The sequence below is a fragment of the Cervus canadensis genome, chromosome 6 (genome assembly GCF_019320065.1).
Source record: "Cervus canadensis isolate Bull #8, Minnesota chromosome 6, ASM1932006v1, whole genome shotgun sequence".
Taxonomy (NCBI): Eukaryota; Metazoa; Chordata; class Mammalia; order Artiodactyla; family Cervidae; genus Cervus; species Cervus canadensis.
Genome location: NC_057391.1, coordinates 59351374 through 59423462, shown reverse-complemented (window position 1 = coordinate 59423462; position 72089 = coordinate 59351374).

Genomic DNA, 72089 nt, shown 5'->3' with positions numbered 1-72089 from the left:
TTACAATAAAATTGAGTAGAAGGTAGAGATTTCCCATATATTCACCTGTCTCTACACATACATAGCCTCCCTTACTATCAATTTCACTCACTAGAATGGCGCTTTTTTTTTTTTAACTGTGAACAGACTTACACTGACCTGTGATAATCACCCTGAATCCACTGTGTACCTGAGCTCACTTTTGTTATTGGATAGTCTATGGATTTCAACAAGTGCATAATGACATTTATCCATTGTCATAGCAGTATGCACAGTATTTTCACTGCCCTAAAAAATCTTCTGTGTTCCACCCTTGGCAACAGCTGATCTTTTATTGTGTTTGTAGTTCTGCCTAATCGTACTCTATGTACCCTTCTTAGATTGGCTTCTTTCACTTGTGTGTGTGTGCTAGTCACTCAGTCGTGTCCAACTCTGCAACCCCATGGACTATAGTCCACCAGGCTCCTCTGTCCATGGGATTTTCCAGGCAAGCATACTTGAGTAGGTTGCCATGCCCTCCTCCAGAGGATCTTCCAGACCCAGGGACTGAACCCATGTCTCTTGTATCTCCTTCATTGGCGAGTGGATTCTTTACCCTCTGAGCCAACAGGGAAGCCCTTCTTTCACTTAGTAATATGCATTTAAGGTTCTTCCATGTATATTCATGGCTTGATAGCTCAACTTTCTTTAGTGCTGAATTTCTGTTTTTCTTCTAACAACACTGTAACCTAATGTCTATACTACAAAAGTCAAGTCATTACATTTTGAGCTTTAGTGTTACGTGCAATTTTACACAAGGAGATTTCCTACATTAATTTCAGCTGGTTTTGCTGACCAGCCTTCTAAGTTCTATCAAATTCATTATCAGTCCCAAAGAAATCAAAATCTTATCTAGTTGGTTTTATTAGAGTTCAGATCTCCCTTATAACCTCTCCTTTCCTGCGATACCGCAAAGACTTATTCTCTTCACTTTCCCAATCCTTCATTCAGAAACTGTGAGCCTCTCTTTTCAAGGCACTCAGTAGCTTTAAGCCCTCACACACTCTATTCATGCAGTGCTATTTACTGATCAGTACAGTTCAAACATTATCAGTTCTCTTTTTCACTTCTTTCTTTTCTTGTTACTGTCCCTCAAAATGTGTCAAATTTCTGCTTCAGACCTTGGAGATCACATGTTTCTTATTCTATGGGATTTTATTTTCTTTCAATCAGCTTCTACTAGATATGGGTATATATTCAAAATAACCATACTTGCTTGAGATTATAGTTTTAGTTAGAGGACTACAAGTAGATACATGCACAAATAGGAGTATAGTTACCCACACTGGGTCAATTGACAGAAAAGAACATGATTCTTTCCTTTAGGACCCAGGGTTATTTTGAGTTATTAAACAAATTTTAGTATCTTCCTGAATGTGTTTACTGTTAGAGCCATCTTAAGAATTCTGATACAGATAATTTAAAATATTTAATATTCTTGGCTCCCTGATTGAAAAGTCTTATCTCAAATACATTAATGCAACCATAAATGAGGAACTCAAATATAGCTACTATCATTTCCTGAGCCCTAAGTTTTAATGAACTAACAATTAATGTAAGGATAGATTCTCATCACAAAGCTCCGTTCATAAATGCTTAAGCTGAGTTTACAGTCTGTTGATTGGCTGAGCGAAGTGTATTGAAAGTAATTATATACAGACAATTTGCAAACTGTAAAAAATAAAATAATTGGGAAAAAGTAAACCTCGGCACAATTCAGTGAGTCTTATGGTAAGAGTAAAGAATGAAAACTTCTGTATTATGTCTAATAACCTTTCCTTGAGGTTACTTGCAAAAGAATATAAGCAAATTTTAGTATCCAAGCAGAAGAACCAACTTCTAGACTTCCTAAAGTGTCTCTGACCATTTCTGACATATGCCTCTTCCTAAAAGGCATAAGTTAAATTGAATATGAAAAGAATAGTCATTCATTATCCAACCAGCTATGTGTATTGGCTATAAACCAAGGCAATGTGTTGAATACAAGTATTAAGAAAAAAATCAAACACTCTCTTTTTAAGATGCTTAAAGTCCAGCAGGAAGACAGATAAACTAAAAAAAAAAAAAAAAATCAATACAATGAATCATTGAAAAATCCAATATTAGAAACACCAACAAAATATTATGAAGGGACATAAAGGGACAACTAATTCTGAGGGAGCTAGGAAGGTTTCACAGAGAAATTCACATTTTATCAGACCAAGAATGTACCAGAGGTGACAAGGGAAAGAGATATCTGTGGGCCACACTTCGTTCTCACACACACGTACAAAAAATTTATTGACACAGCTTACCAAGTGTGTCAGTAATTTAAAGAGTGCCGATTGTAAGATGCATGAATGGGTAGATCTGACTGTGAAAATCTGCTCTGACTGCTGGCTGCTCAGGTTGCAGAGCTTGCACAAGACTTTCTAGACCAGAGAGAGTAGCTGGTGTACTAATCTTAAAAGGTCAGAGTTGGCTGGGACCTCAGTTATCTTCATATCTAAGTCTTCTCTTTCACAAGGCAGCGACTGAATCCCAGAAAGGGGGGTAGCTTGTCCACTGACATTTATTACTGGAAAGGAGCAGTATAGAAATTCTATAAACAGTAAATAATGGTACTGTTTACTGTAATAAAGTTGACAGTATGCATGTCCCTTTGGGAGATCAGCAAAAGTATGATTTACGAAGCTGCTCCTCATATACAAAATAATATGTTTTGATTTGTTTTAAATCTATCTCATTCGCTTACAGGCACTCCTCAACTATATATGTTCAACATTGTTAATCTTGAATCCCTTTCCATGTTCTTTGGTAAAAAGTAGCAATTATGTAACAGTAATATTCTCCCCTCATGAGAAGAGTTGACTCATTGGAAAAGACCCTAATGCTCGGAAGGATTGGGGGCAGGAGGAGAAGGGGACAACGGAGGATGAGATGGCTGGATGGCATCACTGACTTGATGGACATGGGTTTGGGTAGATTCCAGGAGTTGGTGATGGACAGGGAGGCCTGGCATGCTGCGATTCATGGGGTCGCAAAGAGTCGGACACGACTGAGTGACTGAACTGAAGTGAACTGAATATTCTCCCCAGTAGAGGGACATGCCCCGCAGCAGTGAGTAACATCCGCAGTTACCCACATCCACGGAACAACGGGATTTTCTCACAAGTGCATGCTTAGTCTCTCAGTTGTGTCCAACTCTTTAAGACCCCATGGACTGTAGCCTGCCAATCTGTAATAGAAAGTTTCTTTATCCTAAATTTGGTTGTAAATTAGGAAATAAAGATTTGAAACTCTAAGCTGGTTCTATCTGTAATATTGCTGCTTCCATAAACAGTCTTCACCTATTTTGTTTTCTTAGAGTCAGGGAATAGTAATGTTTACCTAGTGTTCTTCTTGGTAGATAATGACATAGTTTGAAGTAAGGGAGGGAGAGAGACAGAGAGAGGGAAAGAGAGGAGAAATTTCCTTCTGAATAGCTGGGACTATCTGGTATATCATTAGTTTTCAGGTAGCGTATCCCAGAAATCTGAGCTAGATATAGAAGTTAGAAGTTTCTACTCTGTGTCTCGAGGGTAAAAAGTTATGTTCAGGACTGAAGCCAGATTCTGGAAAAGCCAAAAGAAAACCAAGTAGACAAAGTGAAGGATTACAGGAGCAGGGCAAAGAGGCAGAGCTACTGCTGTGGAAAGTGAAAGTCACTCAGTTGAGTCCGACTCTTTGTGAGGCCATGGACTAAAAAGTCCATGGAATTCTCCAGGCCAGAATACTGGAGTGGGTAGCCTTTCCCTTCTCCAGGAGATCTTCCTAATCCAAGGATCAAGCCCAGGTCTCCTGCATTGCAGGTGGATTCTTTACCAGCTGAGCCACAAGGGAAGCCCAAGAATACTGGAGTGGGTAGCCTATCTCTTCTCCAGGGGATCTTCCTGACCCAGGAATCAAATCGGGGTCTCCTGCACTGCAGGTGGATTCTTTACCAACTGAGCTACCAGGGAAGTCCTTTCCCCTGTGGGGGAAATGGCAAAGAGAGCAACCAAGGACAAGTGATATCCACTGCAGGGTAAAACTTCAGTGAACTAATTCCCAGTGGTTTACAGAGTTTACTTTGAACCCTGACTAAGAATAGAGGAAGATGTTAAGGATGGAGAAGATTATGCCACTGTGCTTGATGCTGACAAGGTAAACTAGAGAAAACCCTTTAGTACAGATGAGATTTCTATAAGAAAGAAGGTTTTAGAAGCATCAGGATTGGTGACATTTTACTTAATAAGGAAAACATTTTCCCTTATAATTCTTCAGTTTAAGAATAGTAAAATGTAGTCTTGTAGTAAAAATAATAATAATAATGAAGAGAAATAGTTGCTGTAGTACATAATCCATGGAATTCCAGAAGGTCAAGTTAAAACAGAGCTTTATGCCTGAAGTAAGCACTTGCAAAGTGTTAACTAAATTGGCATCCCAGATATCAGAGCCAGAAGAGATGCACTCAGTATTCAGAGAGAGCAAGTACTAAAATAGAACTCATATTTGGGTAAGTTTCAAACTAAAATGAATAGAGGTCTTTGAATGTGGAATGATTGCTAAGGTGTGGGAAAAAGGGAATTTCTCTCAACATATTAAAATAAGGAAATTAGAATTTCCTAAGGGTGAAACAGTAATTTGATAAGTATTTTTATAAAAGTAATTCTAAGCCAATAGTAAAATGTATTTAAGGTGAAGGAAGGCTGATGATTGTGATGTACAAGGTATTTTAGAGATGAAGAAAGATTATCAGGAAAACTAAGTGGTTTCATTATTACCGACTTCACTGAAGTTGTTAGATTTCCACACCTAATTTATTCTTTGAAGCAAATAGGTCAGAGGGATTAGGGATTCTAGTAGTATTCTCTCACAGGGGCTTTTTCAGATTTTCTGACAACATATACATGTGAAAAATTGCCAAAAATAAATAAATACATAAATAACAAGTTTACTTAGATACATCTCCTGGAGTTGGAAGAGTGATGCTACTGAAATGATGGACAAGATAAATAATTTATAGATTCAAATGCTACCATGCTCAACATTTCTAGTGCTATCTGCAAAATGAAAGCAAAAAAGTGAAAGTCGTTTAGCTGTATCTGACTCTTTGCGACCCCATGGACTATACATTTGATGGAATTGTACAGGCCAGAATATTCCCTTCTCCAGGGGATCTTCCCAACCCGGGGATTGAACCCAGGTCTGCCACATTGCAGGCAGATCTGTTATGTCTGAGCCACCAGGGAAGCCCAATGAAAGCAAAACCCCATGCTAAATTTGACAGCTGATTTAAGGATAATCTGTGGAGATAAAAGGTGCCCAGGAAATTGCCATATGCTCTTGAGTAGAACAGGGGTGTGAACTCAGAACCTGGTGGTAAGTCCATTGAGATTTTATGAATTCTGTCCTACACCAGCAGTTCTTACTGTGATATAATGTGAATGAATGAAGAAGAGAGGAAACATAAAGCATGCCCACTTTCAGTATTTCCCAGAATCTCTCTCAGTAACTATTTTTGTTGTCTTAACAAAGGCATTTGATCTTGGCAGCACTTTTTTAAGAATTGGATGATATGAAAGCCAGATGACTTTTCAAAAGTTGGATGATTAGAGATAAAGTTCATTGGGAAAATATTTTAATTGTACATTTTTAGATATAACCACATACATTTGCCATCCCAGTGAATACTTATCTTTCTCTCTCACTGTGTGTATATGTTCTTAGAATTATCCAAGAGGTACTGTAGTTAAACTAAAGATTTGCCTTAAGTGTCTTGGTTTGTGCAAATCTGACTGAAGATTAAATTCTGATGCAAAATATTTGTAAATATTTATAGCAAAATTTTATTTTCTTTGTCCTTAATTACAAATGTTTATCTATTTTAGATTGGGCCAGATGAAGTAAAATGAGTTATTAACCTGACTGAGGATCATGTTTTTTCCCATGAAAGTCAGCCAACTAGATTTTGAAAACACATTCTCTGTGGTTCATGATGAGGGGTGGAAATGATGTGTGGATCCTCTATGATCTGTTCTAGAATACCATTTCAAGGTTTAAAAATAGATTACTGTCACCTTAACTTTGACTATATAATTTTTTTTCAGTTTGAACCACAACCCTAACATTATTAAAATGGGGCTTTTGTATTTCATTAAGAGCTAAGCAATTAGGTTTGCATTTTTGATGCACCATAATTGTAGTAGTGTGACATTGTTTTAATGATAATATTCATTGATCATTCATAATGCAGCTACCCACACCATGAATCAAGTATAAATCAACACCTTTTTAAAAAATTTTACATGCAGTAAAGCACTTGATTTTTAGATTGATAATTTGCACTCACAGTTTAATCTTCAGCTGTCAGAATTTTTTGTTTGTTTGTTTAATTTCCATATGCCTTTCTTATCAAAGCTCCTTAAAACCTTATGAAAAGTATTTTGGAAATAAACCAAATACCAAGGCAGGAGAAGAACAAGAAGTTTTATCATCATTAATAAAGAAGTCTATTTAATTGCTGAGTGAAAAAAACAAAATGACTTTCAAGCATAGGACAGACTGCAGGTCAGTGAAATCCTTGGTTTTATAGAGGGAATAGAGGTACAATATGTCACCTGCTAACAGCTTCAGAATAAGTAGACATATGGCCATCTCACCTCAATACCTATGAAGTTCTTTGTGTTTTAACACACTCTCTGAATTCCATGGCTGAGATAGATACTGTCCCTAAAATCTATTCAGATACATTTCTGATTTTCTAAATTTCTAACATGAGTATAATTGCTGTGGTTTTATATCATGCCAACTGCTCTAAGTTAGGACAATGATTTCCAGAATTCCTTTCTTTATACGATTCTGGGTTAAGATGGGTCATAGGAGAAATCTGTGCAAGATTTGGGATGAGGAAGAAAATTAGCAGTCATTATATTCTGAAGGTTAGGATAGCATGATAGGTACATATTGTCACTGACCTGCTATTTTGTATGACTGAGGAGGGAATGCAGTCTGGCTTGGAGCTCTTCCAGCTTCTCTAAGTCCTAGGATTTGCATATGTGCAGGTTAGTGGAGAAGGGTACCAGCTTATTTGGCAAAACACCACATCCTTGAGATTCAATCTAGACATGGGTTTTATTCTGTCCTGATTTCCAGTCTGTTGTCACCTTCCTTTGCTTAATGCCTTGGTGTTTTTTTCCACTGCCAACCATGCTGATTGACAGAAACTTCAGGTCCAATGCCAAATTCAACAAGAGCTTTCACAGAATTCTATATCACCTTCCACATTGCATACTGTCTAATCTCTACACAGACTCCTTTTTCCATGCAACTGCTAATGGTTCTGCTTCCCAGATCAAACCCTCACTGGTAGAATAATATAAACTAAATTTCTAGGCCAGTGATTCCCTTTCAACTGATAACCAGAAGAATCATGAGTTATGCATTCTTTGACATATGCTCCATGACTTAGCAGCATAAGTTAACATGCTTCTATGACCAGAGGGGAACAACCCTAAATTTTATATGCAAACATGATTATCTTTTCTAAGATGCAGAAAGCAGTCTTGCCATCCAGAGAATTTATGGAAATGAAGCCCTTTGTTCATTATGGTTGGAGTCTCTGCTGCTGTCAGGTTATTATCTCTGCTGTTCTAAATATCAAGAGTGCATACATTTCTCTATAATGATGGATTCTTTTCTTCTGCCTGTCTGTTCCCAAAGTCACTATACCAGGAAGAGAGGAAGGAAAAGATCTGAACTTGGGTAATTATTAAGGGGTTTATCTCTTCATGGAAGTTGTCTTTCTTCTCTTGGCATCTATTCTTTCTGGCTCTTCTACTCTCTAAGATCAGAAACCCTCTTCAGAAAACAGAGGTAATCTGCTCAAGAATCTTCACTCTCTTCTTTTTACTCACTATATTTGACTCTCCTGTGCCAATTTTGGTTTAATTTAAGTTTAATGTTATTTAAAGACAAATAGGTTCTATGATGATAGGGAGAGGGCCTGATAGCACCTCAAGGAAGTTTCTACAGAAATCTCACCGCATCCACCTTTGTGGATTTTTTGCATCTAGAAGATGAATAAGTCATATGATGCTCCATGCTCTAGAGTCTGTGTATGGAAGGGAAAATGATGGTCAGCATTCACTGGGAAAGGTTCAAAACTAGAATAATCTTATCCAGTGAGGCTGGATCAATGCTGAAAGAACATATTCGGGGACAGATTATGGGAGGAAGCTAAGTCAGGTGTCTGGAAGGTGGCATCTTGTGAGTTCAGATCCAGATGCCTACAGCAGTCCTGGCATTTCTTTCAGGAGTAATAAGTTCTCCCCAAACAGAGTAAGATGGATTATATTTGGGATTAAAAAGTAAAGGTGAAGATTTTGATGATGATGATGTTCATTTTTCATTCATAATACAACTAGATCACCCCCAGGCAGCTAGTCCTATAGATATCTTGAGAAAAAATGTAGAACTCTAGTCAATCAGACTCTTACTAGGAGAAAAGATTACAGTTTCTGGAGGGAGGATAGAGAAAAGAAGGCAAAAACTTCCTCTGACAAACCAATTCAGAACCCAATCATAGAGGAACTGTGCTATTTATGCATTTACTAAATGCTTATTGAGTGTACAGCATATTCTGTATCCTAGATGAGGCACTAGGGATGCAATAATTTTCAAAACTGCATTTCCTGGAAGTAGTGCTTTCACATTAGTGGCATTCTTTGAAAAATAATTTTGTGAGCAAATACTTATTATTACTATCATTTTCTATGGAACTTTGAGAACATTTATACTTGCTAATGTGTTTTTCCAAAAGAGATATAGAGTAGGTTGCATTTTCTACACACAGGCTGTTTAATGGTGTATCCTTTAGAAACTGCTAGAGTCATGAATAAATACTATTCTTGCCTTGAAAGGCCTCACAGTCGATTGACAGCTAATAGGGAGAAAAGTGATCAATGTAGATAAATAGAAATTTGGAGCAAGAGAAGTGGAAGGTAAAGAAAAGCAACTATGTTGATAATTCTCCATTTGTTCTTTTGGATTTATTATTTACCCTTCTATGTCTACTGTGTCCCAGGAAGGTGATGGCTGTGGACAGCATTATTTGGGCTTTCTTGACCTCTATTTTCTAATTGGGATCAGTCAATAAAAGATCTCAGCAGAACATCAGAGGACATGAAAATAGAAAGATCAATATATATTATTTCTGCCTCCACTTATTCCCTCCCTCTACTCAGGCAGAGGGACTTTGGCCATGGCTGCTTTCTCCTGCTGAAAGCCACGGAACATGTCAAGCAGCCTCCCACACACTGATGCCAATATATCTCAGTTGATAGAGGAACATGGGTTCCTTTATCCACTCAGGTCTAGGTTGGTAACAACTTCCACTTGCTATTAGTTCCTGGGTGCTTCACCATCTGCTGTTCATCCTTTAACCCTGCTCACACCTCTGTATAAAGTGTTGTAATTAAGTTATCTTTAACTTCTGAATGAATCATCTGTCTATGTCAAGACTCTCAGTGAAAAAGGAACCAATATTGTTGAGTGTCTTTTATGCCCCAAACATTTTAATATACGTTATTTCATTCAGTTATCAGAAACATCCCCCAGAGTATAAATGATAAGCTTCATTTTGTAGAATAAAAAAAAGAGAATTAAGACACCCCACCCCACCCCGCCCAAAATTAAGTAACTTGTTTAAGGTCACATTTGTAAAGGTAGTAGACCCGAGATTGAGCCCGGCTATTCAAAACCCATATACTTTTTATCACACTATATTTTTAAGAAAACAGGACCAATTATTAGAAATAGGCCAAAAGATGAGAAAGACGTCAGTCACAAGATTTGTTTGATACTGAACTGACTAAATAATGAGGTGGTCTGATGATGGAACTGTGGGATCAGAGCAACTGGATTGAGAACAAAGAGAAGATGACAACAGAGGCAAGGGAGGAGGCAGTCTCTTTCAAAAGTGAATGTGGGTTGTTTTTTTTCCCTCTAATCTATCATAAAGCTATGCAGACACAATTACACTCAGTGTCCATGCTGTCGTCAAGTCATAGCCTGCCACAAAGAAGGAGGCCTGGATTCTTTTAGAGCTATGTGTATCTGGGAGAGTCTGTTAATTGCTCCCTATTCCTGCACCCTTAAAAACTGTTGGGCAAGCAAAGTCACTATAGTTAATAATACTGTACTGTGTATTTGAAATTTACTAAGATGGTAGATCCTAAGTGTTTTCACCACAAAAAAAGGGAAACTGATAATTATATGAGGTGATGGATACATTAAGTAGCTTGCTTGTGGTAATTACTTCAAAATATGTATATATATCAAAACATCAATTTGTATACCTTAAATATATACCATTTTAATTTGTCAATTATATCTTAATAAGGCTGGGGAAAATAAGGTTAGGAAAGACAACAATAACTGTGGTTTTCTGTGCACTGGCTGTACATCAAGTATTTTTGTTGTTTTCTCTAGCTTTAGGCAAGCATTAGTGGCCTTAGGTCTCAGTATATGAACATTTGCTGCCTATTTATATGAGAATCTCAAGCCCCACATAAATATGATAAAGCCAGATGACTAATAAAATACTTTTTATTTCATAATATAGTTCTTAGTATATAAATCTCTTAGTGTTCTGACGCTCAATAAAAAAACTAGAGCATCTGAAAAAACCAATTAGGCCAAGTACACATTCAGATATCTGCAAAGAAAATGTAGAAGTGAAATTCAGTAACAAAGCAGAAAACATCAACTGGCATTTGCAAGAACCAAACTGCAAGAATTTTGAAAGCCAGCAATTTATTTCTTTGCAGCTAAGTCTAGAATATAGGTTTCCCAAAAAGACTGTTCAGTCTCTGAAAGAGCTAAAGTGGAACACACAAAGAAAAGATGGAAGACATGATGATAAGACCTGATAACAATGGTTAACATAAAAAACAAATGTAGCCCCAAACTATGTATTTCTATAAACTTGAGAGAACGAAAATGAAAGATTTAATTTAAAGAAAACTGTTTGCTAATTCTCACATCTTCTGCTTTTTTTGCTTAAGTATGCTATTTTCCCCTTGATTTTGCTGGAAATATTTTTACCAACATGAGTGAAACTCATAGTGAGGGCATTTCTTAATACAAAAGAAGTTTTTGCCTGCAGGGCCTATATCATGGATCAAAGATTTTTTATTAAAATACATACAGTGAGAAGTAAAGCTGTGATGTTTTTGTGTGACACCTAGATTTTGTAATGAAACACTGCAGGAAGAATGTGAAGTTTAGGTTAAAAAAATGCAATATTCCTGAAATCTGTGTTGGATTTTTCTAACTCCTAGTACTATGATTAATTTTCTCTGGGAGCAGCTGCTGTTCAGAGATGTTCTTTTGATGGAGAATGTCTGGTGATGCCAGTTAGCTGCAAAAATGATGGTAGCTATATCCTTTCTACACTGGATTTGTTTGATAAATCATAAGGGATTTTAGAGCTACACAGAAGTGGGACCCAGAATACAATTTGTGTGTGTGTGTGTGTGTGTGTGTGTGTGTGTGTTCTTCTTCCAACTTTTGAACTGATGCAAATTTTGGAGGCCAAACTATTTGTTCTCCACAGGTGGAATGATGGCCAATAAAATATTATGAAAAAAAGAAGGGGTTTAGCATCAGAAAATGTTGTGTGAAGCAAAGTTCAACTGGATTTGGGGCAAGTTACTCTACTTCCTTGAGTAACACTATCCTTGATGGAGTGATATCAATAATAATATCATCTATTTCACAGATAGTCATAAGAATCAACTAAAATGATATATGTAAAAGTGAATATAGACATCTATTTCTTAGAGTTGGGGAGTCTACAGAATCTTAGCAACTTGCTCCCTGAGAGTAACTAAACAGAATAGATAAAATATTTTAAACTCAATTTAAAAAAATACTGTAAAGGGCTGGTTATTAGAAATGGAATATCAGAAGTCAAAAACTCAGTAAAACTAGAAACCTAGGGGGATTAGCCAAAGACTGAATTTTAGTTCCATTCTGAAGACATTTTCAAAATCTGAATGAACTTGATATTGAGCTTTCATGGCCTCACAGAAGACACAAGACAAAGCCTGAAACCAGTTTCAGGTAGGAAATCTCATAGATGGTTCCGCCTGCCATGGTATTAGGCTAGAACTTCCAAAGGCTAAACCTTGGTACAAGGGCATCTAGAAATGAATCTGCCTTTCTTCCCAGGAAACCAGAGAAAAATCTCTTTTCTCAATCCATGATTTACAGAATAAAACTTTCAACTGTAGGTATATTCTCATATAGATTTGTATAGCAAATTTATGTTATTTTATTAGTTTGAAAATACAGAGGTTTTAATTTCAAAAATCCCTACAGTAGTAGCAATCCAAAAGGGTAGTAAAACTAAATGAAAATCATTCCTGGAGAGACTAATGTTCAGTCTAGTTCTCAAAAGAAGGTAAGTTTATAGTTAAATACTATTAAATGGGTAGGCTAGGTAGACTCCATGATCAAAATCCAGTGGGCACAAAAGACCTGAGAAGCAGACTCACAAAAAGTTCAAATATTGAAGTTATTACAGAGTATATAATCAGCATGCTGATTATGTCTAAAGGTAAAAGAGATTAAATTAAGCAGAGACTTCTTGTTCTGTGATGGAGTAATTTGTACTTAACTAAGCTTCTTATCCAAAACGACTATTAAAGCTGAACAAAATTGAGAAAACAACTACTTGGAAATATAAAGAACAAAGAAGGTAGCCAGGTCTTGAGGAGATAAAATTCTAGAAAGATTGAAAGTGCTCTAAGGTGAGTTGCCGCCACCATACTTGACTCCACTATGTGCGTGCGTACTAAGTCACTTAAGTCGTGTCCAACTCTTTGTGACCCTATGGACCAAGCCCACCAGACTCCTCTGTTCTTGGGATAGTCTAGGCAAGAATACTAGAGTGGTTTGTCATGCCCTCTTCCAGGGGATCTTCCCAACCCAGTGATCAAACCTGTGTCTCTTATGTCTCTTGCATTAGCAGGCTTACTTTACCACTAGCACCACCCAGGAAGCCCTGCCTCCACTATACTTACCAGTATTCTTGCCTGGAAATTCCATGGACAGCTGAGCCTAGCAGGTTAGAGTCCATGGGGTTACAAAGAATTGGACACAATTGAGTACACACACACATACTTGCTTCCATTCTTCTCAGATTTTTCCATATGCAACTGTTAGAGGAAGCACGCTGATTGAAACTGCCCACCATGGCCAGGCACCATAGTAACAATTTGCATGAGTTGTTTTATGACAGGAGGTCCTGGTAAGGAAGAGGGAACTAATAAGCTTCCACCAACCAGAAAAGTTTGGGAGAGGTCAAAAGAGACACCACCTGTCTGACCACCTCCCAGGATCCTTCTCTCTAGCATCCATCTTGGCTGAACAAGGCATGCACCACCAGGAAGGACTCTGAGTCAGAATGATTGGCTAAAGACAACCGGGAAACTAATCCCATCACCATAAAACCCGAGACTGGTGACACAGCAGTTCTCCTGGGTTCCCTTAACTCTACTACTTTCCACCCAGGTGCCCTTTCCCAATAAAATCTCTTGCTTTGTCAGCACATGTGTCCCCTCGGACAATTCATTTCCAAGTGTTAGACAAGAGCCCAGTTTCGGGCCCTGGAAGGGGTCCCTCTTCCTGCAACACAACTAGTTTCACAGAAGCCAGGCCGAAAGCAGTGACCTGAAGGTGAAGGTCAGGAGTGTTATACTGGGCTGAAGATGCAAAAATTAGACTATAAGCTAGAGCTGGAGGATCAAGATCCCAGAAAAAAAGGAACCATGAACCCCTCATTTACACATGCTGTTTCCCCTTTAGACATTAATCAACTCCCATACTAAACATACACAATGTAATAGAGTGAACCAAGTAATTTCTTCTAGTCCTCATTTTATAAAAATTTTTATCATGAATGGGTATAGAAATTTTTCTGTGTCTGTTTAGAAAATTGCATGTTTATTCATTTTTTTCTTTTTGAATTTCTTAATATAGTGCTTTGACAGTGTTTCATTTTTCAACTGTTAAAACAATCTTGCAATCCTAGGATACAGCATACTTGATCATGTATTATTGTTTTTATATATTACTAGATTTGTTTTGCTTTTATTTCATTAAGATCTTTTTCTTGCCTATATTTATTAGTGAAAGAGTGATTTTCATTACTTATAATGTCTTTAGCTGTATTATTACTGCTGGACTCATAAAACATGTCTGGATTCCCTGCTGTTTTCTTTTCTGGAAGAACTTATGTAGACTTGGTATTATTTGTTCCTTAAATGTCTGATAGAGTTTGCCAGTGAAATAGTCCTTGTGAAAAACACTTTAACCAAACATCAGTTGTTTTTAACAGATACAGGACTATCTAGGACACCTGTTTTCTTGAATAAACCTTGGTAGCTTGTGCCTTCCAAGGAATTTCTCCATTTCACCTGTTATTAAATTTATAGAAAAAATATTTTAATAATACTCCATCATTATCCCTTTGATCTGTAGTATCTTTAATGGTGTCCTTCTTTCATTCCTTTTTTTAAAAAATAGTATTTATGTTTTAGGGCAACTTTAGCTTCACAATTGTCAAAATAAAAACAGAGACCAGTCTTGAAAATTCCCTGGTAAGACAAAACTACTTCAGTCATATAGAGAAAATTTAATTTAGCTTATTTTGCAAGATTAATTTGACCTGGGTATTTCTTGGTTATGCCTCTGGAAAGCATAAGCAAAACTTGAACTGTTCCTAAGGTTGATAAGATTGTTCCCAAGGTTGATAGGAGGGAGCCATTGAAAATTCTAATGTTATAGCCTATAGAATACATGTAAAGAATATACAGTCACTGCTTTCTCACTATGTAAGTTACTTCATAACAACATAGCCTGAAGCCTCATTCCATGTTTTGGTTTCGGTGCTCCCAGTTTAAAACTGGTTTTTTTTTTGGTGGGGGAGGGGATGGTTTTTGGTGTGTGTACAATAAAGTTTTACTAATTGTTACTTCAGTGAATCATTGGTCTTATTTCTGTTATTTCTGAATCTTTGACAGTTCATGGCATCAGAAACAGGATCCAAAGAAGACCCCAGGTGACTTTGAGGCCAGTAAGCAGCCAGAAGCTGGTACCCAGAGAGCCCGCTGACCTTACTGCCTTCTTATGGACCCTGGAATTTGAGGGTAAGTCTCCACTCTCTTGCACACTGAACTCAACTTTCCTGTGCACAGTGCTTACTGTTTGTATTTGCTGAAGCTTCTCAGTAAGACATCTTTCTCTTTTCAGTGGGGAAAAAAACAGAACAAAACAAACACAATTCTCTGAGTTTTAGGCAGCAGTACTATAGTTTGGGGCAGGGATTACTGGCTCCCTCTAGATTCTTTGTTTTAGGGGATCTAAAGACAGAGATGGGAAAACAGTGGAAACAGTGGTAGACTTTATTTTTTGGGGGTTCCAAAATCACTGCAGATGGTGACTGTGGCTATGAAATTAAAAAACGCTTACTCCTTGGAAGGACGGATGTTGAAGCTGAAATGCCAATACTTTGGCCACCTGATGCGAAGAACTGACTCATTTGAAAAGACCCTGATGTTGTGAAAGATTGAAGGCAGGAGGAGAAGGGGATGACAGAGGATGAGATGGTCGGATGGCATTACTGACTCACGGGACATGAGTTTGAGCAAACTCCGGGAGTTGGTGATGGACAGGGAGGCCTGGCATGCTGCAGTCCACAGGGTTGCAAAGAGTTGGACATGACTGAGCAACTGAACTGAACTGAACTGGACTGAAAGGCAGAGATGGGTTCCACCTGGTCTAAATTTCTTCCTCACTCTCCCTTAAAAAACACATAAAGATATATGTGTCTATTAATAAGCGTTTTGTGCCCACTGAAAACTTTACTACATCAAGGGAATGCAAGCCTCTTAAGTAAGTTCCCCAGTCTTGAGAAAGAAATATCCATAGGCGAAAGCCCATATTGGCCATCAGTCTCTCTGTGGGGAGGGGTGGCATATAGGTTGGAAGCTTGTGGACCACTGAATGGTTATGGGGACACCCAGAAAATGCTGGCTGCTTTATCAGGGATGTTCCAGGAATTGGGTATAGAGCACTGTGGCAAAAAAAAGGGGGGGGGGGCACCAATGCCTACCTAGAGTCCAAAATTCATGTTAGAAAGTTGAAAGGACTGAGATTAGCAGACACGCAATCGTCCATGACTCTGCTCACTTCTGGCACAGAAGGTTGGAAAGTAGGCCAATAAGCTAGAAATCTTGGTGGGCCATTTTGCAAAACCAGGAGGGCACAAGATACTGTGGATTAAGATCCAGGTGCTTGTTACAAAGCTTGATAAGGACCATTTCAAAACTCCACTAAGAAATGGAATCTCTGATAAGCATAAAGAAGAGGATAATGTGGTGATTGATAAGGAAATGGACAAACCTCCCCATACCATTTGACCTATAATACAAAGGAAATTTCTAAATACCAATTACCCCCCAAACCTAGAAGAATGTTTACATTCTTTCTCTGTCCCTTAAAGTTCTAGATTAGTCTTTGAAATGCAAATACCCTAGGAGGTAACCAAAGCATTTTTGTAGAACTGAAGGGAGAAAAAATGGGGTAGGGGGGCTATTTAAAAAATAGAGCTAGCTATAGAAATTACTTTGTCAAAATTTATTTGTAAGGGATTGAAGGATTTTTATAAAACTATAAGAAATCATAAGGGTAAAAGAAGATGACTATATATGAAAAGAAGTGTGTATGTTTGGTTGTGGGGAAGGTATGAGAAATGGAGATGAATTTTTGTTGAGGGATAAGAAAATAATTTTGCCCCCAAAAAATAATCATTCCAGAATTTTTTTTAAAAAAAGGGGCCAAAATCTAAATAAATATAGAAAGTTGTAGAAGGCTGGCAGCAAAGGAATCTTGAGAACGATATTTCATGTATGATCAAGCTGACTTGATCTGTTTGGACTGGATCTATTTCACTTTTTAAAAAGGGAATTTTAATACCAAAAGTATACTGGTACAAAATTAAAATTTGGTTTTCTCTCTGTCAAAAGGACAAAGTTTTATTAGAATATTATCTGATCTTAGTAAGAAACTGTAAACAAAGGTTTTTCTTTACCTTTAATGCAATCTACCTATAAAACAAAGATTCTGTGTTCTGTCTTTAAACATTGCTTTAAAACCATGGCTCTTCTCTATTAAAAGAGCTAAGTTTTTTATGACTTTTAACTTTTTATATATGTTCAATTTCATGGGAAACATCGCAAACAAGAAGTCACTTTTTTTAGGGTATATTTGTGTGAAATTCCTAAAAGTCTAGTACATCTTGGCATAATATAATATTTTCAGACATAATTCTAGCTATTATCTTTATCACAAAAGTAACCAAATTTACCTGTCAGTTGTATCTTCTTTTTTGTTTTGCATGTGTATGTAAACTCTCACTAGACCTTTAACTATGGCTATTTTTAAAGTTTTTGTCATTTGCAGACAGTTATTGTTTCACACTGATGCCTTTGCAAAAGTGTTCCTGCAAAAATGCTTCATCTTCAAGGAGATTCATGGTAAAGATCTGACAAGTACTCTAGAATGCAGGTTTCTTATAACTCTAAAATTGTAACACGGAACTGGAAAAGAATTTCTAAAACTCTGATGGAAAACTGATAAATTTATAAAACTGCTAACAAGATAAAGAGCAAGAAGTATTAGTTATAGGAGACTAAATGAACTAATGAAGATAACTATAATTTTATGACTTTATTTAAAACATTGCTAGCTCTTTAATGTTTTGTTTCTAGATTTGAAGGGCCTTTTTTGCCTCTCCTTAAATACTTAGTAAATATTCTTATTTTTCATGGCAATATATGTATTTGCATAAGTTCAATATTTTTTTGGTAACAGCATAAAACTGGGAAATTCCATGGCTTGACCTCTTAGCCTAAAGAGACTTTAAAGGCCTAATATAAAACTCCCTATGTAAAGTTCCAGCAAAGCAGTTTAAAAAGAGTTTACATTATCTATCACCATTCTTATTGCACTGACCTAAATAACCAAGCCAAGGTTATTAAAACTAAAGAATGTGCAAACAAATTAGGTTTATGGTTATCTTTATAGAAAATAGAGAGCATTAAAGAAAAAGTTATGCTTCAATGACATGCTTTTGTGGGTATCAGATTCTAGTACTGTTAATTGTCTCTGATGTTTTGTTTTCTACCTGTAAACTAGATTGAATCCTGAATTCTCGTTTCCTCCAATATTTGGCTAGAACTCTGCAAACTAACATTTCCAATTTTCCCCCACCATTTTGACTTGGAATCACTATGATGCTAAAACTGTCCATTTCCCAAAACCATACAAACTAAAGTTGAACAACTTGATACAAACTTTACAGAAAACACCAGGACAGCTCACTGTGGACAGTATTTATACTTCTTGTTCAATCCCTGGATCAGGAAGATTCCCCTGAGGAGGAAATGGCAACCTATTCCAGTGTTCTTGCCTGGAAATTCCATGGACAGAAGAGTCTGGAGTGTTGCAGTCCACGTGGTCGCAAAGAGTCGGACGTGGTAGAGCACTACTACTGTACTATGCTATACTGTACTATACTATACTTACTACATTATACTATACTATACTGTACTATACTATACTTACTACATTATACTATACTATACTGTACTATACTATACTTACTACATTATACTATACTATACTGTACTATACTATACTATACTGTACTATACTATACTATACTATACTGTACTATACTATACTATACTATACTACATTATACTATACTATACTGTACTATACTATACTACATTATACTATACTATACTGTACTATACTATACTACATTGTACTATACTGTACTATACTATACTATACTGTACTATACTATACTATACTGTACTATACTATACTACATTATACTATACTATACTGTACTATACTATACTATACTGTACTATACTATACTACATTATACTATACTATACTGTACTATACTATACTATACTGTACTATACTATACTATACTGTACTATACTATACTACATTATACTATACTATACTATACTATACTGTACTATACTACATTATACTATACTATACTGTACTATACTACATTATACTATACTATACTGTACTATACTATACTACATTATACTATACTATACTGTACTATACTATACTACATTATACTATACTATACTGTACTATACTATACTATACTGTACTATACTATACTATACTGTACTATACTACATTATACTATACTATACTGTACTATACTACATTATACTATACTGTACTGTACTATATTATACTATACTATGGCATACTATACAGCCACTGAGAAAGATTACGCAAGACATTCACACCACAAAGCAGGAAAATCTGTCTCATTGCCACTGCTGTCTCTCATTCCATCTGAAAATGCTTCAGACCTGACATCTAAAAATCTTCTCAGCTGGCTGCCCTCCAAACTCAGAAAATGAATTTATAATTTGCTCAAATTATTAACCTAGTTTTCCTTTTTTTACCCATAGAAATGCCTCATTAAATTACCTGATTGCTCATGCCATACAAAAGCCCAGTTTAGGAGGAAGCTCACCTACAACATCACCTCCAATATTCATCCTGTCCTAAGTAATCATGAGGATAAGCGTTTGCTAATACATTATGTTGTGCCTATATATATGTATGTATATATTTAAATTGAAACCCTTATTCAATTGGTTAAATCTTGGTTCCTGGGAATCTCTGCTTTGGGGAATTTTTCAACCTCTGGCAATAGTTCTCTTCACAGTCATCACATTAGCCTGTCTAGTGCACTGCATACTTTTGAAGGTCTTAAATGCCTGCTGACAGACATTCATACTCCAAGTGATATATATCAGGATCAGACAAGAGGATGAAATCAACAACAACCACATAAATGATGAAGATAATTACTACATGGCTCTCTAGGCTAAAGACTATAAACTAATCAAAACAGTGAGTATGTGATTCTTTGGCCTGACTAGAACAGTAGTAACTGAGAATGATATTATTCTGCTTGGTTATTCTCTGCCTGCTGAGAGAATATCAAACAGGAACTATTAAAATCAAAAACAAACAAATAAAAACAAGTAGAGACCAGCCTTAAATATTCTCCAAGCAGGCAAAACTACTCTAGTCATACAGATAAAGTTTAATTTAACTTATTTTTCAAGACTAACTTGACATGAGTTATTTCTTGGTTATACTTCTAGAGATCTTAAGCAAAACCTGAACTGTTTCCCCAAGTGGATATGAGGTGACCACTGAAAATTCTACTATTAAAACCGATCACTGTAACGAATACACAGTCACTATTTTCTCACACACATGCTCCTTTGTAATGACATACCCCGTGCTTCATTTCATGTTTTGGTTTGCGTGCTTCCAGTTTGCAAATTGTCTTTTTGGTGCATATACAATAGATTTTTACTACTTACTACATCAGTGATTTGTGGTTTTGCTCCTGTTATTTCTGAACTTTTGACACAACTTTTAATGTAAAACTGAGCAGAAAGAACAAAGGTTTCCCCTACACCCTGTACCCACACAAATACATAGCTTCTTCTGTTATCAACATCTTAGTCATGTACGGATGTGAGAGTTGAACTATAAAGAAAGCTGAGTGTTGAAGAATTGATGCTTTTGAAGTGTGGTGTTGGAGAAGACTCTTGAGAGTCTCTTGAACTGCAAGGAGATCCAACCAGTCCATCCGAAAGGAGATCAGTCCTGAGTGCTCATTGGAAGGACTGATGTTGAAGTTGAAACTCTAATACTTTGGCCACCTGATGCGAAGAGCTGACTCATTTGAAAAGACCTTGATGCTGGGATTGAAGGCAGGAGGAAAAGGGGACGACAGAGGATGAGATGGTTGGATGGCATCACTGACTCGATGGACATGAGTTTGTGTAAACTCCAGGAGTTGGTGAAGAACACGGAGGCCTGGCGTGCTGTGATTCATGGGGTTGCAAAGAGTCGGACATGACTGAGCAACTGAACTGAACTGAACCCCCCCTCCAGAGTGATATATTCATTACAACTGATGAACCTACACTGACACATCATTAGTATCCAGAGTCCACAGTTTACATTAGGACACATTCTTTGTATATTTTCTGTGTTTGGACAAATTTACAATGAGTGTATTCACCACTGTAGTGTAATACAAAATATTTCACTCTACTAAAAATCCTCTGTGCTCTGCCAACCCATTCCTCTCTTCCTCCTTTTTGTTCAGTTGCTCAGTCATGTTCAACTCTTTGTAACCCCATGGACTGCAGCACGCCAGGCTTTTCTGTTCTTCACCATCTCCTGGAGCTTGCTCAAACTCATGTCCATTGAGTCAGTGATGCCATCCAACCATTTTATCCTCTGTCGACCCCTTCTCCTCCTGCCGTCAATCTTTCCCAGCATCAGGGTCTTTTCTAATGAATCAGCTCTTCACATCAGGTGGCCAAAGTATTAGAGAATCAGTTTCAGCATCTGTCCTTCCAATGAATATTCAGGATTGATTTCCTTTAGGATTGACTGGTTGGATCTCCTTGCAATCCAAGGGACTCTCAAGAGTCTTCAACACCACAGTTCAAAAGCATCAATTCTTCAGCGCTCAGCCTTCTTTTTTTTTATATATATTCTTAATCATAAATATTTGTATTTTATTTTTTTTCATTTATTTTTATTAGTTGGAGGCTAATTACTTCACAACATTTCAGTGGGTTTTGTCATTGACATGAATTAGCCATGGAGTTACATGTATTCCCCATTCCGATCCCCCCTCCCACCTCCCTCTCCACCCGATTCCTCTGGGTCTTCCCGTGCACCAGGCCCGAGCACTTGTCTCATGCATCCCACCTGGGCTGGTGATCTGTTTCACTAGAGATAATATAGATGCTGTTCTCTCGAAACATCCCACCCTTGCCTTCTCCCACAGAGTCCAAAAGTCTGTTCTGTACATCTGTGTCTCTTTTTCTGTTTTGCATATAGGGTTATCATTACCATCTTTCTAAATTCCATATATATGTGTTAGATGTGTTAGTATGCTGTACTCACATCCATACATGACTACTGGAAAAACCATAGCTTTGACAAGACGGACCTTTGTTGGCAAAGTAGTGTCTCTGCTTTTTAATATGCTGTCTAGGTTTGTCATAGCTTTTCTTCCAAGGAACAAGCATCTTTTAACTTCATGGCTGCAGTCACCATCTGCAGTGATTTTGGAGCCCAAGAAAATAAAGTCTGTCACTGTTTCCATTGTTTCTCCATCTATTTGCCATGAAGTGATGGGACTGGATGCTAGGATCTTCATTTTTTGAATGATGAGTTTTAAGCCAGCTTTTTCACTCTCCTCTTTCACATTCATCAAGAGCCCTGGCAAAAACTGATCTATTATTTTCTAATATAAATATTTAACTATAAATTTCCCCCAGATACTTCTTTAGCTGCATTCTCCAAGTACTGTTATGTTGTGTTTTTATCTCATTGCTTTCCAAATACTTTTTCTAAATTCCCTTGCAACTTTGTTTTTAATTCAATGCATGGGTTAGTTAAAATTGTGTTGTGTTTGCACTATCAACCCTTTGGATATTTTCCAAATATATTTTCTGTAATCAATCTCTAATTTAATTCTGTTGTAATCAGAGAACATAAGTTGTATGCATGATTTCAATTCTTTGAAAATTGTTCAGATTTGTTTTCTGGCCCAGAATAAGTTATTTTATGGTGACTATTCCATGTACACTTATAAAGTACATGAAGTCAGCTTTTGTTGGGTGGAATATTCTTTAAGCATCTATTATGTCAAATTGATTGATAATGTGTCCCCAGTCTTCTCTGTCCCTAATGATTTTCTATTTCTTTGTTCTGTAAGTTATTAAAAGGAGAGTTAAAGTCTCCAGCCATAATTGTGAATTTGTCTATTTCTTCTTAAATTCTGGGAGTTTTGGGGTGCATTTTGAACCTCTGTTTTTAAATGCATATACATTTAGGAATTATACGTCTTCTTGCAGAATTGAAAGTTAAAGGGTTAGTTGCTCAGTTGCGTCAAACTCTTTGCGGCTCCATGGACTGTAGCCCACCAGGCTCCTCTGTCCATGGGATTCTTTAGGCAAGAATACTGGAGTGGGTAGCCATTCGCTTCTCCAGGGGATCTTCCTGACCCAGGGATCAAACCCAGGTTTCCTGCATTGCAAGCAGCTTCTTTACTGTCTGAGAAGCTTCTGTCATTATGTGATATCCTCTGCATCCCTGGTAATATTTATTTCTTTAAAGTGTACTTTCTCTTAAATTAATAGACACTCCCAGTTTCTCTCATTAAAGTTTTCACATTACTTCATTTTTCATCCTTTAATGCTCTATATTTAAAGTACATCTCTTGGAGACTGCCTATAGTTTAATCTTGCTTTTATTCTTATACAATCTGTTATTCTCCATATTTCAAGTGAGAGTGTTTAGTCATTTACATTTAAAGTATTTATTGATAATTCTGTCATGTTATACATTACTAATTGTTTCTTATTTGTCACATCATTTTATTTGCTCCTCTCCACCTCTTCTCTCTGCCTAATTTTGGACATAATATTTTTCATTATTTCATTGTATTTTCACTGTTGGTTTAGTAATTATATTCTTTTTAATTTTTTATTTGTTACTTTAGAGTTTACTTCCTGCTTCTTTAACTTATCACAGCCTACCTTCAATACTGTTAGTAAAATATCACATCAAACATAGTGTAAACCTTTTGCAATGGCATAAGTCCTTTTCCTCATTTCTATCTTATGTACTATAATTGTCATATATTTTACTTCTTCAAAAAATATAATTGCCAAAATACAATGTTATTGTGTATAGTCAATTATTCTTTATAAAATTAAATATACAGAGAATCTCTATAAATTCATCTTCATATTTATTATTAGTGGCACTCAGTTTCTTTGTGTGTATCCAAATTTATTTTCATCTGATATTATACAACTTGTCCCTGAAGAATTTTCTTCAACATTTTTGACTACTGGTAATTAATTCTTCCATTCTCTGTTTTTCTGAAAAGATTGTTTATTTTACCTTCATTCTTGAAAGATATGCTTCCTAAATATTTAATTCTGAATTGATGGTTTTTGTTTGATTTTTCAATTTTGGCACATTAAAGATACAATTTCATTTTCTTATGTTTTAGAAAGAATTCTGAAAAAGGTGCTATAATTCTTACCTTTTCTCCTCTGTACATGTGTTTCTTTTTATTTGGTTGCTTTCAAGTATTTTTCTGTTTCTGATTTTCAGCCATTTGTATATTCTATGCCTGAATGTGATTGTGTTTCATCTTTTTATTTTGTTTCTTGGAAATCTCTGAATTTCTTATATGTGTAAGATTCTTTCACTTTATTAAATATTTAAAAACTAGATGGGGAAACAGTGGAAACAGTGTTAGACTTTATTTTTTTTGCCTCCAAAATCACTGCAGATGGTGATTGCACCCATGAAATTAAAAGACACTGACTCCTTGGAAGGAAAGTTATGACCAACCTGGATAGCATATTTAAAAGCAGAGACTACTTTGCCAACAAAGGTCCGTCTAGTCAAGGCTATGGTTTTTCCAGTAGTCATGTACGGATGTGAGAGTTGAACTATAAAGAAAGCTGAGCACTGAAGAATTGATGCTTTTGAACTGTGGTGTTGGAGAAGACTCTTGAGAGTCCTGTGGACTGCAAGGAGATCCAACCAGTCCATCCTGAAGGAGATCAGTCCTGGGTGTTCATTGGAAGGACTGATGTTGAAGTTGAAACTCCAATACTTTGGCCACGTCATGTGAAGAGTTGACTCATTGGAAAAGACCCTAATGCTGGGAAGGACTGGGGGCGGGAGGAGAAGGGGACGACAGAGGATGAGATAGCTGGATGGCATCACTGACTCGATGGACATGAGTTTGAGTAAACCCTGGGAGTTGGTGATGGACAGGGAGGCCTGGAGTGCTGCAATTCATGGGGTCGCAAAGAGTCAGACACGACTGAGCGACTGAACTGAACTGAACAGAACTGGTCATTATATCTTAATTTTTGTTTTCTGTCCTAGTCTCTGTTCTTACTCTGCAACTCTAATTACTCATAGATTAGACTATTTGATATTGTACCATAGCTATTTTTCTTTGTTACAGCTTAGATAATTTTTATTGATCTATCTTTAAGTTCAGGGACTTCAATCAGATATATCTGGTCTTCTTCACACTAAAAAATTCTTTATCTTTGACATTTTTTTAGTTCTATATTTTCATTGATCTCTTTTTTATTGCTTTTTATCTTTCTACTGAAATTCTGCATCTTTTAATGTATCTTGTTTACCTCTTCTGCTGGTTTCTTTTAGACATTAATCATAGTGTTATAAAAGTCCCTGTCTCCTAGATATAACATCAAGATCATTTCTAAATTTTTTATTGCTTTATTTCCTAACAATGTATTTTATTTTCTGTTTAATCTTTTGTATGTTTCATAGGTTTTTATTATGTTCATATTTTGTATATATAAGAACATTAGAGTCTAAGACAAAGGGTATTTACATCCAGAAATGGACCATTATGTTTTTTGAGGGGAATGGAGTTGAGTTAGTGTACTGAGGAGCTGAGCTGGGTTGGGGTTTTGTCACCCCTTTTATAATCTTCTGCTCATGACTCTAGGGGTTGCTTTACAGTGTGACCTGTGCTACCAAAGCCTTTCTGTTCCATCTTGGTTTTTAGCAGTCCTTCTTTGGATGTACCACAGTGGGGCCTCTGTCCATACATTCTTGATCCACCCACAACAGTCGATTTTTTACGTGGTGACAAGCTCGCAGTGACAGTGTTCTCTGTTCTCCTGGTTCAACTTCTGTCTTCAGCAAGCTCTGTGCAACTAGGCTTTTTTTTTTTACAGTGTCCTACCTTCCCGTTCCCATGTCGACCTACTTCTGCCTTGCCTCTGTGGCAGGTCTTGTGCAGGAGAGCATCTCTCGGCCTTCCTTGGTAGAAGCAGACCTCAGTTTTGTAACAGCTTGGATCCTGAGCTCAGTGAAGTTTCCTGTTCCTCAATCAGGAACAGAGTATTTTTCTGTGTACTCTTTACCTATAAGTAATCAGTCATTGTGACCTGGTAGTGGGAAGGTTTCATGTCCCTCCCCCAGAGGCAGACATGTCTTGCTTCTGTCCTATTGCAGAAGCAGATTGTTGTGTCAGTCTTCCAGGGTCAGCCAGTTACCACCTACTGAGCTTCATCACACTCTCTGAACCTAATCCCCAATCTTTTTACCAAGCACACTGGAAAAGAATTTATAGCGGAATAAACTGTACAACTTGGGCTCCCAGGGATACTAAGCTGCCATGCTTGCAAACACTGTTTTTAAAAATTAATTAATATATCAGTGGATTTTTGCAACTCTGCTTTTACAGATTTTGCTTCTTCCTCCCATAATCTGCCAAAGACAAAAGAGCATATGGGTTCTGCATCTTCTCAGAGGGGCTTATCATCCTTTGAAATTCAGTTTACTTTGTTATATTATTCTCTGATAGACTTAGAAAATGTTGCAATTTATTGCATTATCCAATGTTTCCTAGTTAGGGTGGATGCAACATTTTCTTTTGGCTACTTATAGCCTATGCAGAACTGGAACCAATTCATGCATTTCATATTGCTTTGGTAAATGACATATCCTTCAGGTCCTCCTTTGAAATATAGTTCTTATTGAGTTTCCTTACATTACATACTATATCTCCAAGAGCATGTCATTTTCTCTTGAGAGAGTCAATTCCTAGGAAGGTTGATAAGAAGTCTAGGGGTCCCCAAGGAGAGACGGGTCTGGAATTCTCAAGGAGGAAGAAAGGACAAACTTTTTTGTCCCTCTGCATTCCTTAGGATTATATGACAGTCTCTGGAAAAAACCTTCTGGCTAATCCTGTTATCTTAAGGTGTAAATTATGGGAGTAGGTCTCGTGAGGTCTTTACAACCTCCAGACATTCTTTTGATTCACTGTAATAACTAATTAGAGAGTATATAACTCCATTGCTAACACTAGCAAGGGGGTACTCTTTCTGCTCCCTTCTGATGTCTATGTGAGAAGCTTTCTCTATCTCCTTTATACTTTAATAAAACTTTATTACACAAAAGCTCTGAGCGATCAAGCCTTGCCTCTGGTCCCAGATTGAATTCTTCTCCTCCAAAGGCCAAGAATCCTAGCGTCTTTGCGTGTTCAACAACAACATTTCACTCTGAGCCTGATTATGCCTTTGTTCACCATCTTCCATGGCAATGGTAGCATTTCCACCTCAGTTTAGTATGGGTCATCACTTTTTTCATGCTTCTAGAAGCCATCCTAGTGATGTGTCTATACCATCTCCAGCATCTTTGCCAGGCTATTAAGTGTTCTATTCCAGTAGTGTGTTGTAAGACTACTAGACTATCCCTTCTCCAGCTTATGTTTCACATCTCTTTGATCAAGCACATTTAGAATCCTACCTAAATCCCACAGTCACTCTGGAGTATATCCCCTTTCTTCCGTTACCAGACCCAGCACATCTCTAGCTAAGTTATACTCCAATTTTAATGATAACCCTATAGTGTCTTGGGAAGGAGATTAAGATGGATTTGGGAAAGGTCAGATGGGGGAAAGGCCCATGCAGAATTTTCCAGCAAGTAGAAAATAATAGTTTTTAATGTGGAGTACCAGACCATCTTTTCAGGCTCATTAGTTCCAGGGAAATTTGGGGATTCAAGACTGTCAGGAACTTCATCCCCCAAATCCTCATACCACATGCTATTCTTTTCCATCTTGGATCCTCATGTTAGCACAGCAGACCTTGTTTGGTTTGGACTTGTACTTTTTAGGAACTTTTCTCTACTTAGGATTAAGTCCTAGGATTGGTCATCAACTCCCTCTACCTTACCACTTCTTTCACATTTAGCTTTTACTTACTATTTATATTCATCCTTTTATCATTTTTTAAAAACATCAATATAGTTTAGCAACAGCCAGCTAGTCCTTTGTTCTGTTAGTGACTGTTGATCCCAATAATTCTCATTTCATAGCAGCTAATGCATTCCCTTCCACTGGTATACCATTTGGTTGCCTACTGGTGACATTTTTAACATAACTGGACTACAGCCTGGTGCCAGAGCTCATCTTTAATCTACCTACCAAAGTGATGAGTTCCTCACTGCTGACCAGACAGGAGGTAATCTAGCTTCAAAATCTCATCCTAACTCCAGTTTCTGAAAAATGTTCTTTCCATCAACTATCTGGTAAGCACATAGGAGATTTACTTGGGAATCCTTCTGTCATCAATACTGGGGGAGTGAAGCAGAAGAAGTAAGACTGGGTACAGGGAAAAAATGAACTGTGATATACTCTGTATAAAAGTCTCAGTCAACCCTGTGTATTTGAGGGGAGTGGAATGGGGGATTTGAAGACAGAATGACCTTTCAGAGCTCTCCATACAGATTTATGTAAATCACGGGGTCTGCATCTCCTTGGGAAAGTGATATAACCTTGGCCATTGTGACTTTCTTCAACTAAGGTGATCTCCTAAGAGGACTGGCAGGTGAAGAGGCTGTGCTAGCAGCAATCCTATCCACTACGGTTAACATAGCCTACGTTTCTGAAGGGGAGTCTTAGAGGAACATCAAGGTTGAGAAATGTGAAGAAACCATCCTGAGACGATTACCATCAAACTGCTAAAAAGTAACAATAAAAAGAATATCTTCAAATCATCAAGAGAAAAAGGGACATCAAATAGCAACAATGTTATACAGCTATTTTTAGTGATGTAAATCAGACATTAATTAAATGTTACCTTTAAAACAAAAGAGGATAACAGCTGACAACCAGGAATGCTGGTCCCATGTAAGAAGGCAATATAAGGATATTTGAAGATAATAATAAAAGACAGATTTTTTTGTTTGTGCGTTTTGCAGAAGACTTGCACTAATAGCAACACTAAAAGTGCCTGAACTTGTGGACAAGGGTTACCTAGACATTTAAAGAACTACTGGACATGGGTTGTCAACTAAAGCTGGTACCTAGATCCCTAAGTTATTTGATTTATCCCTAATCCTACCTGGATCCCTAATTTATTTGATTTATCCCTAATTTCTATGATCCTTCTTGCCCTTCATTAGAGTGTATTGTGAGAGTGAGCTTATAAATGGAATCCTGGTTACATCTAGCTCCTAGTGGGTTCATTGTGTTTGCAGACCCACACAGCGATTATTGCCCTGTCCCAGGTGGTCCTTGGCTTGGAAGACCAAATGGAAACCTCAGAAAATGGCCCCCTTCCTAGCCAGAAGAGTAATAAAAAACAGCACTTCATCCCAGGAGGGCGATGAAGTGATGGCAGATATTAGTTGCCACCATTAAAGACCTATATGTTGCAGGGGCAGTGGTCCCTATCATGTATTAATTTAATTATAGCATCACTTACTACATTCTTGTATATGAACTGTCCCTGGAAGTGTGTGCCTTTGGATAATGCATCATTTGGCAGTTTAGGCAAACCCTGAAGAATTTCAAAGCTGGCAGCTCTTTCCTGAAAGATGGGACAGCAAGTCCTATCTTAATGGGGGATTTGAAGAGCACATTTCCATGTTGAACACAGCAAACAATATAAAGTAAGGTTAGTTAAGCAATTTTGCACTTGAATAGAAATGAATTTCTTCTAAATGCATTATGTAACTTTCCCCAAATCATCTTCTTTTTCCTTATCTACCCAAACTTGATTGTGTCATCACAGACTGTAACAAGTAGGATGAGAGCCACGAGGCTTACCCTAACTGGACTTATTTAATAGTCTAGCTTTGACTTTTCCCATCATATATGTCAGTGTAGACACCTAACTTAAAATAACAGTTTAAATGCAAAAACTGACTTCCATAAAGGAATGAAAACTCTCTTTTATTTAATTATTTGCCAAATACTTATTGAACTAAGTGTTAGGAAATGAAAACAAGTAGGGGAGGCTAATAGCTTCTAGACAATGTTTTCTGTGTACATTGCTCAGTATTTCATAGACTTAGTCACCACATTTCTCACCAATTTCTTCCTAAATGTGTTACTGTTATTTTTCCCCATGGAAACATATTTTTAATTACATAATGGAAGTTAATATAAAATAGGATTTCCATGACAAATATTTCCATTCAGTCACCTTTGCTATAAGTCAAGGGATTTGCTGCTGATAAAATAAATGTTCATGCAATCAACAAATTGAATACACAATCTGTTTTGTATACTGTGTGACTTGTGAAATAAAAGATGGATAAGCTGTAACCTTTTTCTTTAACAGAACCTCTATTCTATTAGGAGAGGTGAGAGATGGACATAAATAAACAAAATGTAAAACAATATGTATGAGATGCCAGATGACAAGGAAAGTAATGTAACAATTCAGAAGAAAGTAATTCTACCTCTGCTTGGTAAGAGATATTTGGAAATGGCAAGATGGAGGACATTCTTAGCTGAAACAACAGCATTATAACCAATACATGAAAGAATGAGAAAAGGCAAAATCTTTAGGGAAATGGTTACTAGTCAAAGTTGGCTGGAGCATAGGTTATTTGTAGAAGAATGGATAAATAAAAGTTTAGAAAAGTGGTTTGAAGGTCCAAATGCTGATCAAAGGGCTTAGGATTTTATTAACTATACAACAAGAATGATCCCATGGTTATTAAGGCAATGTGTATAGATATAGAACCAAGCTTTTAGAAAACTAATTTGATTACTTGGAGCAATTTGGATTGAGTTGAAGATTCTGAATGTTTGATAACTTTAATTAGTTATCAAAAATAATATTTACATAATTGAAGTAAAAAGTAATGAGGACCTAAATTATTTTTGCATGATATTACAATTATTTATCAACTCTTCTGTTATACCTGATTTAAATTTTTGCATCTAAACTTCTAATGCAGTGCTAACCTAGTTTGCTTTTTATGAAATACAGTTCTAGTAAGTGAATAAATCAATCTACAATACATAGGAAATACTATGCAAAAGACAATTTGAAATCAGTGAACTCTTCAGAATCATCCGATATGGAGACTGGAACAGATTGAGTTCAAAGAATTTTGGAAAAAGAACATGACGGGATGAGAGAATGGTGGTAATGATTACAGAAAAATAAACCTCACCTGGAAAAGCAGATTTGAGGGACAATATGGTAAGTTTCTACTTTGGCAGAAATTTGAGATGTGAAAGTCAGACCGTAAAGAAGACTGAGCACCAAAGAATTGATGCTTTCGAACTGTGGTGCTAGAGAAGACTCTTGAGAGCCCTTTGGACAGCAAGGAGATCAAACCAGTCAATCCTAAATGAAATTAACCCTGAATATTCATTGGAAGGATGGGTGCTGAAGCTCCAATACTTTAGCCACCTGATGTGAAGAGCTGACTCATTGGAAAAGACCCTGATGTTGGGAAAGACTGAAGGAGAGAGAAGAGGACAGCAGAGAATGAGATGGTTGGATGGCATCACCAATTCTACGGACATGAACTTGGGCAAACTCCAGGAGACAGTGAGGGACAGGGAGGCCTGACATGCTGCAGTCCATGCAAAGGTCGGACTCGACTTAGTGACTGACCAACAACAGCAACAACATGGTCAGTTCAGTGCAAGATGCGGGACATTCTCACTTGAGCCAGGAGAGAGGGCTACTTTTGACCACTTTCTCAGGAAATGGCACAGAGAGAGGTGGGCACTTGCCTTTTCCTCACAGAACACCACATTACTTCAGGGCAGTGAATACTGGAAGGAAGTGAGTATAATTTTTACCTTTTAGGGGCCTGCTGTTTTGAGATGTTCTGTTAGTGAAGTTAGTGGAGATTACTGTTTTCTGAGAGAAATAGCAAGACCATGAGTAGCCAAACCCTACAGAATAGTTCAGTTTATTTGGCAAAAGGAGTAAATACCCGGTCACAAGAGGGACTCCCTCTGAAGTGGGAAGCAACAGCCTCTAGCAGCTGTAGTCACATTGTTGGACACAGGTGGGATTCATTTGGAACTTGCACAGAAGGTTTTGGGGTGGGTGGGGTGTACTTCGCAGGAACCTGAATATTGTCAATAATGTTGGTGAGTTACTGATCTCACAGAATTAATGAGCATTATTGTTAACAGAGTCATGTAATAGTCACAAGCTGTGGGCACTACAGACAAGTCACATTCCTCTTTCATCAGAACTGTCCTTCCTACCCCATTTGTTTCCAAGACATTCATCGTATCTTATCAATGGGCAGAAATCCGTACAAAACCAAGTTATGAAGCATTTATGGCTGGTTTTGAATTTGGAAAAAAAAATGTGCATATATCCCGAGAAAAGCTAGGGACTAGAAAAAAATGTGCATATATCCCTAGAAAAGCTAGAATGAATAATTATGCGTAGAGCTGATTACTTAAATACACAGTTCATGATTATGAATGAAATTACCTGCTTTACACTGCAAATACCTTGCTCTGCACGGATTAAGGAAAGTAAAAACTTGATTGCAGATGCTGAAAATTTTAGGTCTTGAGATTTTCCAGTTGCTCTGAAAATATACCGCTTACCTCTTAAAACATTCCCCTTATAGAAGTAATTTACAAGTTAAAATGGAAAATGATATGTTGGTTGTACTGGATTTCACAGTAGAGTAAAATTTTAGGAGCTGGACCACAGGAAAGTAAGTAGACTGTTCTCCTGTTTTTCACATCATCTATTCAGACACTTTCCAAGATAAGATGCACAGGCCAAGTAGATCTCTACTTCTTGGTTTACTCTGGGTGATTCCAGCAAAGCCCCAAACTGCTTACTTACTTTTATAAGCCTATGTGTGCCCAGTTGCTTCAGCTGTGTCTGCCTCTTTGCAGCCCTACAGACTGTTAGCCCACCAGGCTCTTCTGTCCATGGGATTCTCCAGGCAAGAATGCTGGAGTGGGTTGTCAGGCTCTCCTCTAGGGGTTCCTCTCCACCCGGGATCTAACCCGCATTTCTTATATCTCCTGCATTGGCAGGTGGGTCCTTTACCACTAGGGCCACCCGAGAAGTCCTTCTAAGTCTGAGTAAATGCCTAAAGTCCTACCTTCATTAACTTTACTGGCTTAGGCTTTTTTACTTATTAAAATGCATGTTCCTGAGGAAAATAATCTGTGAAAGTATAATCCATCAAAGTAACGTAGTGGAACTAGCTTGTCAGCTCTATTCCAAAGTGGCAGCTGGGGAAGAACAGGTTTATTTTCCTTTGTTGCTTTGGAAATGTTGTTTTTTAAATCTTTTCCCACTAACCAGATTAGACCCTCTGTGGAGGCAAAGGCTTTGATTTGGCTTTTATCAGATCATTTTATGTGGACTCACTCCCCATTTTTTGAGGAATTTATTTACTTTTCTTGGATTTCATAGAGAGATTTGTAGAAAATCAGTTTTATAAGTATGTATTGCTTAAATGCTTGGTCTCAATGCTGAAATTGTGATCCCAGATTAAAAAAAAAAAAAAAATTAAAGACACCAGACTCAGAAGCACTTTGAAATGTCAGCAAAATATAGCTCACTTCCCTTGGTTTATTATTGTACATTCATAAATCATAGCACTATTTCAGATTAAATTTTACATTTACTGAAATAATGCATTTGATACATGTACAAAGTAACATAAAGTTTTTAAAACTAAAATCACTCTGAAAGTTACTATAAGGGGAAAGCAATAGTGTCTTGGTCTCCAAGGCCTCTGATTTCTTTTTCCCTATGTTAAAGGGAAAACATTAGACGTAATGTTAGTTGTAGTTTCCCAGACATCCTTGATCAAGTTGAGAAAATATCCTTCTTTTTGTACTTTGTTAAGACTTATCATGAAGGCATGTTGAACTTTTCAAAGCATATCTGTATCAATTGAGTTAATTGTGTGTTTTCTTTTAGCCTGTTGATACGGTGAATTAAGATTAAATTCTTTAAATTAATAAAATTAACTGTTAGACATCACTTTGCCAGCAAAGGTCCATATAGTCAAAGCTATGGTTTTCCAGTAGTCATGTATGGATGTGAGAGTTGGACCATAAAGAAGGTTGAGTGCCAAAGAACTGACAATTTTAAACTGTGGTCCTGGAGAAGACTCTTGAGAGTTCCTTGGGCAGCAAAGAGATCAAATCAGTCAATCCTAAAGGAAATCAACCCTAAAATTCACTGGAAGGACTGGCACTAAAGCTGAAGCTCCAATACATTCACCTGATGTGAAGAGCTGATTCATTGGAAAAGACCCTGATGCTGAGAAAAATTGAGGACAAGAAAAGAAGGTGGTGACAGAGGATGAGAAGGTTGGATGGCACAAGTGACTCAATGGACATGAGTTTGAGAAAACTCAGGGAGATAATAATGGACAGAAGCCTGATGTGTTGCAGTTCATGGGATTGCAAAGAGTCAGAAAAGACTTAGTGACTGAATAACAACAATAACTGTTAGTAAATTGATTTTATGAATTTATGAATGTTCAACATACTTTTAATTCCTAAGATAAACCCCTACTTGGTCATGATACATTATCCCATTTTATGTTACTAGAATTGATTTGCTACTGTCATAGTTCTTTGGATTTATTTGAATCTATCACTTCACCCTCCCAAAGATTCTTGTAGGTCAGTATACTCTTTCACATGAAGAAAAGTATCTGATAATCTACTAGTTCAGTTCTCCTTGGCATCTTCATTCAAACAGTTTGGACAATTGTTCTCTAGGCTTACTATCCTCTAAGTTATCCAGTTCGAAAAAGGGCAATGCCAAAGAATATTCAAACTACCATACAATTGCACTCATTTCACATTCCAGAAAGGTAATGGTCAAAATCCTTTACACTAGGCTTCAGCAGTATGTAAGAAATTCCAGGTGTACAAGCTGGATTTAGAAAAGGCAGAGGAACCAGAGATCAAATTGTTAACATCTGTTGGATCATAGGATAAGGAAGCTGTGGTACATATACACCATGGAATATTACTCAGCCGTTAAAAAGAATTCGTTTGAATCAGTCCTAATGAGATGGATGAAACTGGAGCCCATTATACAGAGTGAAGTAAGCCAGAAAGATAAAGAACATTACAGCATACTAACACATATATATGGAATCTAGAAATTGGTAACGATAGCCCTATATGCAAAACAGAAAAAGAGACACAGAAATACAGAACAGACTTTTGAACTCTGTGGGAGAAGGTGAGGGTGGGATGTTTCAAGAGAACAGCATGTATACTATCTATGGTGAAACAGATCACCAGCCCAGGTGGGATGCATGAGACAAGTGCTCAGGCCTGGTGCACTGGGAAGACCCAGAGGAATCGGGTGGAGAAGGAGGTGTGAGGGGGGATCAGGATGGGGAATACATGTAAATCTATGGCTGATTCATATCAATGTATGACAAAACCCACTGAAATGTTGTGAAGTAATTAGCCTCCAACTAATAAAAAAAATAAATAAAAAAATAAAAATAAAAAAAGCAAGGGAATTCCAGAAAAAAAAAAATCTACTTCTGCTTCATTGACTATGTTAAAGCCTTTGACTGTGTGGATCATGACAAACTGTGGGAAATATTAAAGAGACGGAAATACCAGACCACCTCACCTGCCTCTTGAGAAACCTGTATGCAGCTCAAGAAGCAACAGGTAGAACCAGACATGGAACAACACACTGGGTCAAAATTGGGAAAGGAGTACATCAAGGCTTATACTGTCACCCTGCTTATTTAACTCATATTCAGAGTACATCATGCTAAATGCCAGACTGGATGAATCACAAGCTGGAATCAAGGTTGCTGGGAGAATAGCAATAACCTCAGATATGCAGATGACACAACTTTAACGACAGAAAGCAAACATGAAATAAACAGCCTGTTAATCAAGGTGAAAGAGGAGAGTGGAAAGTTGGTTTAAAATGCAACATTTAAAAAACTAAGATCATGACATCTGGTCCCAACACTTAATGGCAAATTGATGGGGAAAAAGCGGAAACATTGGCAGATTTTAATTTCCTGGGCTCCAAAATCATTGTTGTCAGTGATTACAGCCATGAAATTAAAAGACACTTGCTCCTTAGAAGAAAAACAATGGCAAACCTAGACAGCATATTCAAAAGCAGAGATGTTACTTTGCAGACAAAGGTCCACATAGTCAAAGCTATGGTTTTTCCAGTAGTCATACACGATTTGAGAGTTGGACCATAAAGAAGGCTGAGTGCCAAAGAACTGATAATTTTGGATTGTGGTGCTGGAGAAGACTCTTGAGAGTCACTTGGAGACCAAGGAGATCAAGCCAGTCAATCCTAAGGGACATTATCCCTGAATATTCATTAGAAGGACTGAAGCTGAAGCTCTAACACTTTGGCCACCTGATGGGAAGAGCCAACTCACTGGAAAAGACCCTGATGCTGAGAAAAACTGAGGGCAGGAGGAGAAATGGGCAACAGAGGACGAGATGGTTGGATGGCATCAGTGACTCAGTAGACATGAGTTTTAGCAAACTCCTGGAGACAGTTGAAGGACAGGGAAGCCTGGTGTGCTGCATTCCATGTGGTTGCTAACAGTTGGACACAATTTAGCACTTAACAACAACAAAGTCATTATTCTGAGAATGTCTTTATTCTCTCATTAATTTGTATTCTCTGCCCTTTGTATCTATGGTCTCTTTTCCTCAGTTGTTTGTAACTTACATTAATATTCATAGAGAATATCCTTCACTACTTTCCTTTGGAAAATTAGTTTTTGAGGTGCTTTTAATGTCTTAGAATGACTTTATTTTAGCTTCACCCATTATTACTATTTTGGTTGGCATTAAATTTACATTATCCAATTAGAATGTTACATTTTGTTTTCCATTTTGTTGTGAATAAGTCCTAAAAAATATGATGACTGTTGATTATTGGTAAGTAACATTGTTTTTTTTTTTCCTGTCAAAGAACTTCTAGGATCTTTTCCTTATTCCTGACATTCTAAAATTCCATAAAGATTCCTCTGATATGATTTTTTGCAAATAAATTGTGTGATTAGCTGGTTGGCCTCTTCAATTCTGAATTCTCAGACACTGTCCTTTAGTTCTGGAAATTTCTCTTTTCTAATTTATTTTGTTTTTGTGTCAACGACTGAATGGTGAATTTATTTTGAGGGGTTAAATTTTTAGAGAAAAAAATAATGGAATTGTATTTACAATTTTAAAACCAGAAGTCTGCTACTTTTCTCAGTCTATAAATTCTAAATGAACAAAGCATTAATTGAACATTTGTTATATGCCAGGCACTGTGCTAAAGAATGGGAGCTCAAAGATAAATCAGTCCCAGATACTGTCCTTTAATTTTTTTGATCTACTCAAATCAATCAAATATAATTTATATAGTCTTGAAATCTGAAAATAGCATTCTAATGTGGTAAGTGCTGATAGGTGGGATAAATTGAGAAAGCAAGAGAGTTCCAGAAAAATAACTATTTCTGCTTTATTGACTATGCCAAAGCCTTTGACTGTGTGGATCACAATAAACTGTGGAAAATTCTGAAAGAGATGAGAATACCAGACCACCTGACCTGTCTCTTGAGAAACCTGTATGCAGGTCAAGAAGTAACAGTTAGAACTGACGTGGAACAACAGACTGGTTCCAAATAGAAAAAGGAGTATGTCAAGGCTGTATATTGTCATCCTCCTTATTTAACTTATATGCAGAGTACATCATGAGAAATGCTGGGCTGGATGAAGCATAAGCTGGAATCAAGATTGCCAGAAGAAATAGCAACAACCTCAGATATGCAGATGACACCACCCTTATGGCAGAGAGTGAAGAGGAACTAAAGAGCCTCTTGATGAAAATGAAAGAGGAGAGTGGAAAAGTTGGCTTAAAGCTCAACATTCAGAAAACTAAGATCATGGCATCTGGTTCCATCACTTCACGGCAAATAGATGGGGAAACAGTGGAGACAGTGGCTGACTTTATTTTTCTGGGCTCCAAAATCACTGCAGATGGTGACTGCAGCCATGAAATTAAAAGACACTTACTCCTTAGAAGGAAAGTTTTGACCAACCTAGACAACATATTAAAAAGCAGAGACATTATTTTGCCAATAAAGGTCCGTCTTGTCAAAGCTATGGTTTTTCCAGCAGTCATGTATGTAATAGTTGGACTATAAAGAAGGTTGAGTGCTGAAGAATTGTTGCTTTTGAACTGTGGTGTTGGAGAAGATTCTTGAGAGTCCCTTGCACAGCAAGGAGATCCAACCAGTCCATCCTAAAGGAAATCAGTCCTGAGTGTTCATTGGAAGGACTGATGTTGAAGCTGAAGCTCCAATACTTTGGCTACCTGATGCGAAGAGCTGACTCATTGGAAAAAACCCTGATGCTGGGAAAGATTGAAGGCAGGAGAAGGGGATGACAGAGGATGAGATGATTGGATGGTATCACCAACTCAGTGCACATGAGTTTGAGTAAACACCGGGAGTTGGTGATGGACAGGGAGGCCTGGCGTGCTGCAGTCCATGGGGTCACAAAGAGTCAGACACGACTGAGCGACTGAACTGACCTGACTGAATGTGGTAAGTGCTGATAGGTGGCATACATAGGAGGATGGATGTGTGGAGGAGGTACATATCTCAGTGGATTTCAGGTAAGATTCCCTGGAAAAGATATGTAAGTTAGAATTTAAAGATTGTAAGATTCAGACATGCTTAGCGACTGGACAACAAAGAATCAATCAAATGAACAAGTAGGTAAACGACTTTCTTAGCAGAGAGACCTTCAGTCATTCATTTACTAATTTATTCAATAAGCATTTACATCTTATTTCAGACATAATTCTAGGCATGGGGATGAAAAGCACAAGTATGATCAAAGGCATGAAATCACAAAATAATATGTTTGTGTCTTGTGTACTTGTGTACCCCTAGAAGAGCTTTAGAAGAGTTACTATAGTATAATATATGATAGATGTGGCAGGAAAGAGGTCCAGGAACTTTCTCAAAGTCTTTGGTATGGCATGGCAAGTAGCTTGAAATTTTTTTTTGCAGGTTTTTGGGTGTCATGGTAGGACATTTTTCCTAGTTTTATTTTATTATATAATCACTTTGTATAACTTTCTTATCTTTGCCTTCCCTGGTGGCTCAGCAGTAAAGAATCCTCCTGCAATCCAAGAGACACAGGAGATGTGGGTTCAATCCCTGGGTCAGGAAGAGCCCATGGAGAGCATGGCCACCGACTCCAGTATTCTTGCTGGAAGAATCCCATGGACAGAAGAGCCTGGCAGGCTACAGTCCATGGGGTTGCAGAGTTAGACACAGCTGAAGTTTCTGAGCCAACTTACCAACTAGATATCAGTTATAGACTAGAAATTATCATCCTATCCCAAAAATAGGATGATAGTACCTATGTTGTCTTTGTTTTAAAACAGCTATCTATATCTATACATCTGCATCTATCTAAATTTTCTTCTCACCTTTTCTCTCTATCTCCTCTAGCAACAAGCTCTCATTTTTTCCTCCACTGAAATAAGTTGCTTCTTCCACTGAAATAAGAGCATGGCAACCCACTCCAGTATTCTTGCTGGAAAAATCCCATGGACAGAAGAGCCTGGCAGGCTATAGTCCATGGGGTTGTATCTATAGATAGCTTTAAAACTGCTATCTATAGCTATATATCTGCATCTATCTAAATTTTCTTCTCACCTTTTCTCTCTACCTCCTCTAGCAACCAGCTCTCAGTTTTCTTCCACTGAAATAAGTTGTCATGTCTAAACATGATGATTTGTATTGTTCCATAATTTTATCTATGTTGAAAGAATCATCTATAGATATTCTTCTATTTCTTCTCTATTTCTACATTCATGTCTAAATCTATTATCTCTTTCAAATCTGCTTGGCTATTTAAAAAACTAGATTCCATTGACCATTCTCAGCTGGCCTCACAGAAATCCTTTCATATTAACTCATATAGCTTTAATTAATTATTCTTAATGTCTGCAAAGTAGTCATGTCATTGTACCATAATTTATTCAACCATTCTTCTACTGATGGTTATTATCTTTGTTTCCAGTTTTATGTCACAATAACAATGCTGAAATAAACATCCTTTTACATATATCTTGGCACACCAATATTTTAATTTTATGTGCTGCATCCCAAATGCACAATTACTGAGTTTAAGGATATGTGTATTTTCAAATTTAATAGATTTTGTTGCTAAATCACTTCCCTGAAAGACTATCCCCTACATCCATCAGCAAATTAAGATAAGGTTGTTTTCTCCATATCCCTCTCAACAATAGATAATATTGCTCTGACAATTTGCACCAACAGGACTGTATAAAATATTTCATTGTTACCGTACTTTTTATTTCTCTGACTTCTAGTAGGTTTGGGGATATATTTACTGGTCATTTGCATTTTCTCTTCTGTGATTTTTGCTCATTGTTCACTAGCTTTTTCATATGAATTTGTACTTGGTCTTCATTTCAAATATTAATATTTTGTCTGCCTTCTATAATTCAAATGTGCATAATTTAACAAATGGTTTTGTTATAGAAATTTTTCATATAAAAGTTTATAAATTTATAGCATGATATTACTATTTCATAGTCTTTATAGTTTCTGAATTTCCTATCTTGATCATGAAGAACTTCCATACTCTTTTATCATGGTATATCTCTTATGCTGCTGCTGCTGCTGCTAAGTCACTTCAGTCGTGTCCGACTCTGTGCGACCCCATAGATGGCAGCCCACCAGGCTCCCCCGTCCCTGGGATTCTCCAGGCAAGAACACTGGAGTGGACTGCCATTTCCTTCTCCAATGCATGATTTTAGGTTTCACTAAATTGTCTTTTCCTTTAAAGTTTTCAATCCATCTGAATTTTTCTTTTACTTATAACATAACATAGGCATCCAACTTTCTTGCTTTTAAATGCAGAATCAGTGTGTGAACATTATTGAAACAAAATAGCATCCTTGTCATATATTAAATTTTCATATGATCTGTGGTCTGAGTCTGAATTTTCCATTAAATCCTACTGATTTCTATTTCTATAAGAATATTTCATTTTTACATTATAGGATTTATTGAAGTAAATTCCTTTTCACTATTCTTGCTTTTATTTTTATTGGCTATTTTCAGAAATTATTCTTTCTTATCAATTTAAGATATTTGTCAATTCTCAAAAATAACTTTAAACCATAATCCTTGTAAATATTTTAATTGGAGTTGAACTATATTTATTTATTAATATTGAGTGACATTTCTATTCTAATAATTTTTCCATCTGAGAACATGGTATTTTATTTCCATTTTTTTTCTGATTTTTAAAATATTTTCTTAAATTAGACTTCCCTTTCTGCACCTTTCTTGTTAAGTATTCCTAAGTGTTATATATACATTATTATATATATGCATATATATTTTGCTGTTGTTGTTTTGGTGGTGGTGGTTATTAAGGGAGTATTTTTACCATTTTCATTTCTTGGGGCTTTTTGCTAACATTAAAAAACACAGAAGAATTTTAAACTGTTCTGAGACACAACACATGAATTTGAAGTAGAAAACTCGTGATCATATGAAGAATGGATTTGGGGGGAACAAAAATGGAAATAGAGGGGCTAGTTAGGAGACTGTTATTGCAGTTAATGGAAGGAAACAAATACCTGAGTCAAAGAGTAGCTGCCAAGGTGGAGAAGAGAGAATCGGTTTAAGATAAAATTGATAGAACTCAGATATTAACTTTAAATGGGATATATGGGCAAGGTAGGTGTTTAATTCACATTCAGATTTCTGGCTGATTTCTGAAATGGCAGGTAAAGGAGAATGACTAGGAGATACCTGCAGTCCCATATTCATTGCAGCACTATTCACAACATCCAAAATATGGAGACAATTCAAGTATCCATTGAGAGATTAACAAAGAAAATATTATACACACACACACACTAGAATACTATTAAGCTATAAGAAAAGAAATTCTGCCATTTGTGACAATGTGGCTGCCAGGTGCTAGGGATGAAGAAATTGTGGGGTTGTCATCCCAAGAATATGAAGTTTCAGTTATACTAGATAAATACATTCTAGTAATTTTCTGTATAACCTAGTGCCTATAGTTAATGATTCAGTATTACTCAGTTTCCCCCGTGGCTCAGATGGTAAAGAATCTGCCTACAATGCAGGAGACCCAGGTTCAATCCCTGGGTTGGGAAGATCCCCTGGAGAAGGGAATGGCTACCCACTCCAGTATTCTTGCCTGGAGAATCCCATGAACAAAGGAGCCTGGCAGGCTACATTCCATGAGGTTGCAAACAGTCAGAGATGACTGAGAAACTAATACACGCTGTGACTGTGTTACACACTGTGAAGTGTGTGACTAACACACACTTCAAAATTTAAGAAGGTAGATTTCATATTGTATTCCCATCACACACACACACACACACACACACACACACACACACATACACACAAAGGGTCACAAGGAAACTCAGAAGGTGTTGGATCTAGTGCCCTGATTTTGGTAATGGTGTTGTAAGCATATGTGGCTAAATGTATTAAATTATGCTGAATAAATATGTACACTTCTTTGTCTATCAATTATACCTCAGATAAAATTGTTAAACATGAATCAGTAAATTAAAAGGATGAGATCATATCTATGGTAAATATACTACTGCTTTTAAGTCTTTACTATAATGTATATGTGGTTAGTGGGATCAAGTAGACAAATTCTATATGCAATAGGCTCTATAAAGTTAAAACATTAAATTTTCAATTATAGATTTTGAGGAAATAGAAAAAATAAATACACCTTTGTTAGTAATACCTCAAACACAGATTCAGAAATTACAAATCAGTAACTCTTCTTTCTTATTAAAGGTTATTTTCAGGGCTATATCAGATATAAAACAGATGACTATGTTCACATTGTAAATTTGGACTACTGAATATTTCAACTTGGACAAAAGCAGCAATCAATTCCATCATCTACTCTCATTGCTGTGGGTGTCAAAAATTATTTCCTCTTTTAGATGAGAAATAATAAACTCAGTAATACCTTATCAATTTTTATCTTCAACAAGTGAAAACAAGCATCAAGGGAAAAGTTAAATCCTTTGAAGGAAAGCTATTCATACCATCCTTTGGTTTCCAAAAGAAATCCCGACACTGTCCTCAATAATCATATTTCCCTTGAATGTTTAGGGTCAGACTGTTCAAGATATTGAGTATATCCTTGAAATATGTTATTTGAGCGAGCCTCTTCAAGTTACACAAACTCTCTTTACTGGTATTATCAGTGCAATAAAGAAAAAAAATTATTTTATTAACTCAACAACTCAAATCTTTACCTTTCTAGAGCAAGGGAAGTTGGGTAGAAAAGCAACCTTTGACTTGCAGTCCACTCACACAGCATAATGAAAAGACAGACTCACTGTAGCTGTGATTTCATCATATTCAATATGCTTCCTATTTCAGAGAAATGTGCTGTCCAATACTGTAGCCATTAGACACATATGGACATTTAAATTTAAAAGAAAGGTAAACAAAATTAGAATTTCTCAGTTACACTAGCCACATTTCAAATCCTCAACAGCAATATATGTCTAGGACACACTTGACAGATCAAATAAAAAACAGTTTTCATCACTGCAGAAAGTTCTTTTGGTCAATGCTATTTTAGAAAAATGAATTAAGAATATTATTGATCACCATCTATTCTCTTTGAATGAATAATGTTTGGTTTGATTTTCATAGACAGCTTCTTTGTCTGTGTCACATGTTTTCCTTGCTGTAAAATGTCAATGTTCTTTCCCCGTGTTCCACAGGTACCTCTTCCTGTCTATGTCATACTTCACAAAATAATCATTAACTGCTTCAAAACAAATATTCTCTTCTGCATTCTCATGAGTTTAGTGAAAAAGAGAACAAAGCATGTGTTCTTTCTATGTGCTCTATACCTGTGCTCAAAGATGATATCCTACACAAACATTTCAGTTCAGTTGCTCAGCCGTATCCGACTCTTGCAACCCCATGAACTGTAGCACACTAGACTTCCCAGTCCATTTACCAGCTCCCGGAGCCTGCTCAAACTCATGTTCGAGTCGGTGATGCCATCCAACCATCTCATCCTCTGTCATCCCCTTCTCCTCCGCCTTCAATCTTTTTCAGCATCAGGGTCTTTTCAAATGAGTCAGTTCTTCGCATTAGGTGGCCAAAGTATTGGAGTTTCAGCTTCAATAGCAGTCCTTCCAACGGCCATTCAGGACTGATTTCCTTTAGGATGGACTGGTTGGATCTCCTTGCTGTCCAAGAGACTCTCAAGAGTATTCTCCAGCACCACAGTTAAAAGCATCAATTCTTTGGTGCTCAGCTTTCTTTACAGTCCAACTCTCACATCCATACATGGCTACTGGAAAAACCATAGCTTTGACTAGACAGACCTTGTTGGTAAAGTAATGTCCCTGCTTTTTAATATGCTGTCTAGGTTGGTCAGAACTTTTCTTCCAAGGAGCAAGCGTCTTTTAATTTCTTGGCTGCAGTCACCATCCTAAGTGATTTTGGAGCCCTAAAAAATAAAGTTTGTCATTGTTTCCACTGCTTCCCCATCTATTTGCCATGAAGTGATGGGACCAGATGCCACGATCTTAGTTTTCTGAATGTTGAGTTTTAAGCCAACTTTTTCACTCTCCTCTTTCACTTTCATCAAGAGGTTCTTTAGTTCTTCGCTTTCTGCCATGAGGGTGGTGTCATCTTCATATCTGAGGTTATTGATATTTCTCCTGGAAATCTTAATTCCAGCTTGTGCTTCATTCAGTCCAGCATTTCTCATGGTGAAATCTCAAAAATGTTTTGAGATTGCATCATATATATGTATATATATATATATATATATACATATATATGTATATATATATATAAAACACATGTTGATAGATGTAATCTCAAATATATATATGTATATATTACACATATATAATTCTAAGCAATTGTAATAAATATTTGCTGGAATACATCCACCCCACACACAGATACACCCACAACATAGACATGCTCACTACACATACATATTAATACCTCAATTCATACACAGTTTAATCTTTTTTTTTTACATTCTTACAATATCATTGGCATTCAATAGTACAATCTTTTAGATCAATTTGGCCAGGGACTTATATTTCTAGCATATTATTTGTCATTAATTTGCAGTTGATCTTACAACCTTCTCAACAACAGTAAAGGTCATTTGCATTTCCTTTTACTCCAAGGAATGTAATTTTAGATAATGTTTATGTCTTTTGTGCTCTTCAGTGCTAATATATGATCAACTTTATACTAAAAATACTTTTATTATATGTATAGAAAATTTTGTCATTACTTAAAAATTAAGAGAAAAGTTCAATGACTTTATGTTACCATTTGTTAAATTTTATTAACAATTAAATCATTGTGGATCAAGAACATTATTTAATGGTCCAACTGAATCCAATACTGTAAGTTATAATTCTATTTTTATTTGGCTGATTTTGTGAAATCATTATAATTAAACACATTCAATTATATAAAATATACACACATGTTTATACTACCACTGAAGTTCCATTTTTTTATTCTACCAACAAGAATATTCAGATGGGTTAGTGTTTAGTGTCCCTTCCTCAATCAAGTTTTTATGCTTCAGTAAACAATTTTTGGAGCTATTGATCCATTTTTGTCAAGAGATATAACAAATCAATACACTAAAATGTAAATTTGACATATACATAAAATATAAATAAAACATATGCTACATATAAATTCAATATACATGTTATGAATACATGCGCGTGTGCGAAGTCGCTTCAGTCATGCCCAATTCTGTGCAACCCTATGGACTGTAGCCTGCTAGGCTCCTCTATCCACAGGATTCTCCTGGCAAGAATACTGGAGTGGGTTGCGATGCCCTCCTCCAGAGGATCTTCTCCACCCATGGATCGAACCCCTGTCTCTTATGTCTCCTGCACTGGCAGGTGGGTTCCTTACCACTAGTGCCTCCTGGGAAGCCCTGCTATGAATACATATGATGTGAAATTATATTAGCTTTGATAAATTTTACCCCCTGAAAAAGTGCACAGGTGAAAATTAAATAAAACAAGATTTCTCTAAAGATCACAATCTCATATTTTGAATTTTTGAAATACAGATTAAAATTATTTCCCCATAACTCATCTACCTTATGTGGATCACTTGTTACACCACAGGAGAATATTTCTGGGGTAATCAAGCAGAGCATCAGTGTTTCTAAGTCATGTATATTTTCCTAGAGGGAGTTAATTTTTTTGGTTTTATTCCTCGGGAATTTGTTCACAGGGATCAAATGTGAGGAGTCAATGATGTAGACAACATCTACATGGAGTAGTGGTGGAATGTAGAATGAAACCTACAACATCCATTTCTATTGAAGGGGTGTCTCAGGAGTGAGACAAAATTTACTAAAGTTTTAATAAAGTCCACTCAGAGATGAATGCAGATTTCAGGAACAAAAATACATCTATGAATGTGTGAGGGCACAGAACTGTACGCGGGAATAGAGGGCTAAACCGCCAGAGGACATACTCTCTTCAAGACAAAAGGAACTTTTGGAGGTTGCACAAAGCTCCAGATGTAAACTTCATGATGTGCTGACTGCCTACACCATCCAACACTTACTCATCAACCCAGGTTAATAAATGCAGATCAGTGATTTGTTAAATGCTATCTTAATTAAAGGGAATATAATTACAGTGTATTCACCAAACTAACATATTCAGTAATCCTTCATTTACTTGGCATTGTCACTGAGGGAAACACTTTTAAGTAAAGAGAATTTACATGTAACTATCTCAGGTATAAAATCCCTTTGAAAATTGAAATATCATTATTTAAAAAAAAAGTCTCTGTAAAGTTTATTCTATATCCCCTGACTTTCTAAAACAAAACGTAGTGAATAGGCCCCCTCTACCTTCAATGATACCACATGAAGAGCATCAGTGATTTTGCTGTACTCTATAAATTGATGCCTTTAGAGACTCTTGACGCATGTAAGATTTCTTTCCTCTCCATTAAATGGCCTCAAGCAGTTCCATTTCTCCTTTTAAGTTTCTCTGGCTCCTCCCCTGTGGACAGGCAGTTTTCAGTTGAGACATCGTACCAGAGTGCCTGCTGAAAGTACTGTCTTACCATTCTTTTTCTTTTCTTTTCCTTCCCTTCCACTCTTTCAAATTAATGTTTCTAATTTGTTTAAGACCGGAAGACAGGTATTCATATAAATAATAGCAGTGAATGTGTTGTAAGACTCCATCAGTCTCCTATGGTGGTCAATGGCTTTTCTAGGGAGCAAAGTAGTAGGTTGAGGGAGCTGGTTCTGGGATATCTGTCTCCTGGCTTTTTTTTTTTTTTTTTTCTTTTGTCTTTCTGTGTTCTAAGCTGTGCTCTCGAGGAGTGAGGGCTGACTTCTTATTAGGTGTCATAGTTTTGTAAGTTATGAAAAGCAATTAACAATGTCTGTACTCCTTTATAATATTTTAAACATAAAATGAAAAATCAGCACTAAAAGAAAAAACACATAAGCACATGCTCTTTCTGTAATTCTAAATTTTCTTGGCATTTGTTTCAGTTCATGTTTCCTGCTATTGGCATCAGATTCATTTTACTAAGAGATGCTAGGTGAGCAAAATCCTATAGTATAAACTGCTTTCCTCCTTATGTTTTTATTCACAATACACAGTATTTTTGAAATCTGAGGAATCACTGCAGCAAGTTGTAAATGATGTATGGAGTGACAAGTCTTTTCTGCTGCATAAAAAGAGAAACTGCACTGAGTAATGACTGCTGCGATGCACTGTTTCTTGTAACATTTAGTTTATACAAAGCTTTGGAAACCCAGCAGGGTCTGAACCTTCTACACAGTAAGACAAAACCCAGACCAAAATGCATTTAATATGCTCATTTCTTTTTTCTTTCTTTTCAATACATTTCCAGTTGAGCAATCAGTTTCATGCCCCAGGGTGCATCGCATGCCTGTGCCCAAGCTATGCAAACGCTGGGATCAGGATTGGATCAGAAGGTGGAAAGAGAAATTGCAACCCTCTGGTCTCTCTCCACAAGTTCCTACCATCAACAAGGGAAATTCATCCACAATGGAAATTCTATGTGTGTGTTAGAGATGCAGGGAGGGTGTGCAGGCTCTTAAGTGGAAAAAACATGTAACTGGTCTTATCACTAAGCCAACTTTACCCTGGGTGTCCAGTCTTCTGCTGGACATAGATGAAATGCTCATATCTTGGATCAATGAGCTGTTTACCAAGACAGCATCCCTTCTGAGATATGCTTGGAAGGGGATAGGGATAAAATCAAATACAGAGAAAGGTTCAAACATATCTAGAGAGGGTTCCAAAAGTGAGTAAATGGAAGTTAAGTTTCCTCTTTTTCACTGACTTCAAACTACCAAGGGCATAATCTTATCTTAGAAATACCCCCACATGTGTCTGCATTGCAGTTCCTTTGTAGGAAAACCCCTGGTATGACATTTCCTGAGATACCATTGGTGAAAAATGTCTTTTGTCTTTACTTGGGGCCATGAAGCCAAGTGACCCTTTCTTGCAAAGTGGAATAAGCATAGAAACACCGACAACTCACATATGATCTGGCACCAACTCGGGTCAGCATCTCACAGCTTGAGTAGCTTGACTTGGAGCTAGGTGTTCTTTTCCTGCAGCATTTGCTTATTAGTAGTTCACTTTTTTTTCTTTTTTTTTGGAGTGAGGACGTGTTTGGGGATAGCTGAAGGAAGCATAAAGTTTCTGTGCATGACCCTTATAGAATATCTGGTCCTGTTCAAAATGTCCGTAAGACATCTGGTCCACGACACAAGGAGTTTGAAATCTGACCCACGCCAGAATGTCCATGAGCACATTTGACCCAAAATGATTTTGGACTGGGTCAAATAAATATCAAGGATCTTTTGGTGTGGACCGGGTGTCTCCATGGATGCTTTGAACAAGATCAAATATGATCAAATATCATAAATAATTTAGACCACATTTCTTTTGATATTCTGTTGTTGTTGTCACTTAGTCACTAAGTTGTGTCCAGCTCTGGGATATTTGATATTTTGCCGAAGACCAAATATCAAGGACCTTTTGGCATGGACCAAATGTTTTATGGATGCCTTTTTTTCTTTTTTACAAAACAAAATGTCTGCTAATCATGCATGATGGATGATTAGATATGGAAACATTAAATGCTAAGCTAGTTTGGGAATTATTTGAAATTCACTGTAAGTTTTCTACAGCTCTACCTCTTTTTTCTCCCATTCATCCATAACAGACCTGTATATAGCAGTACAACTTAAGAACCAGGGGTCAGCTCTTAAAATATTTTTACCTGTTGCTCAGAGATATGCTCAGAGATAGGCACATCAGAGATGTAATTCTTCTGAACGTTAATAATCATCATCAGGGATATATGTGGTCATTAGTGGAAAAGTGATGGACACTGGATTCCATGGGCCAGGCAATTGGAGTTATGGTATATCTATGTGGGTATGAATTATTGATCTGGACTAGGACCCAGGACCTGTAATCTAGCCACCTCTAAACACATTTGAATCCAGCCCATCTTCAAACTTTTCAGCTTTATTTCCAGATATGAGAACATATTTCTGTGTACATTAACTAACTGAAATTATGCCTAGGAATACTTCATTTGAATAACAGCTTTGAATTTGCTGCTGACCACTTAATGGTGCTACCGGGATTATGGCATAAGCTCTATATTGAAATTAAATTCAAAAATTAGATTAGTAATTTCTTCTGTATAGTTATATTCTTTATTAAAAACTAAATATATATATTTAGACATCTAAAAATAATTATATATATATATATATATAATGCAGAATTTTAAAAAATAACAGTAAATGAGACAAATTGAAATTTATATCATAATCATATTCATGTCATCTTATAATAATTTCTCCTTTTTTCTCCATTACATTAAACCCTCTAATGTTTCAACTTTGAAAGGTTTGAAATAAAAGACCAGCACCGACAGCTGCCACCTTGAAGCACTTCCCAGCCCCAAACATGGCCTGAGCAGGGCTGCCAGTATGTGAGGCACCTAGGCGCCTCACTTGGGCTTCAGGGGATGGAGCCTGGGAGAGGATCTGCCTAGCTGTGTGCAAAACCCCCAAGGGCTTATAATGGAGTAAGGGCCTAACCTGAGAGCCCACCGTGAGTGCGCTGGGCGTGGCTTTAGCAGCAGTGGGTTGTGTAAGGGTGCTCAGAGCATGCAGGGCGGGGCGGATGTCAGAGTCCACTGTTAGCACTCCCCCAGCAGGGGCAGGTAAGGGAGCAGTAGACTTTGTTGGCAAGCAAACTGAGGCAGTGTCATAGTGAAGGAGGAAACAGACAGAACGGGCTCCATCTTGAAAGCAGGACTCCATCTTGGGCCAGACTGTGGACTTTGAGCTATATGCCCAGGATCTTTGGAAACGACATACCAACTGGAGAACCAGACGCCCCCCTCAGATGGTAGAGCCCCAGGGCTCGTACCTAGACTCTCCACCGCCTAAAAGAATACCCTAATTATCTGTGTAACTGAATAGAATCATAAATTCTATTATGCTTATTGGGGTATGACCACAGGCCTATTGATAATTGTCTACTATTAACTACCTAGGCTTAAGGCATATGAATCATGGGTTTAAGGCATACTAATCATGGGTTAACTTTGATTGTATCTTTCTTTTCCTTTGTTCATACTAATTTCAGAGAATTTGGGGAGGTGGATTTGAGCACGTACACTTAGGGTATATAAGGTTTTCACAAAAACTGGTCAAGGTCCTTGGCTAAGAGGAGACTCTGCCTTGGGCCCGCCAGTGTAATAAACTGCACTCCACTACCTGCATTGTCCTTCTGAGTGAGTTTGTTTCCTGGAACATGAGCCTACAATAGAACTGCACATCCCCAGCAGACAGCCCCCCGGGCAGGTGTGTGCAGTGGTTTCGTTCCCAAGAGGAGTGCTCCAGTCCCATCTCACAATGCAGCATGGAGTGAGATCTGGGGTAGACAGCCCTTGGAGGGCCCCACCGTAGAGACAGGATAACTCTCAGATGGCAGACAACCACCTCAATTGCTGGCACCCAGCAACAGCCTAGCACAGGTCTGGAACAAACACAATACAGAAAGAAAGGCGACTTTCGGCAACTTTGAGGCAGAACCACAGCACCGGTATGGCCAGTGCATATGTTCACTGTGACCAGATGGGCCTCACTTGCTTCAGCTATCACCTCCTTCAGGACAGAGCACATACTTACAGGCAACGGAGCCTTATCGAACCCAACCTTAAAGTGTGGGGTTTCACCCTGGCAAGATGACGGCCATGAAGAAATGAGGATTCCTTTAAAGATCCAGGGAAGGCTCTGGTCACCACAACATCAATCACACCCTTATCAAAGGGACAGTGGTCAGCACACCTTGAAGAAAGACATGGAAGGCATCCATACCCAAGCCAGCCCTGGCACCAAAAATACGAGACTCAAATAGTATACAGGGATGATCCCACATAAAAACAGCACTTCAAGACCACAGTAGATAACTATTTCTCTTAAATTAATAGAGACAGAGAAATTTAAGTAAAATAAAAAAGCAGAGGAACTATTCCCAATCAAAAGAACAAAAGAAGTGCCCTAAAAGAACAATGAAACAGGCCTCTCCAGTCTACTAGACCCTGAATTCGAAAAGGAGGTAATAAAAATGTTTAAGGAATTAAGAAAGATTATCAATAGAAATATACATCACTTTAACAAGGAACTAAAAACTATAAAGAGGAACCAATCAAAATTAGACAACTCAGTTGCCAAGGTAAAAATCCATCTAAAAAGCAATAAATAGCAGACTAAATAATGCAGAAGAATTAATAAGGGATTTAGAAGATAGAATAATGGAAATCGCCCAATCAAGTGTGGGCAGAAAGACAAATTTAAAAAAAAAGGAAAGGAAAGCAATTTTCAAGATCTATGAAGTATTACCTCACACTGGTCTAAATGGCTATCATCAAAATTTCTACAAATAATAAATGCCAGAGAGGGTGTCAAGAAAAGGGAATCCTATTATTTGTTGGTGGGAATGTAAACTGATGAAACTACTATGGAAAACAGTATGGAGTTCCTTTAAAAAGTAAAAATAGAGTTACCCTAATATCCAGCAATCCCACTCCTAGACATATATCCAGAAGAAGCGAAACTCTAATTTGAAAAGATACACGCACCCCAATGTTCACAGCAGCACTATTTACAATAACCAAGATGTGGATTAACCCCAGTATCCATCAACATATGACTGGTTTAAGAAGATGAGGTGAGATATTCCATATATATGGAATATTAGTCAGCCTTGGAAAAGAATGCAATATTGCTCATTTGCAGCAACATAGATGGACCAAGTGAATTTTATAATAAATGATGTAAATCCTACAGAGAAAAACAAATATTATATGATGTCACTTACATGTGTAATCTAAAAAATAATATAAATGAATCTATATACAAAACAAAACAGACATAGAACACAAATTTAAGTATACCAAAGGGGAAAGGGAGGGGAAGAAGGATAAGTTAGGAGTATGGGATTAACAGATTAAAAACTACTATACATAAAATAGACAAGCAATAAGGATTTACTGTGTAACCAACTAATGTAACAGAGGGAACAGTATTCAACACCTTGTAATGTAAACTATAATGAAAAATAATATATATCTATATCTATATTTTATATAGATATCTGAAAAATATACATAGCTGAATCCATGATCTTTTATGATTAAATAATATTTTTTCCTAACTAATTGCCTCTCATATTTAAATTTTTGCTCAACTTTTGAGACTTTTCTCCTTTGATCTTGGTTCAACTTGGTAATCTTATTGTTCCCTTTGCTTTAAATAGTCACCTATCAAACATCTCTAAGTGAAGTCTAAATACATCAGACATCCATGAAATGTTTTCTATAGGCCTACAGTTCTAATTACAACTTTTGTCACCTGGATCCTGAATTTTCCTAACCCATCTCTGTTCTGAACTGTGATGGTGATGATGATGTTGATTGATGATAACAAATTTGTATTGAGGGCTTACTACTTGTACTGTTCTAAGTGCTTTATCCATATTAAGCCGCTTAATTGTCACAAAAACCCTTTGAAAGAAGACAGGCTACTATCTGCATTTTATAGATGAGGCAGCTAAAGCCCAAAGAGGCTTAGAAAACTGACCAAGACTACAACAATATTAAAGTCTGAAACAGCTTTAGACCTCTTGCTTTAGCCAGTCATTAATTCCGTTATGGAGTTCCTGAATAATTTATCCACACAATTCATTAGGAAACAATGCAGACAGGGAGAGAGAGAACGGTTTACACTGCAACAATAGTAAGAAAAAAAAAATCTAAAACACAAATTGCATATTTTATTCTCTGAAATCCCTTCTTGGCAATGCCATCTCCTTTAGGACATTTTTGTGTGTTGGCCCCACTCCCATGCAGCTCTCCTCTGGCAACTTTCTGCAACTTCTGAGTTTCTCTGCAAACATGTGTTTCTCTTTCCTCAGTTGTACAGAACATCCAGGTCCTTTCATCCCTCCCTTCCCCACCACTCTACAACACCATCCAGGTATTCAGCTACAGTCTGCCAAGCCCAGAATAAATTCCACATCCTCAGAAAGCAATAACAGTATACAGCGATGAAACATTGGGAATCTATTAGAATTTGTTTCTGTTAGATACATAGCCTTTGTAATTATCATTTTAGTGGCTTACTAAATCATCTCCTGATGATGTTCCATAATTAATAAATTACTCTGTTATTGTTGAATATTTTGGTGGTTTTTAGTATTTTGTTGCTATTTGTTTTTGCTTCATTTTATAAAATACCACAAAAAATATTTTTTTATTCATTTGGATTTAGCGCCTGCTGGATTAATTCTTCAGGATAAATTCCCAGAAAAGAGATTACTGGGTCAAAGGACAGGATTATCTCTATGTCACATTATTTTCCAAATAGTTTGTATGAGTTAACAGAGCTCTCAGTTGTGTACAAAAGTCATAGGAAAACACTGTCAGCATTATTTCTATTTTCCTACTATGCAGGATGGAAATACTTTCCTTATATATTTGTTTTCTATTTGTATTTTCTCTAGTGTGACTGCTTTGTCCACATTCTTGGATTATTGCCTACATGGTGAGTATTTTTCTTTGTTTTTCTAGATTTGAATACCATTTGCACACAAAGCCCAGTACAATTCTGACTGCTATACTTGATGCAAATAATTTAACTTGTTTCATTATTTTACACTTTAGTGAAGTTTTGCATCCCAAGTATATTTTAAATATACTTTGGTCAGTCTTTCCCTATTTTATTGTTCTTTTTGCTTCAAAAGTGAGAAATCCACCTCTTTCAGAGGTGAGATAACAATTTTATTTTCCTCTTTAAAGCAATAGCTTCATTTTTATCTCTTTCATGGATTTGGAATACATTTTGGAGTCTAATATTGATATCCAATGTTGAAATAGGATTTTTTTTTTCCAAATTCTCAAAAACATAGTTTTCTCAAGGGCAAATTTTATTCTCATGGCAGGAACTGCTTGAAGGATCTGGTGATAGCAAGAGTCAGGGTGAAGCCAAGAAGAGAGGAGTGGTGGAAGGAAGAGCATGAAAGGGGCTCCTGGAAATATGGAAGGCCAAGTATCTACTTTATAGTAGAGCCTTGGCAGTCCCTATGCTGGAGTTTTCAACCAGCTGTGAGACCTTGTGTTACTCCCTGTAGTGTGAGAACAAGACTGATGGGTTAAACTGCTGCAAGCTAGTTTAGAACAATAGCACATGGACCTGTTTTTTACTCCAATGTGAAGATTTTTTGAATAAATTTAAAAAATTATTTAAATTGAGTACTCTTGTAGGTTTAAAGAGGAAAAATAAATGAGTTTTTTAAAATCAACCAAGGATATTAATTTTTTTAAAAACTGTTAAAATTAAAAAGAAAAAAACACTTTGTTAAAATTAAAAGATCCCCATAGGTTTCTGTCACCTTGCTAAAAACATCTTTGATAACAAGGCTGGTCACATCTCATTCACATTTGGGAGCTCACAGAGGCAATGAAGGCCTAAATCCCATGAGGGCCATGGTTCTTTTCTAGACTCAAGAATAACCCAGCCCTTGTATTCCATGTGCTGAACCAGGAGTAAAAGGGTCACACTGACCAGAGGACAGTGATGGTCACTGGGCATATAGCTCAGAATTTCCCTCCTTTCTGTGCCCTGTTCTGTTTTTGTTTTTGTTTTCTGATGTTAGCTTCATACAGCTATCCTGCTTGGTTTCATCTAAAGCCAGAATTTTTCAGCAAAGTAAAAAATAGAGGTAACTAAACAAAGCTAAGCTCTGTCTAATAATTTAGAGTTTTTACATAGCTGTAATGCTTTTGAGCTGTGGTGTTGGAGAAGACTCTTGAGAGTCCCTTGGATTGCCAGGAGATCTAACCAGTCCATCCTAAAGGAGATCAGTCCTGAGTGTTCATTGGAGGACTGATGTTGAAGCTGACACTCCAATACTTTGGCCACCTCATACGAAGAGTTGACTCATTGGAAAAGACCCTAGTGCTGGGAAGGATTGGGGGCAGGAGGAGAACGGGACAACAGAGGATGAGATGGTTGGATGGCATCACCAACTTGATGGACATGAGTTTGAGTAATCTCCGGGAGTTGGTAATGGACAAGGGTGCCTGGCGTGCTGTGATTCATGGGGTCGCAAAGAGTTGGACACGACTGAGCGACTGAACTGAACTGAACTGAACCCTTTAATTTCCTTTATACTCACAAATTCACAGGCTATATATATTTATCTAAAATATTATTATATTTCTTTAATACTTTGACTCCTCAGTAAACCAGGGTCCTTCTGTTATGAAAGAATTCTCTAAAGAATTAGTCAAGTCTATTTGGGACTTCTCAGATGGCAATAGTGGTAAAGAATCCTCCTGCCAATGCAGGAGACCAAGAGATGCTGGTTTGATCCCTGGGTCAGGAAGATCTCTGGAGTAGGAAATGGCAACTCACTCCAGTATGCTTGCCTGGAAAATTCCATTGTCAGAGGAACCTGGTGGGTTACAGTCCTTGGGGCCACAAAGAGTTGGACATGACTGAGCAACTGAGCATATGGTCAGAAAGCCAAATGAACAAGTACAGCTTACTAGTATAAGGTATATGTCTCTCAGGCTGGGGCATGGGAGGGGTGGACACAGGGATAGCATGCATACCAGGAGTCTACTTCTCAAGTCTACTTCTCTGTACCATCAGGGACTGCTCTGATGTCAGAGGAAAAGCTGCCCTTCCCCTCAACCAAAGCTAATCCCTTTGTCTCCCTAGACCCATCCCATTCTGACTTTTCTCCATTGACCAACTTCTTTATATAATCTCATATTCCTTCTCTTTCCCTTAAACACATGGTTCATGGGCTGAGAGGGAAGCCAAAAATTATAAGAAATACAAAGAGAGAACTAAGATTTATTGAGTACATAGTTTGAACCAAGCAACTTATGTATGTTTTCTTATTTCAACATCCCTCAAAATTACAAATCTTCACATGTGCTGTTCACCATTTCTAATTCATTTTGCAGATCAAAGACCCAAGAATCCAGGAATTTAAGTAACTTGATGAGATTACACTGATAATATGCTGCACTGTTAGTATTTAAAGTCAGATCTGTTTCAAGCTAAAGCTTGCACTCTGTACCACTTAGCCTTGCCAAGATGTAAATCCTCTCTGTCACAAAAAATAAAACCATAAACCTTTCACTCTGCTACCCCTTCCAGCTTCTACCTGCTTAGTTCAAATGTCTTCTGACAACTCCAATTGCCTCACAGGCCATAATAGGGCCCTGTCTCCTTGCCACCCCTATAACTCTCTATCCATAATTCTGTTAGAGCCACTGCTGTGGAAGCCTGTCTCCTTTTCTGGGTTTCAGCAAATCAAGCCATTTAATATGATGGATTCAGGTGCTAGACTGATTGAGATTCATATTTAGTCTTGGACTGACTACCTGAGTGAGCTTGGAAAAGTTAACCTCTTTTGTACTTCAACTCCTGTAAAAATTTGCAAAGTAAAAATATTAACTTCATTGAGTCATTATAGATGAAATAATCTTGCTGTAATACAGTAAGAGTTCAATAAACATTGACCAGTCTTTTAGGTTAATAAACTACAAGGCAGCAATTGTGTGATATTCACATACCTATTGGGCTTCCCAGGTGGCTCGGTGGTAAAGATTCCACCTGTCAGTGAAGGAGACCCAAGAGATGTAGGTTCAACCCCTGGGTTGGGAGGATCCCTTGGAGTAGGAAATGGCAACCCACTCCAGTATTCATGCATGGAAAATTTCATGGGCAGAGAAGCCTGGTGGGCTATATAGTCCATGGGGCTCCAGACACAAATGAGCAACTGAGCTCATGCACCTATTATGCCTAGCATAGTATTATAATAAGAATTTAATATAATTTTGTTGAATAAATTAATATGTTAAGAAGAGTTTATATGCACTAACTTTTCTTTAAACCCTGACTTTCATTACCATCAATCCACAAAAAATATCAAAGTCATTAGTAACATTTTAATTATTAAATCCAATTGTTTTAATTTCTATAATTAATTTAACAATTAACCCAATTGTTATTAATTTCTATAATATTGGATAGTGGTGCCAAATCCCTACTTCCCAAAACGCATGCTGCACCTTACCAGTGGCACGGCACCCAAGTGGGTCTATATATCCTTCATGACCAAATATGTTGATTTTACCTCCTACAAAATCTTTGCAGCAACATCCCTCTACTCATATGCATTGTTATGCATGTAATTGTAGTTTTTATAACCTCCTGAGACAATCTCCTAATTATTCTTCTGCTACTCACTCTTTCCCCAATCTCATGCTTTTATTACACTTTGGATAGTGTCCTCTTTTCAGAATACAAATCTGATTATACCACTTTCATAAAACCCATCAATGTCTTGCCTTTGCTCTTAGGATAAAGAAAAACATCCCTAACATGGCTGACCAGGGCAAATATGATCAGACTCTTCCCTCACTGTTTTACTCACACCCAGCAGGTTATCTTTTGCTTCATGATCTCCAGATACACCAACTTTCTTTACGCTCATTTACAATTCCAATCTCCCCACTGGCCATGGACTAAGTAGAGTCCCTCTGCACAATTTTGCCCTCATCCTAGCCTTGTTAACCCATATTTTAGCTTCCTTTTTAGTCATCAGTTTTCCAGGAGAGAGTTTCCTGACTTCCCTGACTGAGTCTATTGCTCTCATTGAATACTATGAGAGGATGCCATTCCCTGTTTTCAGAGAATTTATCACAGTTCTAATTTCATATTTGTTTGACAGATTATTTGATTAATGTTTGTCTCCCCTACTAAACTGTACGTTCCATGAGAGTAGTGGTATGTCTAATGTGTCTTACTTTTTTCCACCTAGCATTCATACCAGTGACTGATGTTGAATGAACTTAAAATATTTTGTTAAATGAATGGATGAATGAATGAATCAATTCATCAATCATGAGTGTGCAGTTTAATCTCTCTACCTTTGAGAATTCCTTCTATGTCATTTTGCTTCCCTTTTTCCTCATATCCAAATGTAGGCATTCCTTAGGTTATTTACTCAGTCATTAACTTTTATTTCTTCATAATTCCTCCCTTAGAAATATTCTTTACCATAACTTTAACCATAACACCTGTGTGGATGACTCCCTGACCTTAGGCTCCAGCTTGTATAGTCAACTTCTTTTGAGCTGCAGTCTTCATACATAGCCATTTGCTTACTTTGTGACTAGCTCAAAAGTATCCAAACAAAATTTCAAATCTTTTCCCTTTATCTCACTTCTTTTCATTTTTCACTTGTGAAAGTAATTACTATCTACTTTGCCAGTTTCAAAGCTTTAAAAACTTGTGACTCCTCTTCTCCATGACTTCCCACATTCAGCTGATAGCTTCTCTTGATACCTCCACACTATCACTCATATTTTTTTTTTATTCCTTTTCACTACCAGGCTGTAGGATGCTATGCAAGGAGATTAAGTATCAGAAATCAGTGATTCAAAAGATAAATTGATTAGAGTCAGTAAGCTGCTCATGAAAAAATTACTGGGACCAAAATAAGAAAGCCAAATCCATCTCCTAGCAATGAGGAGGGGGCTTCCCAGATGGCTCAGTGCTAATATGCCTGTCAAGCAGGAGACACAGGTTCAACCCTTGGGTCAGGAAGATCTCCTAGAGAAGGAAATGGCAACCCATTCCAGTATTCTTGACTGGGAAATACCTGGACAGAGGAGTCTGGTGGGCTACAGGCCACAGGGTTGTGAAGAGTTGGACATGACAGTGACTAAACAGCAGCAGCTGCAATGAGGAGGACCTTATAATTTAGACATCCCTTTAATTCATCTCTGGAGAAGGAAATGGCAGTCCACTCCAGTACTCTTGCCTGGAAAATCCCATGGACAGAGGAGCATGGTAGGCTACAGTCCATGGGGTCGCAAAGAGTCGGACACGACTGAGCGACTTCACTTTATTCATCTAGGAATTTCTACATGCTTCTGGTAAGGGAAGTATAGTCCCCACCTGTGGCTTCAGGAATGGAGTCAGATGGATATCAGACCTATATTGGTGAATTAAGAAGCAGTAAACAGTGGCACTTCCAATGGGCACTTCCTTTCAGGGATCAGTCAGTCTCAAAGCCCCCCACACAAGATCAGGTGTTTGATGATTACCACGAAACACACTGCTACCTGTTTTGCAGCTCTTTTTCATTAGCTCATTCTTTATAATTTCCAGGTTGTGGAATTATCCATCTAAATTTTCTTCACATAAATGCTGCTTGATGAATAAAAGTTCAGTGCAGATTATGTCCCTTAAGGTTACTGCTAATCTTCTGTAATAATGGTGGGTGATGATTACTGCTTATGTTATTCAAAGTAAAAATGGATTTTTACGTGTGTGTGGTGTGCATGTGATTTTGATTCACAGGGAGGAAAAAAAATGGGACAGCTGAGTCAGAATGCTAGACAGAAGAAATGGATTAGCACTGATTATTTCTGATTATTTCAATCCTCTACATGAGGTAAATGCATTAGAAAACCATGTGATTTTCATATTTAAATATTTGATTTCTGAATCACTACAAGTGATAAGTAATGGAAAAGTGCAGCAGCAGATGTTATTTTATGTTCTGTTTTTGAAGTGGAGACATTCTAAAGAGTACAGGGATTACTGGCATAAAAGAAAATGTTAAATTCCAGTTTCTCTTTCAAGTCTCTACCTCCCAGGAAGCATAAACAGAAATATCATCTTCAGACATTTCCAACCACTATCTCTGTTTCCAAAACTTGACTGTGCGTACCCAATTACCTGCCCACTTCTGTTTCAGTTAACTTGGATGCTAATTATAAAATCATGTACAGTTGAAATATAAACAATGGATTATGGATTAATGGTTTGTAGACCAAGAATTATTGCTGGTTGTTTTTTTTGTTTTTTGTTTTTTTTTTTTTGCTGTTGACAGCCCAGCAACACCTGGAGAACAGGAATCAGGATTTCTTATCTGAAAATTTTACTTTGGAGTCTGTATGTACTAAATCTCTCTATCAGTTACCCAAGTGTGGCTTATGCTAGCAGCCATTTAAAAGTGGCATTTGCTTTTTCTTTTGTGACAAATGAGGGAGAAAGTCAATGTAGAATAGATGCAATAATTTTTTAAATTTATTTTTATATATGCATTTAGTATTTCAGTGGAACTGAATACTTATTGAGCTAAATTATTTATTTGTCTCTCTTTTACAAGCTTTCATTAGTAATCTTTTTTTTTTTTTTAATATTTAGTCTTTTTGGTCACTGCTATACTTACCAAAGCTGTTTTTTCTTTCTGTTTCTATAACTATTGGTTTTGTACTAAGACTATTTCCTTTTAAGCCATTTAAAAAGAACATTTCATCTAGGAGATTCTATATGCTTTGCCTTGAGGCAGATAGAAGTCTCATTTAAGTCTCCTTATGTGGCTCCAAGAGTGCATAAATATATGTCTACATACTTGACAAAAGTGGTAAATAAAGGAACAGAAAAAGAGCAACTTCAAGAAAGCACTTCCTCTCAGGAGCTGGTCTCGGTGTCCCCCTTTGCAGGACTGCACGTGCTAGTAGTAATCATAACACAGGATTTGCCCGAACATATTCCCTGACACAGCCTGACTGAGTAGCAGTCCTATTCTGTGCACATAGCCTGCGGCTCTCTAGCATATATGACCACAGCTCCGCAAGGATCTCTTTCTTAGGATATTTGTTTAATATGCCAGGCTCTTCAGTTTCTGGTCGTAGGTTACTCATCGTCATCTCATCATATATTGCAGAATTGAGCCCAATGAATTCATGTTCTCACTTCCATTAAGGCTCACAACTGATTACCTGTGGTGTAGACGACTCCAGGGCTTCACCGGTGACTCAGTAGTAAAAGAACCTGCCTGTCAGTGCAGGAGACACAGGTTCAATCCCTGGCTCAGGAAGATCCCCTGGAGAAGGAAATGGCAAACCACCCCACTATTCTTGCCTGGGAACCCCATGGACAGAGGAGTCTGGCAGGCTACAGTCCATGGGGTCTTAAGAGCTAGACACACCATAGTGACTAAACAACAACAACAAGACTACCCCAAAGAGGTGACCTCAAATAACCAAAAGTCACCATAAAGAGGAAAAACAAACAAACAACATCAAAACCCTGTAGTACTCGTAACACCTTCTTTTCTCTGTCTTCTATCACACTCTCCACTGAATTCAGAAGGAAGGAAATAATGAAAATGTAGATAATCCCACTTCTATATATTTCTGATCTGGGGTTTCTTAGAAGTGCTGGAATGCACTGAGACCATTGTCTCTGAGAGGAAACTATAGAATAAAGCTCTTTGGTTCTCTTGAGTGCAGTAAAGGTGGTGTTTATTGAGCTTGGCCAGGAAACTATACATTATACAAATCCACAAATTCAGCTAACACTGCACTACCTTTGCAGTGCTATGTTTGTAAGGACATTAAAACCAAAACCTCAGCTGGTATGAGGGCTTTATATCTCCTTTAGACCAATGGATGGTGTGTGTGTGTGTGTGTGTGTGTGTGTGTGTGACTGAGAGGGGAAAGGAGGGAGGGAGAGAGAGAGACAGAATTAGTGTGAAAAGGAGGAATTTGAAAGGCAAAATAAGTGTATTTATAAAATGGGAGAGATAATGGGATTGGGTCAGTGTTTCCATCTCTTTACCCGTGGTACATGTCTGTCAAAATGTATTTTCTTAAGGTTCTCAATTTTCCTTAATTCACATGACTTACACAGACCTTAAAATGGATAATGATGGATCATAATGAAAGACAGAAGGAGAGTCAGACAGGGAAGCAGCTGGAGATGAGAAGTAATGGAAGGGCACCAATCCTCAAAGTGCCGAGGCATTTTAATCACCTCAGACTTGGCCTCAAGTACTAGCACCTTCAGAGACTAATAACTGTGATCCTTAGCAAAAGAAAATTGGGCTTGTGACATCTTGAATAGGGAAAAAAAATGACACTTCTTGTTTTTAGGTACAAATGAGACACTTAGGCAGTCTAGAGCAAGATAGCCCTGTAGGAATTTCCTCAGGGGGTAGGTAATAGATCAATTTACTTTATCACTGACAAGGTCCTAAAACCAGTCTCTTTTTCCATAAAGAACTCATGAGGAGAGCAGTGCCTGAATATACCATTTGGGGTAATTGAAATTGAAGTTCCCTAGCTAAAATCATTTAATAAGGTTTCCTTACAGCCCTTTTAAATTTCAAAAGTTAAAAGGAAGGAAAAAGAAAGATACATTTGGTAATTCAGGGATACCATGTTATCTAAAACATTCGCTTTTAACATTCTACCATTTTTGTTCTCCCCATGTGAAATGGAAAATCAGAGTTCAACAGTCTTTTGGGCTCTCAATGCATTTTCTTTCTCTGTTCTTGATCATCGTGCTGAGTCAGCACCTGCTTAAAGGATGTTTCATTTTGGTAGTTGAGGCAAACACACATATGAATGTTGTAAATTTACCTGATTCTTTCTGGAAACCTAATAGTAATACTAAAGCATACTTAATCTCAATTTAATAACATGAGGCTTTTCTTTACTCTGTAAAGAGTAAAGAAACTGGTACACTAACCTCACGTGATCAAACAATTTCATGGATGAAATGAGTGTGGATGCAATATTGTCTAACTGCTCCAGGTGTGTGTGTGTGTGTGTGTATGTGTGTGTATGAGAGAGACAGAGAGTGTGAGTACATGTATGTGATGTAAAGTGAATGACAGAAAACACACAGAAATTCTGAATAGTAGGCCAAAAGAGTTAACCCAAAGCCTTTCATGTTAGAGACACAAGGAATTCAAATGCCTAGGAGTTAATTAGGAGATACACGAAACAATAAAGAACAGAGATATTTGGTTTGGTACTATTTCTCTGCTTTCACAGTCTAACAATAACTGTTGACTTTCATGTAGAAAAGATTTCTAGGACTGACTCTCCTAAGAGGAATTCTATTGAGCAGACACACTCAGTACAATATTTCACCCCCACCCCATTCATTTCATTGCTAGTACAGGTTTTGCTGCTAACCAACCACAACTGCAACTTTCTTCAGAAGACTGTCCTTGGGTGATACTCTCTGCTTCACCAGAGGCAGCCTGGAGTAGCCTGAGTATGTGAGTTGGTGGGAGGTGGTGGTGACAAAAACTCCAAAATCTTGTTGCCAAAAGCCTTCATGTGGCATCAGGCTGAGGTTAGAGGTCATCTGATATCATGTCTTTACTTAGCTTCTCCCTGCCCTATCCTAATTCCCTTGCTTCCTTTGAGGCTCCTCCTAAGAGCACTCTCTAGATAAATCATTTACCTAAGAATCATGTCTCAGGCTCTGCTTCTAAGAGAGCCAGATCTAAGACAAACAGTTACAAATGATGTTCAAAAATGTTCCTAAATGCCATTTCATGTTCTAAATGTGGACTTTCTGTTCATCAATCATTGAACATGCATTTTAAGAATCTTATCATGGTACTTCCAGACAGCAGTTAAACTTGGATATTAATATTACTTTTCTTGGTAGAGCAAAGTTTTTGCAATTATCTGAATATTTTATTGCTTTTCACCCATACAATTTTATGAGAATTAATAAGAAATTGAAAAATTAAAGTGCACACAATGAAGACAAGGAAAAACAATAAAATTGAAGCAAAGATGAAAATCATTAGAGCTGTACTGAGATGGTGAATCTTTAGCCTCATTCAGAGTAAATCAACATAAGGTATCAGAATGTGACTGATTGTGAAGGAAACAGACAAAACTAAAGGACATGTACAGAAGGCTGGGTGTATAGCACTGGGTGTTTCGTACAAAAGAAAAAGGATTATAGTAATTCTCCTTATTTTAATTTTTTATCTTTGTATCAAGATTTTGTTATGATTTTTATTGGAATAGAACTGACAGTGTTATGTCCGCTCCAGGTGTAGAGCACAGTGAATCTGCCACATGCACATCCACTCCGCTTCAGACCCCCTTCCACACAGGCCGTCACAGAACACCGGACAGAGCTCCCGGTGCCGCACAGTAGGTCCTTGTCAGCTGTTTACTCTATGTATAGCCGTGTGCATTTGTCAACCCCAGTCTTCCAGTTCATCCCTCCCCACCCTTACCCCTGCAACCATAAGTTTACTTGCTCCATCTTTAACTCTATTTCTGTTTTGTAGACAAGTTAGACAAGTGTCTACATTGCTTGGGTGTAGAAGCAAAAAAAAAAGTTACAAATAAACTTAAAAAAATGCCTTTGTGTTTGTTCTATGAGTGCATTATATATGAATGTAGATGACTGCATAGGGATAGGCAATTAAGATTTTTAAGAATGGAAAGGCAAGAAATCCTGTGGAGAGGGAAGGAGAATGAAGAACACCGCAGACCTGGATGCACCACCCAGATCTCCCTTCAAGTACCTGCTACAGGGCATATTGGCAGGCAGCCTCTCTGTCCCATCTTTGGCTCCACCCTAGTGTTCATACTTAGGCCATGCTTTCACTGGGCTACTCCCTGGCAGAGATTGAGCACAGCAGAGGAACCAGGGGTGGGTCATTTCTGCCCAACGCAAGACTCCTCTAACAGACAATCCTTGATCTAGGGATCCCCACCAACCTGGCTGAGGCTTTCTCAGGAAAACACTGCAGTCTGAAGTTCTTCCAAGTTCATCCTTTTTTTTTCCTCTCTCCTTTCACAGATGTCAAACCTGATCATAATTTTAAGAATCTCCCAGTCTTCTCATGATACTTCCTTCTTTATCCTTTACAGTAACTTCCCCTAAGCTTCTCATGCATCTAATCTTTCTTGACAAATACTTCTCCAAACTCCTACATTGATGCAAAGGAGGTGTTTAGGAGTTAATTTAGGAGTTAAAATATGCATCATTTACTCACTGAGTCCTCTCAAAGAAATGCTTCTAAAGCAATTATGCAAGGTAGATTGTGGGCATGTAGTTTTCTGCCATCAAACTAGAAAGCTAACAATTTAAGCAAATAGAACCACCTGGAAAAAAAATCTCTTAATTGGCTATCTGGTGTACACATTTACGTGCGTGTGTGCATGCCAAGTCACTTCAGGCATGTCTGATTCTTTTCGACCCTGTGGACTGTAGTCTGCCAGGTTCCTCAGTCCATGGAATTCTCCAGGGAAGAATACTGGAGTAGGTGGCCATGCCCTCCTCCAGGGGATCTTCCCAGCACAGGCATCAACCCTGTGTCTCCTGCAGCTCCCGCATTGCAGGCGGATTCTTTATTGCTGAGCCACCATGGAAGTCCCATACACCTTCATAACCAACTTAAATTTTAGAACACAAAGCCAGCCTTCAGGAATGGCCAAAATCCAGAACACTGACGACGACAGATGCTGCGCACAACAGGAGCTCTCCTTTTATTGCTGGTGGGAACACAAAATGGTAAGATTTAGCCATCTCGTCCCTTAATACTTATCCAAAGGAGTTGAAAACTCATGTTCACAGTAAAGCCTGCACAGGAATATTTATATCAGCTTTATTTATAATTGCCAAATTATAAACTGGACATAATCAGAATGTTCTGCAATAGGTGAATGAGCAAATTTATTGTGGTACATCCAGACAACAGGATATCGCTCAGCACTAAAAGAATGAACTATCAAATGAGTAAAAGACATGGAGGGAATTAAAATGCCATTATATTACTAAGTAAAAAAAAAAACAAAACTGAAAAGGCTACATACAGTATGACTCCAACCGTATGACATTCTGGAAAAGGAAAAATGTGGAGAAAATAAAGAGATCAATGGTTGCCATTGGTTAGGAAAGGAGAAGGGATGAATAGGTAGATCACAGAGGATTTTAGGGAAGTGAAACATTTCTGTATGATACTATAATGGTGAGTATGTGTCATTATAAATTTGTCCAAACTCATAGAATATACAATACCAAAGGTGAAGTGTAACATGAACTGTGGACTTTGGGTAATTATGACGTGTCAGTGTAGATCCATTAATTCTAACAAATGTTCCACTTTGATTGGAATGTTTATAATGGGGGAGGTTATGCATGTGCATGGGCTTCCCTGGTGTTTCAGACAGTAAAGAATCTGCTTGAAATGCAGGAGATCCCAGTTTGATCCCTAGGTGGGGAAGATCCCCTGAAGAAGGGAATGGCTACCCACTTCAGTATTTCTGCTTGGAGAATTCCATCAACAGAAGAGTCTGGCCGGATTGGAAAGAGTCAGACGTGACTGAATCACTAACACTTTCATTTTCACATCCATGTGTATGGGCAGGGTTTATATGAGAACTCTCTGAATTTTCTACTCAATTATCCTATGAACCTAAAACTGCTCTAAAAAGTAAATTCTATTAATAGTGTTAAGAAGAAAAAAAAAAAAAAACAGGGCTCTGACCACAAAAGAATGAGCCTTCAGATGGTAAGAACTCATATTTGAATTCCATGTGCTTTGGGCGATCCATTTTATCCCCCAGAGCTTTAGTTTCCTTAACTATAAAATTAGATACAGAAGTGTTTATATTGCAAATATATTGGAAAGATACAACTAAAAGACTTAATGCATATGGAAATGCATAATAAAGAATAAATAGTTTTCCCCCAGCTAAACACTTGACTATCTGACCTCATTAACAGAAAATCTGTAGGTCACTGTACATACTTCACAATTAATGGAGGTAGGAGAATAGAGAAAAGAGGGGGGAGGTGGATGAGAGAGGGAATGAGAGAGAGAGAGAAAGAAAGAAAGAAGAGGAAAGGGGAAACATTTGAACATACAGAAAAGATATTTTTCTGTGTTAACACAGCCAATGCTTTTCTCCCTTATCTCTGAATCCCAAGCAATCTGGCTGCAAAGGTGAATATATATTTTGTGTTTTCTTTCCAATTTTCGGACTAGGAAAAAGAAGTGATAACTAAAAAGAAAAAAGATTTTTTTCTTAATATTTTTTTCTTAAGCTAAGCTATAAATGAAAAAGCAGGAACTACAAGTTCTAATACTAACTCTCTGATAGATTTATCACATTTCCTTATGGTACTGAAACCCCTAAATCTGGCTGAGAGGTGTCAGTAACTTGCTGTGACATTCTGGGTTTAAATATTTTAAAAGGCAATGGTTCATATAGCAAAGCCTCAGGGAAATGTAGAGACCTCATAGAGGAGACCAGAAGCGCTTTAGGCAGGGACATGGAAAAGGAAATTAAAAAGGAGGTGGAAGCTTTTAGAACAGAATAGATTAGAGGGTAAGAAACTGAAGGCTTTTGAGGTCAATGGTAATAAACAGTGGAGGGCACCACCTCTTGCCTTCAGTTGAAGCTTCATTTCCCAGGTGCTGGGAGTGGTGGTAGCCCAAAACTCTTAGCTAAGACAGCCAACTTCACCCAAGGTCAGGCCTCTCTAAGGGTCAGTAGAGGACACCACATGCATGGTTGACTTGACCTTACCTGGGATGAATCTGAAGGGCCACCCCAGCTTCACAGCTCTCCTAGGAATTGCTGAGGCCTTGGTCACATCCGCATTGCAGTTCATTGTCTCTGGTTGATTATTCCTGCTTCCAGTATGCCCACAGAGGTGTTGATCTTAAGAATGTTTCCCATTAAACTTGCTGCATGCAAATCTCTGTCTTAACCTCTTCTTTAAGGAAATCTAACCTGAGACATTAGTGTTGAAAAGCATCAAACGATGGAATGAATGATTTCAACTGATTGTCACAGTTGTGACAAGAATATATGTAAGAGAAAACAGATTTAATCAGATTTCCTGCAGCAGAAGATGGCAGTCACTACTGCACTAGTAGCTGAGCCCCTTTAAGGACACATTTTTTTCAGTTTGAAGCAAAAATATATCCTGGGGCCTATATAAAAAAGCATTCCCTTATTCAGATCAATGGGGCTGAATAAAGAATGTACCCTATATTTGAAAATGAATTTAAATAACATAATTTAATGAATAAAACATGGATAACAGTACAAAAATATACTTAAGGGAAAGGCTGTCCTAGACCATGTCATGAAAGGCAGACTGCTTACTAGCCAGTCAAAATTGGATAAAATTACCCTGGACAATTGGAAGTCACTGGAACAAATGCTTTCTGTTCTGTTTATAAACAATGATTGTGTTTATTCTGGTGGCTTCTGATTGTCCAGGGGCTTCCCAGGTAGCTCAAATGGTAAAGAATCTGCAATGCAGGAGACCCGGTTCAATCCCTGGGCTGGGAAGATCCCTTGGAGGGGGGCATGGCAACCCACTCCAGTATTCTTGCCTGGAGAATCCCATGGACAGAGGGTCTTGTTGGACTACAGCCCATGGCATCACAAAGAGTCGGACATGACTGAGTGAATAACACTTTCACTTCACTTTCCAATTGCCCGGGGTAATTTTTCTAATTTTTAAGTCTGCACGTTATTTAGCAACAACTGTTTTCTGGGTTGCAAATGCAACGTTTATGTTCTTCTCTATGTTATATTACAAAAACTTCATTTAATTCCCTCAGCTGATCCTTCTCCCTTCCCCATTATTGAAAACAATTAAAACAACATTTGACCTTTACTGCCATTTGCTAATTTCTACTGACAATATATATTTCTATTTTTCCTTTGGTTTTTAAAGCTTGCTTAAAATAAGGATATAGAATGCCCCTTCAGATTTGGTCCTCTATGCTTGTCTTCTATTCTTTATTACAGTTTGCTAATATTTTAGTTCAAATGGAATTCCCATACTGTGGTAAGATATCAGGGGCCTAAAGCAGTGAAAGTGTGATATGTTAAAGACTGTCTTCCCTCCAAGAAAATCATAATAATTAGTAAATCACAAATAAAACTATGCACAACATCAGACATGATACTCTATATTCAATGCCTTTGAAAATTTCAACTTTGAAATTTCAACTTCATCAGTCTCAGCACAGATCTTGGGTTTATCATAGGCTTCAGCTGACAATTATTTCTCTATTTCTCTTGTATTAGGCTCCCTCCTAGCTCAGTTGGTAAAGAATCTGTCTGCAATACAGGAAACCCAGGTTCAATTCTTGAGATGGGAAGATCTCCTGGAGAAGGAAATGGCAACCCACACCAGTATTTTTGCCTGGAGAATCCCATGGACAGAGGAGCCTGGCAGGCTACAGTCCATGGGGTCGCAATGTGTCCGACACAACCTAGCAACTAAACCACCACCACTCCTACTTTCAGAATGGTCCTTTGGCTGATTGATATCATTTCATAACACTCGAAAACAAAAGAGATAATCTGTTGAGTTTTTTTTTTTTCCTTAGACTTCAAACTCATAAAAAATAGCACAAGTAAGCAAAAATGATGTTCAAGGGAGTGGAAGAAAGACAGATTGGAAAATGAGATGACACCAGTACTAAAATTAATTGTCATTGAATGTCATCAATTTTTAAATGCAATTTTACCACTTATTAAATAATTCACATTAAGTATTTGGGTCCAAAATATGGAATATGAGAGGAGCTAGTATGTAACTTTTCTTCAAAAAGGAGTGTTGCTGGCACTAAGTAAAATAAATTTTGAAAAGTTACATAATTTTTAGGGATTAGCAACCTCTCCCTGCAAAAATGGCCATTAGAACAAATGCCTATCCCTTGACATTGATAACTGGTCTGTGTGCATGCTCAGTCATTCAGTCATGTCTGACTTCTTGCTACTCTTTGCCAGGCACATCTGTCCATGGAATTTTCCAGGCAGAAATACTGGAATGGGTTGCCAATTCCTACTCCAAGGCATCTTTCCCACCCAGGGATCAAATGCTCATCTTCAAAGATTCCTGCATTGGTAGGTGGATTCTTTACCACTGCACCACCTGAGAAGCCCTTACAGTTAGTCTAGCAGCTTCTTAGAACTGACTTGTACTTTTTTTAGACACAGAAGAACTTCTTTAAGAAGGAGAAGCAACATATAGACGTAAGTCTGGCCTATGTGAGAGATGTGGTTTTGTTCCTTGGACAAATGCAGCATATACTTATATTTATTGGGTACTTTTAAGTTAATGCATTTGATCCTCCTAACTACCCTTAGAGAAAAGTACCATTTCCTTATTGTATAAATGAGGAATCAGATACTTGGAGGTACAACATAGCCTGCCCAAAGTTACAGAGTTGTTAATTGTCAGAACTGACATTTACACTCAGGCTGTCTCACTCTAAAGCCCATTCTTTGAAAATATACTGCAAAGGCAAAAAAGAAGGAGGGGCGAAAACACATGCCATATTAAATAGAAGGTCAAGGGGGCACCTGGAACATTCACTAACCTGAGTTCTCATTTGTAATAGGGGAAAGAAATCAATAGATATTGCTTTATTATCTAGTCTCTTATATCCCCCAAAGGTTGTAAGCTCCATTAAATAGGAAATCGTATCTACTGTAACCTGCACAGAACCTGGAACATGAGAAATAATCAATACACATATATCTGATGAATGAACAAACTAGAAAAAGAGAAATACTACCATAAAATCCTGAAATTTTATCCTTTGCCTCCCATTTTATACTTTTGTGTATAACATTCCCCCTATTGGCAGAAGCATGTGTTGTCTCAGGAACAGTTTTGATTATAAACATGAATGCCAAAAGAAATCAATGTTCATTTTAAGACTTCCAAATGAGGCCCCTGAAGCCCAAAATTACAATAAGAACTTTGAGGGAAAAGTATTTTTTGAGACTTGAAAAATAAAGTCCTAGCATAATTGATTTTCCTGTAACACTGAGAGTCCTTTCAAGATTGAGCTATGTGGAAAATCTTCAGAACTTGAATCAGACAGAAAAAGAAGAAAGCAAGAATAAAAGGAAGTTAACATATATAGAAGGTAGACTGAAGAGTTTTAATACACGTATAATTAAAATCTCAGTCTAAAATAATGAAAAAGGAAGGAAGGAAGGGAGAAAGGAAAGATGGAAGGGAGGACAAGAGGGAGGGAGGGAGAAAGGAAGGAAGGAAGCAAGTAAGAAAGGAAAGAAGGCATTATTCAGTTCTAATGGCTGGAATGTTTCCTATACAGATCAGAAACACCAATACTTACATACAAGAAGACAAGAAAATCTCGTCTATGATAAACTAAAAAAAGAAGCTTCACTCAGATACATAACAAGAGAAACTAAAGAACATCCAACACAGATGGGAAAATCCTACAATCAGCTAATGTGAAAATATCAGTTATCTCTAGAGGAAAACTATTAAATTGGCAGCTGATATCACTGCAGCAACATTGGAAACAGAAAAAAAAAAAAAGAATGACATTTTCAATATGCTAAGAGAAAATAACTGTCAAGTTAGAATTCTAAATTCACGAAACTAATTTTCAACAAGAAGAGCCAAATTGTAATTTTTTCTACCATCAGAGATACACCATAATACGGTATGCAGA